The sequence below is a fragment of the Desmodus rotundus genome, chromosome 5 (assembly GCF_022682495.2).
Source record: "Desmodus rotundus isolate HL8 chromosome 5, HLdesRot8A.1, whole genome shotgun sequence".
In the NCBI taxonomy this organism is placed as follows: domain Eukaryota; kingdom Metazoa; phylum Chordata; class Mammalia; order Chiroptera; family Phyllostomidae; genus Desmodus; species Desmodus rotundus.
The window spans coordinates 103,260,837-103,332,337 of record NC_071391.1 but is presented as its reverse complement, the minus strand read 5'-3'; the positions used below and the strand labels follow the sequence as shown (position 1 = coordinate 103,332,337).

Below are 71,501 nucleotides of genomic sequence, written 5' to 3'. Positions count from 1 at the left end.
AGGTGGACAGAAAAAGCTTGGGCATTGACAGAGTCTCCCAGGACCCAAGGGTGGTATGTGTTGATGCTGTGGTTTGGATCCAGGTCACAGGACTGTGGGTCAGGAACAGGCAGGTGGGGGCGCTGACAGCAGAGGGAAGGCTTGTTCCCCCCATCCCGAGAGGCCCACTGCTCACCACAAACATCCCTGTCAGTTGTTCTGCCACCAGCCTTGGAGGGAAGGTGAGGATGTTGCACTTCTCCTCCCTTACAAGGGGCTTAGTGGTCACAGCCCCTGGGTTGTGTGGTCCTGGGGATGGAGCTGGGAGTCCAGCTGGCTCCAGCTCAGGAGCTGGCCCTGGCGCTGAAGGTGGGGTTGGCGCCTGCCCCAGGTCTGGAGGGGCTGAGGGAGGTGACACTGGCTCCAGCACTAGCGTGGCTGGGGCAGGATCCGGGTTTGGGGCAGGCCCTTCCAGTGGCTCTGGAATGCTCTGGAGCTCTGCAGGTGGATCTGGGGCAGGGTGAAGAGTCAGGTTCACACACATGCCTGACTTTCCCATGCCTCTCCAGAGAAGGGAAAGGAGTCAATTTCTTTGGGAAACTCTGGCCCGTGTAACCCTTTTCCCACCCCCCATCCCTATCCCCCTGATCATCTGGGAAGACGGCAGTCCCCTCACCTTCCAGCTCCACCTCATTGGACTCTGGATGCTCCAGTCCTAGCAAAAGGGTCTGAACGTGGCTCACCTGGTTTTCCAGCAGGGAAGCTGTCCTCCACAAAGGCCTGCTTCGGTTGAGCCAAGGATACAGTAGGGTGGCCAAAATATTGTGTCTGCACCGGCCAGATTCCAGACATGGAAGCAATGGCCCTGGGGGAAACAGTTGTTCAGCAGAGTGAGCTCCCTGGCTGTTCCTTCCACACAACCTCCCATGAGACCCTTGTTTAAACCTGGGCCTTGAATCTGTCAGTGCCCATTCAGACCCCCGGACTCCTGTGTTTGTCCTGGGAGCAGCAGTCCTGGTGATCCAGCAGGTTGAACACAGAGTGTGTGTGGTCTCTTCTTCCCACTGCCAGTTCTCCCGAAGGTCCTGTACGTGGCCCACCCCAGCCGTCCATGCCCCTGGGCATCTGGGCTGAGCACTGAGACAGACAGGCGAGCAGGACTGAGGAGAGAAGCAGGCAGAGCACGAGGGGTCTGTCTTGGGAAAGGGATTCGAAGCGACAACCCATGCCAGCCTCCCCACCTGTTCTACAGGCCCTGGGACCCCAAACACAATTCTCTTTGACTTCTGCCTTCTGGAGTGGAAGCCACCAGACCTCAGCACGCCCTTGAGAATCAGCAGAAATGTATGGTCAGGGTTCTGCCAGGCCCTGTCCACACACAGCCCCCATCCTGTAGACACGGGACGCCTTCCTTCTGGACCCAACAACACTCACTTTTTTATTTGATCTTGTGGTATGTCGCCCTGGTCATTACCTGGGAAAATGTCCTTAGTTGTACAGAAGACACTGATGGCATCAGATCCGGTGGATGGTGCACAGGACCCAAGAGTGATGTGACTGTCTGACTCTCCTGCTAGGACTGAGGCTTGGACATTGTGTCTGCTTCATTCACTGAAAAATGTTAAGTGTCTCCAAAAGTGCTTGCTGGCAGTGAGAGCTTAATACACATTGTCAAAGACGTGAACTCCATCCAGAGCCATCTGCCATATGCGAGTCGGCCTGGTGCCCCCTCCACTGCCCGGAGAACCCTAATGTGGTAACACCGGATATCAGGATAAGAAGCATCTAGCTGGAATCTCAAACTGCTTGACAGGTTGTTTTCCATGTGCCTTTCCAAAGTCAGAAATGCCACGGGCCACTGATGGGTGAGGCTGGTGACATGTCATGGAGGCGAGAGAAACAAGTGCCATGAAGAACCACGGCACGCCAGCAGCCCTTTCTGCAGAGCCAGGCAGCCACTAAGACCTGCCAAGGCTGGTCTCCAAAGTAGTCGCTACAAAAACCTGTGAGGTTTATCGTCCACCACACCAGTTTTCAGAGAACACACTGAGGATCAGACAGATGTGGGACCTTTTCAAGACACAAAGCTAGTGGTGGGCAGAGTCACCACTGTGCCAAAGGGGGGCGTGGGTTCACCTAGTCAGCAGCTGGTCCAGGAAGCGGTGGGCGCTGGAGAAGGCCAGGTGGATGGACATGAAGGTGGAGATGTGACGGGTGTATCCACCCAGGAAAGCCGGGACCACGGATGCCAACATGTTGTCCAGTGTGCCTACCCAGAGGGCCCGCATCCTGCAGGCCTCCCGAAGGTCAGGTGTTAACTCGGGTGCACACTGAGTGGGACAAAGGAGGAACACGCAGTCAGCCACATCACCATGAATGACCAGGAGGCCTGAGGTCTGTCTCGAGCTCACCCAGGATCTCCCAGGCCCTCAGGGACGTGAAATGAGGATACACAGGAGTGCCCTTGTGGAGCAGTTCTAGGTTCCAAAAGTACGATTTAAGTTTGGTGGGGTGTGTGTTTGTGCGTGTGTTTACAATGGCACTTTCCAAGCATTTTTTAGCAGAGGAACATCAGACACCCTTGTGTTGAGTCTGTAATGAGAGTGTTGTCCCCACGAGACCTCAACAGACACCTCCGTTATAGAGATGAGAACACAGAGGCTTCGGGGTGTCAAATGGCTTCTCAGCATCATGCAGGTCAGAACTGAGGATGGTCCTGCCTGACATTTGCTGCCGCTCCCTCAGACTTCTGACGTGGATGCAGAGTGTCGGGGAACCCTGCCCCTTCCCAGTTTACACACAGTGCCCAGGATAGACACGGCCCATGAGATGCATGGGCTTCAAAACAGACACTATTTCTCTTCTTTTTACATGAAAGGGTGTTTGAGACCCTCACTATAAAGATCCCAGATTCCACAAATGGGCAACTGCCTGGAGACTCCAGACTGGAGACAGCCCATCACAGGCAGGCATCTGGGCAGCAGACCTGGGAAGGAACAAATCCATGTGGCAGGTGAAAAGCTGAGAGGTGACTGAAGAACCTGGCAGGGGATTCCAAGTCAGGGAACGCTGGGATTGCCTTGGACAGCTCGTCATCAGATGGGTCAAATCAGACAAGACTGAGGAATCCCCAGGCCAGGATGGGGGCAAGGCAGCAGCCGCCCTGAGAAACTGCTGTTGGCACTGTCCCTGCTACAGCCTTTTCCATTTGGAATCTGTCTGCGCCTGTTAAATTGTACATGCGCATGTCCTTCCACCAGCAGTCCCATCCCTGGCCAGGCATCTCCACCTGGGGACAGTGTATATCAGGGTGAGTCGTGTCCCCCAAATTCCAGGACTTTGTGACCTGTGAAGCTTCACTACATGCCCGTTTTAGGATTAGGGTCTTAAGGAAGGAGTGAAGTTTGAATTCACAGAGTGGGACCTGGTACAGTATGACTGGAGTTCTGTGAAGAGGTGAGGAGGACACATGGAGCATGGAGGGGAGTCCATGTGACCCAGAGAGAGCAGACAGCCATCTACTAGCCAAGGAGAGACCCCTGTGGAGAAGGCAGCCCAGCCTACACACTCATCTCTAACGGTCTAGTCTCCAGAACTGTGAGGAAAGCAACGTGTGCTGTTTCTGCCTCCTGACGTGGCCTCGGGTCACGGCAGCCCGAGCAAACTAACACAGTCCCCTCGGACACACAGAAGGGTTTCTGGCAGCACTGCTGAAGTGGCACCTGAATTGAGTTACATGGAGGCCCTACAGCACTGAAAGGCTGCATGGCTGAGGACAAGGTCCTCCCTCATCCAATACTAAGAACATAAGTGAAGCCACAGCTCTGACCCGGAAGGCCTTGTGATATGTTCTGTGGGTGAGAAGAAGCAGAGAAACATATAGAAGAGCTTCATCCCGCCCTCCCCTCGTCTGTGTGTAAACCATGATGACACATGTGGGGACGTGTAGACTTGCAGACAGTCTGCAAGGACAGTGGAGCTGACTGCTCCCCAAGATCCCTGGGCTGGGTAGTTAAGACGAGAAAACAGCAAAATGCAGATGTGGTCGTGCTCTGCTGTGCAGTGAACAACACAACTTTTTTCTCTAATATTCCTACGAATACGTGAGGAGTGTCTCTACCCGCCTTGGAGCTGGCGGGATGAGTGGAGGTGCAGGTTCAGTGTGCGTGGGACCGTGGGACACTCCAGTGGGGAAGCTCTGCAGAGCCCCAGGGGGGTTCCCAGCTTTGAGACTGGTCTTATCCCTCCCTGCTCATCCTGCTTTCCTGGGTTCAGACACCCCTCTGGACCAGCTCTCACCTCAGACCAGCGCTGGATTGGGGTGTTGGCCTGGCGCACCTGCCCCGTGGCCCGGTAGGTGGCGTAGATGGACCCTTGGCCCAGCGCGTCCACAATGTCCTTGTTGGAGCTCTGCAGTGACAGAGCTGGGCACTGAGCTCTTCCCATAGGCCCAGGAGCTTCCCCCCAATGTGTGCCTCTGAGTAATGGCAGACCTAGCCAAGTAGTACACGGTCCCTCGGGACACAGTGCGGATGTTCCCTCAGCCCTGCTGACGTGACGGCACGTCTGAATCCTGTCAACAGGGCCTGGCTGAGTCCCTGAGGAAAATCACCTGCTCCATGAAATGTGATGGAGATGAATATGGCCACTGCTGCTCACCCGTGCTTCGCTGAGAACACAGATTGCAGGAAAGGCATCCAACACCTTAATCCCGCCTCCTGCTTTTTTGCACAAACCTCCCTATCCAGTGTGATGACACGTAAGGGCAGTGGACCTGGCTGGTCCACAGGATGCCTGGGGCAGGTAGTTAAACAATCAAAAGGAGCAAAAAGCAGACACAGCAAGGATTTTGTTTTGTCTCTGCTTCCAACAGAAATGTTAAAACTGTTTTCATATTTCTTTCCTACCAGGAATCTGGTCAGGAGGGTTGCAGGTAAAGATATTTATGAAGGGAGTGGTCCTTCAAAAGCTTTGAGGCCCCAGACTTGAGTCTGGGTTCTAGTCCCACCCCAGTGAGCCTGGGGTCCTCGGTGTGGGCCAGCTCTCACCTCAGACTGGCACTGGATGGTGTTCCTGGCCAGGCGCTCTTGTGTGTTGCACCGGTCGAGGGCGGACATAAACCCCTCAGCCAGCTCCTCCATGTTCTCTGGGGTGGAACTCCTGGAATACAGAGCCTGTTCCGGGCCAGGAGGCATCAGGGGCCTCCCTGAGCATTGCCCCTGGGGCCGACAGACGCCCAGCACAAGTTGTGCTCCCCACTGCAGATGCAGAGGGAAAGACCTCCAGCCAGTGAGCGAACAAGATGACAGCTTGAGGACTCTCGATGAGCAAGCGGGCAAGGGAGCTTGGGCCCCAGCACTCAGCTTCCCATCGTGCCAGCCATGACCTGGGCAATGACCATGACTGACAGACCCACCAGGCTTTCAAATGTTCACAATCTGCTCTGGCCCAGGATGAGCGCCCCTCCTCCCACGCTTTCCCTCACCACGCCAGACACACTCACACAGGCAGGATGGGAGGGAGGGGGTGTGTGGCTGCCCAGGTCGGGTCCCAGTTGGGGCCTGGTCTGGAATGGCCTGCCCTGGGCTGCCCTCTGTTACCTGAGGGTGTCTCGTGCCAGAGGCTGAGATATGTCTGAGGCAAGGTTTATGGCACCATCCAATGCAACTGACGCATCCCTTACTCCAGGCTTTCTTCTGCCCGGAGCCTCAGGAAGTCGGGAAACACCAAGGAATCATCCTTCTCTCTCAACTGTTTGCAGTCAAGTGAGCAGATAGGGGTGCTTGGGTGCTTGGTTACTAGAATTCGAAATTGCCTTGTGACCTGTCACCAAGGAAGTGAGGTGCCCCATCAGGGTTCCATTACCTGGGCCCCTTCCTATCATGAGAGCCACCCACAGCCCCCTGGGGGCTGTTGACCACTACCTGTCCTTGCCCATGTCATCTGCACACCTGTGTGATGATATCCCGCACAGCCCTCCCCACAGTCCCCTGGGAACAGACCAGGTTCCCAGCCTTGAGGAGAGAGCTGAGTGCGGACCTCTGGCACTTTGGCTCTTTTGAAAACTCAGCGCCTTCCAGGTGCTCACAGCACCTTCCATGGGAACTGAAAGCAGGCTCTGCTGGTGGCCCAGATCCCAGAGCAGCCACCTCCAGGGGTCAGCAGTCTTCTCCCCGCCCTCAGGGGATCTCTGGTGCAGAAAACAAGTTTCCCACAGGCCCGTGCTGTGACCCCCCCCTGAAAGAACCTTTGGCATTCATCCCTCCCCCATAGCTTAGTGCGCATTAATTCATCATGCTTTACCTCTGTCTCTCAAGTCCACTGCACCCTTGAGTGTGGGGATGGGGTGCTGGTCAGGTTTTGTGTGTTTTCATTTCCATTGCTCAAGTACCTACAAAACGTTGTACTGTGGCCGGAACTTAATAAATCCGTGGTGAGTGAATGCTTGGATGAGACCGGTGTTGTTATCCCTTTGTGGAGTTGGAAAAACGAAGACTCAGAAACATAGTGAGTTGGGGTCCCTTGGAGAAGCAGCAGGAACCCCACACCAGTCCTCCCTCTGATCCATGAGGCATGCTCCACTCACTCCCCCTTCCCCAGGACACAGACTGACTGCAACCCCAGAGAGGGTGTCTGGTGGTATGGACACCAGTCTGGGTGCAGGTAGCCCCCCAGCATCGACTCTGGCTCTTCCAAACCTGAGGACTTGGCATAAGGTCTCTAAGACTGGGTGGGTTTGCTGGTGGTTAAATGTGCATTGAAAGGCCCTCCTGCCTGAACAAAAGTAGCAGGAGTCAGTTACCTTTCTCCATCCCTCGTGCTCACAGCCAGTGTTTTCGTCATGTTTCTCCTTTTGCCAAGTTTCCTCCCCTTTCAAGCTTGCCTTTGACTTCTGAGCCAGTGGAGCTGGCAGAGCTCACTGAGGTCAGCACCGCCTCAGAGAAGCCATGCTCCTGGCCCACGCCTGAGGGCCCAGATGTCAGGGGCTTTCCTGAGAATTACCTTTTGGAAAGGGGGTGCTAGAGAGGAGTACCTGCAGGAGCACCAGAAGAGCACCTAAGGTCGTAAGTAGAGGACTATCTAGAGAAGTACCTAGAACAGTACCTATAGTAGTGCCCAGAGGAGTGTGGAGAAGAGTACCGGGAGGAGGAGTTAGAGGAATGCTCCTAGGCAGCACCGAGGGGGATCAAACGTGGCTCAGCCTGTCCCTTGCATGGTCCTCCCTCCCTGGTTCCCTTGGTTCTCAGACAAAACCCATTAAGGTCCCCATGTAGGGGGCTTCTCACCTGCACCTGCACGCTTCGTCTAGTTTTGCAGTGGATGAGTACATGGATATTGGGGGACTGGATGAAAGTGAAGCGGCCCCATCACTCTGGTGTGGCTGCACGGGGCTTCAGCACAGGGACGACACTGTCCCCTCATTCAGCACTAGCCGCTCCTCTTTTCTGTCCCGGTGCAGCCAACACTGCACCCCTGCTCAGGACCCACAGGACCCGCCTCTCCAGTTCTTTGAGGAGCTAGGGTCTCTGTGGTTTCTGATCTTCCAGGCCCAGTGGCCTCAATTCCTCCTCAGGAGGAATGCCAAGGTCAGTCCCTCTGGGCTCATGAGAATGACCTCCTTGAGCCTGAGCGTCCTGCCAGGGTCAAGGACCTCTCTGCTCCTCCCAGAGCCCGGCCTGCTCTTGCAACGCACCCAGCCCCCCGCCCCCATGGCAGCAGGTTCACCCATCACCTGCCCTCCCTGCTGTCCCCCGAGGCTCTTCCACTGACCCTCCGCTCTGCCCCAGGCAGCTCCAGGGGGCATTCACCCTTTCTCTCTGACCCAGCTTCTCTTCCACGGGGCCCCACAGCCAGTTCAAATCCTCCCTGGGTCTGTCTCATCCTTCAGTTCTGTGAGAGGAAGGCTACGGACATTGGTGAAGGTCCTAATTCTCATTTTACCTAAACTAACCCTTCTTAAATTGGGAGAAAGAGGACAAGTTAAAAGGAATAAAAAGCAATTGTGGCAATAAACTTCAGTGTGAGTGATCTGACAATTATCTAAATGTTGTCTTCGCCACACCCCCTGTTCCTCTGAATGAAGCAACGAGAGGCACCTTGAGGCACTTTTAAAATCAGGATTTTATTAAAGAGGAGAGTTTCAATCACCAAGCAAACCATTCCCACAGACACTTCCAGGACAGTGAGAATAATGCGGACTGTCGCTGTGGAGGGGAGGCATCCGTGCCAGCCCTGGGCTGTGGGTCTGCCCACCCCATGAACGTCGTATAGACCAGGACACAGGCTCCCAGATGTCTGGTGATCTCTCCAAGGACACAGCGTGGGCGAGACGTGGTTCCGTGCTTCGCACCAGGTCCGGGGGGAGCCTGGCCCTGTTCCCAGGGTCTCTGAGGGCGGACCCCCACTCAGACCAAGGCAGACAGCCACAAAGCCGCATGGAGCTTCCTAGGGCACCAGCCACAGCCCCAGCAGCTCTGACCCCCAGAGCTCAGGGAGGACCACGGGGGATCCCCACGTTTGGTTTCTGTTGCCCATTTCTGAGCTTTCTCTCTGCATGAGGGCTGTGACCACACCGCAGCACGTTTGCCCAGCGCAGTCTGAATCATAACCCGGTGAAATAGATACACTCTTGTGAAAACATCAGCACGCTCTTCTTCACCAAAGGTAAACTGAGCCTTTCACTGGTCTGGAAGCTTTCCAGTTTTCTGCCTTTTCATCTCCTTTCCTCAGCTTGTTTTGATGGCCCATAACATCAACCGTCAGAGAGAAACGAAGGTAAACAGCCTGGCAAGTCCAAGCACCTGGGGCCCGGTTGCACCAGCAGCAGACCCTGGAGAGAGGGAGCTGGCAGGGAGGCCTGGGTGGGCCTCACGAGCACCCCACACCAGTCCCTTCCTGATGGGGGACGGGAGCGCCTCGCTGGCTCTTGTCTCTGTGAAGCTCCCACACATAAACATTTCAGCTAATTCTTTAAAAGAAATTTCTCTCTCTTTCTCTCGCTCTTGCTCTCTCGCTCTCTTTTTGTTCCTCTGGAGAACCCTCAGTAACACGGATGGCATTAAGAAGGCAGGAACTGAAACATTAAAATCTTTCCTGAACTCATAACCCAACCCGATCAGCTGTGTCCTCGATGAGAAAAAAGGGGCCCTGGATCTCCAAAGTGTTCAGAATGAGGCCAGTGACCCTGAAAGCTCTGTGGCCCCACCCCCTCTGATGAGAAAACCAGAGCCATGAGCTGTGTTTGTGGACACAAGGAAAAGGGTCATGAGGGACCAGGAAACATGCAGAGCCCTGGCCCCTCTCACCTGCTTCTCCCACCTGGAATCTCCTGACTCTTCCCACTCAGAATGCTCACTGGAAGAAAGCAGGACCCAGGCAGAGCTGGCCTGATACCAGGCCCAGCTCCACACACCTGACTCCCAGCCTGACCCTGGCGGCTTGGTAGTTCGCCTATCCCCGTGTTCCTGCTGAGCTCCTGGGAGTCACCTAACATTATCTGAGAGCGGCAGATGCCCTGTTACTGTGACTGACACCCAGGTCCCTGAAGGAGTCCCTCCCACCCCGTCAGAGCTGCTCTGGTAAAATGAAACACAGAGGACCCTCCAGCAGTCTCTGGCAGCCATCCTCTCCTCCCTGCCTCTCTGCAGGTGGTCCTCAGCCACACACAGGTCCTGACTCCTTTTTACCAGCACAGCCTCTGTTTCTGCTCTGGCGATGGGCCCTGGCTCTGGTGGGAGCCCCACGGAGGGGCTGTAGGTGCAGACCCTAGACCAGGATCTGAGAGGGGCTGACATTCCTGCCTGAGAGGCTGAGGCCCTTCACACGCTGTGCACCCAGTGGTCAGCTCTGTAACTGCAAGTAGGTGAAACCACCTCTCTGATGCTCCCCTCTGATCCTGGTTAGGAGGAGGAGATTCAGTGATGTTGTAAAGAGTTTCAGCCCTGTACTCCAAGTAGTGTCTGTGCTCAATGAAATTTTGTTATTGTCCTCTATTTAGACTGTCAGCATTTTCTTCCATATGCATCAGTACCTTTAAGATGACACATAACCTTCGGGTCTTAGCGCACACCAGCATTCTCTGCGTGATAGTGATGTCAAAAGGAGCCTGCGTGACTCACTGGAGTAGTTTAACTGAGAAAACCCTCAGACAAGCCATATGAAGTGAGCATTTCATTCGTTCATTCCTTCATTCATCAAGTCAATAAACACTTCTAATGCCCACTCTGTTCCTGTCCAGGCCATTGAGAAACTCACAGGCTAAAGGAGGAAGCTGACCCAGGATCAAGTTCATCCCTGAACCTCATCACAGCCCAGAGAAAATCATAACAGTGCAGATTTGGGCAAGGGAGTAGTCAGGGAAGACTTTCTGGAGGAGGTAAACAGGGGCAGTGAAGTTCAAGTTCCAGTTAGGCAAACAAAGAAGCGGTCACTGAGCCCTCCGGGGAGGAATGTAAATAAAAAGGGCAGAGAGACAAGAAAGGAATGAGTGCGGATGGGTACGGAAGGTTCAAGCGTGTGTGAGGAGAGTGGTGAGAGAGGAGATTGGAGACCAGACTAGAGGTGGTCCTGGCGGGATTGATGGGCTGCAGGGCAGGAGCAGAGCTTTGCCCTGAGGACAGTGAAGAGCCCCCGAAGAGCTTGAAACAGCAGTGGCATGGCCAGCCTTGCATCTTAAAAAAAAAAAGGCTCGCAGGACCTCCTAGGTTGCCTGCCTTGGAAAGTCACAGCCTGGGATGCAGCAGTAGTTCCTCACCTGTGAGAACATCACAGGGGTCCATCCCTCCAGGACCTGGGACTCTTCAGGTGAGGGATGCGCAAGCTCTCCCTGGACATGCAGGGCACGCCCCATGTGAGTCTGTGTATGCGTTTGTTTCCAGTAAGAGGCTGGCTCATGTGATTATGGAGGCTGGCAAGTCCAAAATCTGCAGGGTGGGTTGTGGGGCTGGACATCCACAGAAGAGTCAGTGTTCTAGTTCGAGTTCAAAGTGATCTGCTGGCAGAGTTCCCAGTTGTTCAGGGGAAGTTGTTGGTTGTCTTTAGGCCATCCACTGATTGGGTGAATGCACCCACATTAGAGAGGGCAATCTGCTTATCAAAGTCCAGACTTCAATGATAATCTCACTCAAATCACCCTTGCTGAAACTTCCAGAATAATATGTGACCGCATGTGGGGGCACCGTGGTCTAGTCAAGGTGGCACAGAAAATAAACATCACAGATACCCGTGGAGGTTGACACAACTCTTTGAGAGGTCACAGGGCTTAGGCGAGCAGAGAAAGGGGCTGCACAACCACATATACACGGTTAGGCAGTCACACCTGTTGTGCCCAGTGGTCTCTGTTCTCCAGTCGCTCATCTGCTCCCAGTCCCTGAACCAAACCTCTGACTATGATTTCACATTCTCCCTTTAAAATATTTTGGCTACTCTAGGAGCTCCTCTAAGTCCTCTGAATTTCCATACAGTTTAGCTTCAGCTTACAATCTTTTTTATACTTTTCCACAAGGATATCTCAGGTCCTGAAAGCTACACTGATGCTTTCTACTCAGTATTTTAGGGAAAAACATTACCAATTGCACAGAAACATTTCACAACACAGAGGAGGAAGTAATGCTTTCCACCTCACTCTTTGAGGACGACAACCTGAAATCAGAGAACCGATTGGAGGGCTTACACTACCTGACTCCAAGTTTTCCTATAAAGCTAAAGCAATCACGAGTGTGTACCCGGCATAAAGATAGACCTGCCAGTATGGGCGGATGGAACACAACAGAAACTCTAAGAAATAAACCTGTACTTCTCTGGTCAAGGGATTTCAAATAAAGTTTCCGAGGTTCTCAAAGGGAAAGAATGAGACTGTTTCTAACAAATCATGGTGGAACAGTGGCTAACCATATGTTACCCCAAAAGAAATTAACATATTTGCAAGAAAATTCTTGTATGTAGCATATATAAAGAACTTTCAAAATTCAAAAATAAGAAAAAAGCCACAATTTGGGAAATAAGGAAAAGATCTGAACAAACTCTTAACCAACATCTATAATTGGGTGGACAAATAGCACAGAAAAGATGCTCAGGTCATTTGACAGTGGGAAACGTAAATTCAAACCGCAGCAGTTTCCCATGGCACATCCACTACAGTGGCTACTACTGAAACGATGACCAACACTGGTGTTTAAATGTGGAAGCCTTGGGAGCCTCACACATTCCCAGTGAGAGTGCAGATTACTCCGCATGGGAACAATAAAAAAGATCGATAAACTTTGCCCACTCTCGTTAAGAAAAAAGGATGAAGAGAACCAAGATGGCGGCGTAGGTAGACACACTGCGCCTCCTCGCACAACCAGAACTGACAGAAAATTGAAGGGCAGGGAAGTCCGACACCAAGTAGATAAAAAAGAAACATACATCTAGACAGGTAGGAGGGGCACAGACGGGCACCGGGGCGGAGAGGACTCGCGTGGCCGTGGAGGGACCGAGACTGGCGGAGTGTGGGACTAACGGCGCAGGCAGTCTGACCACTAGCAGACCCTGCGGCCCCACATTCGTGCATAGATAAACCGGGGTGAACGGCGGGGAGCAAAGCAGACCGCGCAACCCAGGGCTCCAGCTCGGGGAAATAAAGCCTCAGACCTCTGATTGAAAACGCCCGTGGGAGTTGGGGCGGCAGCGGGAGAGACTCCCAGCCTCACAGGAGAGGTCGTTGGAGAGACCCACAGGGGCCTAGAGCGTGCACAAGCCCACCCACTCGGGAACCAGCACCAGAGGGACCCAATTTGATTGTGGGTAGTGGAGTGAAAGACTGAAATCTGGTGGAGAGGGGAGCCGGCACCATTGCTCCCTCTTGGCCCCTCCCCCACGTACAGCGACACAGCACAGCGACCAGCAGCGACACAGCACAGCGACCAGTGTTACCCCACCCCAGGGAACACCTAAGGCTCTGCCCCTTTAAGTAACAGATGCACCAAGACCAAAAAAAAAAAAAAAAAAAAAGGCACAAATGACAGAACACTTCAAAGCTCCAGAAAAAATACAACTAAGTGAGGAAGAGATAGCCAACCTATCGGATGCACAGTTCAAAACACTAGTTATTAAGACGCTCACAGAATTGGTTGAATTTGTTCGAAAAGTAGATGAAAAAATGAAGCCTATGCTAAGAGAAACAAAGGAAAATGTACAGGGAACCAATAGTGATGCGAAGGAAACTGGGACTCAAATCAATGGTGTGGACCAGAAGGAAGAAAGAAACATCCAACTAGAAAAGAATGAAGAAACAAGAACTCGGAAAAATGAGGAGAGGCTTAGGAACCTCCAGGACATCTTGAAACGTTCCAACATCCGAATTACAGGGGTGCCAGAAGGAGAAGAGGAAGAGCAAAAAATTGAAAACTTATTTGAACAAATAATGAAGAAGAACTTCCCTAATCTGGCAAAGGAAATAGACTTCCAGGAAGTCCAGGAAGCTCAGAGTCCCAAAGAAGCTGGACCCAAGGAGGAACACACCAAGGCACATCATAATTACGGTACCCAAGATGAAAGAGAAGGAGAGAATCTTAGAAGCAGCAAGAGAAAAGGACTCAGTTACCTACAAAGGAGTTCCCATAAGACTGTTAGCTGATTTCTCCAAAGAGACCTTACAGGCAAGAAGGGACTGGCAAGAAGTATTCCAAGTCATGAAAGGCAAGGACCTACATCCAAGATTACTGTATCCATCAAAGCTATCATTTAGAATGAAAGGGCAGATAAAGTGCTTCTCAGATAAGGTCAAGTTCAAGGAGTTCATCATCACCAAGCCATTATTATATGAAATGTTAAAGGGACTTACCTAAGAAAAAGAAGATAAAAAATAGGAACAGTAAAAATGACAGCAAACTCACAGTTATTAACAACCTCACCTAAAACCACAACAAAAGAAAACTAAGCAAACAACTAGAACAGAAACAGAACCACAGAGATGGAGATCACATGGAGGGTTATCAATAGGGGATTGGGAAGGGGAGAGAGGGGGGAAAGGTACAGAGACTAAATAGCATAAATGATAGGTGGAAAATAGACAGGGGGAGGGTAAGAATAGTGTAGGAAATGTAGAAGCCAAAGAACTTATAAGTATGAACCATGGACATGAACTATAGGGGGGGGGGAATTGGGGAGGGAGGGGGTAGGCAGGATGGAGTTGAGTGAAGGGGTGGAAATGGGACAACTGTAATAGCATAATCAATAAATATATCAAAAACAAAGAAAAGAAAAAAGGATGAGAAAACCCAAATAAACAAAATCAGAAACCAAAGTGGGGAACTGACTAATGACACCAATCAAATCAAATCAGTAACCAAAAAGACTGCCAACAAACAAAAGTCTTGGAAGGAATCGCTTCACAGGTGAGTTTGATCAAACACTGAAAGTAGAAGTAACACCTAACCTTCTCAAACAATTACAAAAATTCAAGAGGAGGGAGGCTCTCAAGCTCGTTTCATGTGCCCACCACTACCCGATTGCAGAAACGACAAGGACATTACCAAAAATATTGAATGTAGGTCAATATCCCTGATGACCAGAGATGCCAAAACCCCCAACAAAGTATTAGCAAAACAAAAGCGGCAACATGTGACAGATCAGACAGAAAAATCAAGTGGATTGAAAGCTGGATGCAACACTGGTTCCACACACAGATCAGTGGACTTGGAGCACCACACAGAAGACAGATAACGGGTGAAGGGCACGTGCCCGTATGAGTACATGCAGAACCAGCACCTGACACCCTCCAGATTCCATGTGCAATTAAGAACACTCTCAGCAAACTGGGGTTAAAGGAAATGTACCTCAACATAGTAAAAGCCACGTATGACTAACCCATAGCTAAACTAACTTCATCCTCAATGGGGAAAAGCTAAATGCATTTTTACTTAGGATCAGTAACAAGACAGATCTGTCCACTTCTGTCACTTTTATTCAGCATAGTACTGGAAGTCCTAGCAACAGGAATCAGAGAAGAAAAAAGGGCCTCCAGTCCTGGCTGTGGCGGCTCAGTGCATTGAGTGCCGGCCTGTGAACTGATAGGTGGTCGGTTCGATTCCCAATATGGGCACGTTCCTGTGTTGTGAGACAGGTCCTCAATTGGGGGTGTGTGAGAGGTAATCAATCGATCGATGTATCTCTCACACATCGATGCTTCTCTCCTTCTCTTTCTCCCTCCTTTCCCCTCTCTACAAAAACAAATAAATAAAATCATTTTAAAACAAGTAGGGCATCCAAATAAAAACAGGAGGAGTACAACTGCCGTTATAGCAAATGACATAATACTTTATATAAAGAACTCTAAAGAGCCCTTACAAGAATACTAAAACTGATAAATGAAGTCAGTAAAGTAGCAGGACACAAAATTAATATTCAGAAATCAGTTGCATTTGTATATACCAATAAAAAACCACTATCAGATAATTAGGAAATTTATCCCGTGTACCACTGCATTAAAAAAGTAAAATAGCTAGAAATAAATTTGACCACGCAGGTAAAAGGCCTGTACTTAGGGAATTACAAGACGGTGCACAAAGATACTGAGGAAGGTATCAACACATGGAAACCCTTACTGGGTTCATGAATAGGCGGAATTAAGATTGATACAATCTCCATACTTCCCAGAGCAATCTCTAGATTCAAAACAATCTTATCAGAACAAATGGCATTTTTCACAGAACTAGAACAAGTAATCTTAAACTTTATATGTAACCACAAAAGGCCCCAAATAGCCACTGCAGCCTCCAGAAAGAAGAACAAAACTGGAGGTGTTAGGCCACCTGACATCAAACTACACTATAAGGCCATAGGATTCAAAACAGCACGGTCCTGACATAAAACCAGACACATAGATCAATGGAACATAGTGAAGAGACTAGAAATCAACCCAGGATCATCTAGCCACGTAAAATATGACACAGCAAGCAGGAACATAGAGAGGGGTAAAGAGATGCTAGTCAATGAATGGCTTCCGGAAAATTGGACAGCTGCACACCAGAAAATGAATCTAGGCCACCTTCTTCCACCATGTCCAAGGAGAAAGTCAAGATGGATTAAAGACTTAAATGTGAGACTTGAAACCATAAAAATCCTAGAAGATAATGTACACAGTAAACTCTCTGACATGTCTCTTTGTAATAGTTGTTCTGATATATCTCTTCAAGCATGGGAAAGAAAAGAAAAAACAAATGAAGTGCATTAAACTAAAAAGGCTTTGCACAGAAATAAAAACATCAGCAAAACAAGAAGATACCATAGCGAATGGGAGAAGGTATTTGCCAATGATACATCATATAAGGGGTTCATACTCGAACTTCATGAAGAATCCATACAACTCAACACTACAAAACCAAACAATCCGATTACAAAATGGACAGTGGACCTGAGTAAACACTCCAAAGAGTACGTCCTGATGACCAATAGAGAAGTGACCAGATGCTCAACATCACTGATCATCAGAGAAACGCAAATTATAACCACAGTGAGAGAGCACCGCACACCCCTCAGAAGCCTATCAGCAATGAAGCAACAGACGAGTGTTGCTGAGGATGTGGAGACAAGGGAACCCTCCTGTCCTGCTGGAGAGACTGTAACTGGTGCAGCCACTACGAAAAACAGTGTGGAGTTTCCTCGAAAAATAAAAATAGCACTACTTTATGACCCAGCAATGCCACTCTGGTCACATGCCTGAAAAAACCCAACACACTAAACCGACAAGACGTGGACACCCCTATGTTCACTGCAGCTGTATTCACCATCGGTGAGAAGCTGAAGCCACCCAAGTGCCCGTCAACAGACAAGTGGATAAAGCACAAGTGGCATGTGTGTACAATGGCATATCACACAGCCTTAAAACAAGAACAAACTCTCAGCGTTTGTGAAAGCATGGGTGACCTAGAGGGCATTACGCTAAGTGAATTAAGTCAGACAGAGAAAAACAAATGTCACAGGATTTCACTTGTAAGGATATAATAATGGTTTGGTGATGATGAACTTCTTTCGTTTTTTTTCTTGTCTGGGAAGTTCTTTATCTGCCATTTGATTCTAAATGATATCTTTGCTGGGTAGAGCAATCTTGACTGTAGGTCCGTGCTTTTCATGACTTTGAATATTTCTTGCCAATCCTTTCTAGCCTGAAAAGTTTCTTTTCAGAAATCAGCTGACCGTCTTATGGGAATTTGCTGTAGGTAACTACCTGCTTTGCTCTCACTGCTTGTAAGATTCTCTCTTTATCTTTAATCTTTGGCATTTTAATTATGATGTGCCTAAGAGTGGGCCTCTGTGCATCCATATAGTGTGGGACTCTCTGCACTTCCTGGACTTGCACGTCTATTTCCTTCAAATTAAAGAAGTTTTCTTCCATTATTGGTTGAAACCGGTTTCCAATTTCTTGCTCTTTCTCTTCTCCTTCAGGCACGTCTATGATGCCAATGTGGCAACGCTTGAAGCTGTCCCAGATACTGCTTACACTATGGTCATTTCTTTGGATTCTTTTTTCTTCTGGTTGTTCTGACTGATTTTTTGTTTTGTTTTGGTTTTGTTTCCTCATCTCCCAAATCATTGATCTGATTCTTGGCTTTATCACTCTCCTGTTGTTTCCCTGTAAATTGTTCTTTATTTCAATTAGTGTAGTGTTTGTTTCTGACTATAACTTTTTCATGATGTGGCGGTCCTCACTAAGCTCCTTGAGCATCCTTATAGCCAGCCAGTGTTTTGAACTCTGCATCTGACAGATTGCTTATCTCCATTTTGTTTAAATCTTTTTGTGGAGTTTTGATCTATTCTTTAATTGAGCCACGTTTCTTTGTCTGTTCATCCCTGTCTCTTCCCCATTGAACTAGGGTCCTGGGTCATCCAGTGCTAGGTGCCCTTGGTGGACAGAGAATGAATCCCAGGGAAGCCCTCGAGGCTCAGGCCACATCCTCAGCTTCCTGAGCTTTTGTTTTGACTAGTTTGATCCCAGCAGGGTGTTGGGGACACTGAGCTGGGGAGAGGCAGGGCTGAGTGACACTCCCCTCTCTCCTCAGGAGCTGTTCAAGCAGGTGCTGCCCCACCAGTGCCTGGTCTCCCTCTGGCCCCCAAAGCACAAGCACGGAAGACAGCCTCGGGCATCCACTGTCAGTGCCACCATCAGCCAATACAACTCTCTGGTCACCTGTGTGATCACCACCTGCCTCGGGGACCCAAGCATGGTGGCCCGGGACAGGGCCAGAGTGGTGGAGCACTGGATCAAGGTGGCCCATGTATGTGATGGCTTGCCCAGGGGAGTGCCTCTCTGGAGCCTTAAAAAGTGTCTCTGCTTTACCACCTCTCAGGATTGAGGTCTGAGGTCTGAGTCCTAGCACAGGTACTAGGTCCTTTGTGCCAGGGGTATGCTGACCTTGACTCTCAGGTCCCAGGGGTCGGAGGCCTATTCCTAGCTGGCTGCCTCCTTGGACTGAGCTAAGATCCTTTTCTCAGTGAGTGTTGGTCTTTGGGTCCTAAAAAGGTGCCTACCCTGAGCATCTGTCCCACCCAAGAGGGCTGTCCCCGGAAGGCACTGAAGTGAGAAATCCAGCTCCCCACCTCACAGCTCATCTCTTCCCTCCTCAGGAGTGCAAGACCCTGAGGAACATGGCTTCATTGCACGCAATAATATCGGCCTTCAGGAGCGCGCCACTCCATAGGTTAAAAGACACCTGGGAGAAAGTTTCCCGGTATGTATGTAGGCCTCTCCCCATTAGAGTTGAGGTGTCTCCCACATGTCTCCCCATGTCCCCTCAGCACCTGGCACCTCCTGGGAGGCAGCCTTCCCTGCTGACCAGGACAGAGCTGTTGGGGGAGGTCTCTAAGCTTCCCTGCCACCTCAGGCCACCAGCTCTGCTTCAGGAATGTGTTTCCTTAAATGCCAGAAACAGCGTGAAGCAACTGGAGATTTTCAAGTGTTTCTAGCAACATGATCCTGTGCCCAGTTGAACCCAAACCTTGTCAAAGCAGAGCTGCTCAATAGAAATGGGACTGGAGGCCCAGATGGCCAACAGGGCGGCCCTGCCCCAGTCACCCAAAGAAATCCCTGCTCACAGGACACTGGCAAAACCCTCACCAGGGCAGTTTGAAACCTTAGATTGTCAGAAGGAATTGGCCCTTGACTGCCCTCCCCCATTCCTCCTAAACATGTCTCTCCCTCTCCCACACCCTCAGGAGGAGCTCAGTTATGCTGAGAAAACTGTTTCAAGACATGGATGGAATGACCACCGAGCAGCTCAGGGACATAGAGTCCACGCTGGAGGTGTGGGAAGAGAGCAGGGTGTGAGGGGGGTGGACTGTGAGGGATGAGGCTTTGCTACTTTGTCACTTCAAGATTCTCTGAAAATGGTCACCCTATGTGTCTGATTAACAGGAAGAGGGAGCTGTTTTGTCCATGGGCAGATGGGGGCAGTGGAAGGGGCAGGAGACCCCAGTCATGGCATAAATCGGCGGTGGCTGGGCTGCTCCAGCACAGGGGTGCTGACCTGGCAGATTGAGCGGGTGTCTGGCTTCCATGCTGGCCCATCTGCTGGCACTAAGCTTCTTCCAGGCTGTTGGGTAAATGGGTGGATGGGGTACCTTCTCCCCTAACCCAGCCCAGCGTGTCCTCAGGAAGCCAACCCCCTGCTGCTCCTTCAGTCTTCCCCACATCTCCGAGAGGAGGGCACCCCGCCCGTCCCGGGAGGGGCACTGCAGGGGAGTCCAACAGCCCAGGTGAACCAAAGGGCTGCTGGGCCTCAGTCCCCACTGCAGGACCAGAGACCGAGGAGTGCACTCTGTGACTCCCCCCGTGTCCCTAGAGCCCTTGTGCTAGTCAGTCAGAGTCAGGATCTCCCCCAGTGCCCAGGGGCCACCACACGGGCCGGATGGCTTCTGAGAGGTGTCTGGGACACTGACAGATTCTCAATGGATCCTTCCTGAACACACCTCAGATCCTGGCAAGGATGAGTCAAGGTGTCCTGTCACCGCCTACCCTGCCAGACACTTGGGGGACCTTCAAGGTGCAGGCCCTGAGCAGATGCAGAAAGACTGCTGTGCAGGGAAAGGTCCTGGGCTCCCTGGGGGGATGGAGGATAAAATGGCCTCGGTTGCAGCCTGGTGGGCACAGAACCGGTGGGTGGGGCAAGAAGGATGTGCTCAGCCAGGCTCCCGAGACACCTGTGCATCCCGGGCTCGGCCCAGATGGGGGCCTGGGCACAACCTGAGAGCCCTGAGGACAGGGCTCTGGTCAGTGGTGGGGCTGGGGGTGAGGGGAGAACAGGTGGGAAAAAGCCTCTGTCTGGGAAGGACAGGAGGGCTCTCCTCTGTGGGCCCCTGAGCCAGTCACCATCCCCTGTTGGTCCCTGTCTCCTTGGGAGTGAAATGGGGGTGACCATCCTGGGCTGCAGGCCTCACAGGGTGGTCATGAGGCTCAGGGCAGGAAAGGACTGTGCAGAGCTCTGTACCCCGTTGCACCCGGAGGGCGGAGGGCAAGAACCACGCTGACAGGAATATGACCCTGAGCCCTCAAGAGAGCCCGTGAGCTCGGTGCAGCTCTCACACTTTCCGGGGGTTGAAATGGGCTCAGGGGCCTAGGCTCCAGGCCCCGGGTCCCACACCGAGTGAGCGTTGTAGCTGGGAGTGTTCTGGAGTCAGAGCATGCTGGGGTCAGAGTAGCATCGGTACCAGCTGACTCGGGTCAGTTGTCCAGGGCCTGAGGTCAGGAGTTTTGGGGTGACATGGGGTGAGGGCAGTATGGCCTAGTGACACTGTCCTGAACCCTGGCAGAAGCGGCCCTCCAGGTTTGCCACTCTGCTGAGGAACCTCCGGGGAGCTCTGAAGAGGCCCCAGAAGAAGGTGAGTGAGCCCATCTGGGAGGCACCAAGGGGTCAAAGGAGAGGGGGCTCTGCCCTCCCAGCTGGAGGCCTCCAGGTCAAAGAAGGAGGCCTTTCTCCTGCAGCCCCACCTCCTGTTCCCACAGACCCTAAAACCCTCTATCAGCAGTGACCAAGAGGAGGGGCTGGAAGAGCTGGGTGCAGGGTGTCTGTGGCGGTGGGCCTGGGCCTGGGCCCTCAGACCCTGTGATTTGCCCACAGTGGGTCCTGAGGTTGGACTAGGAGGGGTCTGGTGGTGGTGGAGAGTGAGGGAAGGTGGAATTGAGGGGAGGCTTCACAGGTCCTGGGCTGTTGCCTGTGGGAACCTGGGGATGAGCCAGGAGGCTGACCGAAGTAGCCTGTTGGGGAATGGTCTGTGGGGCACCTGAGAGCAGGGGCTCATGCCCCCCTCACCCCACTGCTCAGTGTGTCCCTTTCCTCGGGATCTACGTCAGTGACCTGGGGATGCTGCACTCTGCCATACAAGACTGCCCTGAGGTTTGTGTCCCGGGGCCGGGCTAGGGAACCAGGGTTGATATTTGGGGAGGAGAGTGCCCCCCCTCCATCCTGAGCCCTGAGTTCACAGCACAGACACCCCTGGGAGCGGGGGCAGTGGACCCATCACAGGGACCCGTGTCCCCCCTCCTCTGGAGCCCGGAGCCTGTGCTGAGTCCTAGTCCTGTGTTTGTGTGTGTCCCGGGCCCTCCTGGGACCTGACCTAGTTTCACCTGAGAAAGAGGGGGCATGGCGGTGGGCATGGCTGGGGGACACTTTCTGATGGACTTTGGCTATCTGCCTTCCAGGGACATGTGAGATATTTAGAGAAGAAGAGGAAGGTGAGTAGCTATGACACTCCCTGGGCAGCCGGGGAAGGGAGAGGCACTCAGAGACGCCCTAGCCAGCACACTGCTAGGCTCCATCCCCCACATCTGTCATTTACTAGGAGAGTTTGACATCAGAAGTGGGAGATCCCTCCAGTTGGTGACTGGGGGTAGGTGGATGGCATCAAGGATAACTTCCAGCAGGAGGAGCTGGTGATGCTCATCTCTGAGAACAGGGAGGGCCTGGGTAGGATTAGGGGGAGAAGGGAGCTATGTGTGCAAAGGCCCAGGACCGGTCCCTTGCCCTACCCTCACCCCTGACTCTGCCCGTGTCTGCATCCTCCCCCTCTCTCGGACCCCAGGAACTCACAGTTTTGGAGGAGATAGTGCTCCTGCAGCAGGCTGCTCAACTCTACAGCATAGAGCCCGAGGAGCAATGCCGGGCCTGGTTTTGGGCCCTGGAGCGGCTCAGTGAGAAGGAGAGGTGAGGCCAGGCAGGACGTGGGCGAGGGCAGGGGTGGAATGTCCCTGCTGCCAGTCCAGAGAACCTGTGTCCGTGGCTCCCTGCTCAGACCCAGACCTTGTGGTGTGGCATCTCCTGGGGCACCTGACACTGGGAAGGACACCTGAGCTGTGGCTCCCGGGAGCTCACAGGTGCCCCTCTGTCCTGTAGTTACACCCTGTCCTGCCAGCTGGAGCCCCAGTCCCAGTGGCCTGCAGAACACTCAAGGCCAAGAACAGCAGGCAGGAGTGAGTGTCCAGGTTGGCAGCGCGACCTCGTATCACCAGTGAGGACGCAGCTGGGACTTCACGGTCCCTGTGTCACCTCTGTCTGCTCTAGGTGAAGAATGACATTGGAGTGGTCTTTTTCAATGTCCTCTGAAAGGCAGGAGGGAGGGGATGACACCCCCGCCTGCCTCATAATTTCTCTACGAGGCCTATTTGTCAATGGGAGGGTCGATGTCTATTTGTTTAAGCAGGATTTGGAGTCTTCCACTGGCAAAAGTCTCAGGGGCAGGGGCTTCTGTTTTTATAAGTCAGACCCCTCTGGCTGGGAGAGCACACTGTCCCTTTGCACTGAATATGGTGCTTCTAGGCCGCAATTTCTGGACAGCAGGGCCAGTAAAATGGCACAGGCCGATCAGGATGGCATGAATGATAGAAAAAAAAATGGAGTCACTCGTGTCAAGACGGCTGCCAGTCAGCCCCGACACTTCAGTGTCCGTCATCCAGCAAGAAGACACTCTGGATGATGAGAACAGCCACACATCTGGATGAGGTGTACAGAGTGGGACCCCTTTAGAGACGCTCCTGGGGAAAGGCCACACCTGCCAGCAGGGGTGCTAAGCAGAACACCATGGCAGACACCCATAGCCTGCTGGGCGAATTCCACACTTGGCGTCAGGGGGTCCAAGACACTTATCCAAGAGACCCAGAAGCGCTGAGTACACCACGTCCCAGGTGTAACTGAGGCAGGCTCCAGAGCACTGCTGAGACAGCCAAGTGAGCTCCACACACCAGTGTGCTGCTCCAGGCCATGCTGATCTCCCTGGGCATCGGCCGCTGATGGCTCTGCCCTGCTGGACTGGGAACTGGGTCTGCCCTGTTGCCCACCTGGCTCCGGAGACCCTTCCTTGCAAGACTCTGACAACTCCCTTGCCCACCGTGCTGTCTTCCGGACCTGCAGGCTGAGACTTAATTTGGTTCACATGTGAATTTTAAAAGTACACAGATACAAAAAATAAAAAGTGCACTAATGTAGAATTAGAATTTGGGGTTCTGTCTATGTTAAATGGACAAAACTTTATACTATTAATATGCCCTTAACAACATGCAAATGGCAATGGGAAAGCAGAGATTTCATGTTCTCTGCAGCTCAGGTCTTTGCTTGATATTTAAAGAGCTAAATCTTGCATGGAACCATTTAACTTTCTTCAGTTGCTGGCAAAGTTTTTAAGTGGATGATTCAGTAGATAATGAAAATAAAGAAATCTCATTACAAAAGGAGGAAATGAAACTAATGAGGCCTAATAAAACTGAGTAGGCCTCTTTGAGTTTTGAAAAGTAGATTTCAATCCAATTGGCCCCTCAAGGATAAAAATATATTAATCTAAATGTATTTGCAGTGGGTAGAAGCATCGAACGTTGAAGGGCTACGGCTGTAACAGTGACTAGAATACTTCCAGAAAGGGCTTTTCCTGCTTGGAAAGGGGTCCCATAGGAATCAAGGAACCCATTTTAGCAGACAAATTCTCCACGAAGTGTGCAAAACTTGCCTGATACTGTAGCATTTCCATTGCATTTTGGTATTTCTAGTCCTCTGGTTTTATAGAACCAAGTGACAAGGTAGTTAAATTTCAATTGGTAAAACTTCTTGAATTTTTTCATCTGGTTTTGCCTGAAGCCCTTTCCTGGGTATTGCTTGAGATCTATTCCCCTTGGTAAACATTGATTTTTCTCTTTCTAAAATTATTACTGAAAGAGCTACAAGACTAGATCAGGGAATGTGAGAACTCTTTTTTATTAAGGAGACCTTCTAAATTATTGCAAACAGCTTACAAAAACTCTTGAATCAATGCAAGCTTGTGGACCACTCTTTCCACAGCATACCCCCCAGAGACAAATACATTCAACACCATTGCCTATGACCTAACGATATTGTCTGTTCACAAAGATATCTCCACAAGGACTTCTTCCAGCCTCTCGGAGTTTCAAGGTCAATAGGTATTAGAGTCTATGTTTTCCATTTATAAAGGCTCCTACACATGCACCTCATTCACCTGACGGAAGAGCCTACAGTAGACCTCAGGTGCATGTTATCCAGAGCAGAGAGCTGCTCGGACAGAAGGCAGACGGCATTTGAAGCAGATGGCTTTGACCAGAATCCAAGACTGGGCCAATGAAATCAACTTCTGCTGTACTTATGCTTACATTTATTTCATAGTTGTTATGCTCCTGGGTATATTAGTGATCTTAATTCTCTTGTGAGAAGCCGGTCCCCCTCGCTAAGTTGTAGGTTGTATGTGGTAGTTATTCCACGTCATTAACCCTTGAGTATACAGTACTTCCTGGACTTTTTGGTCTTTTAACCTTTGTAAATGGGAAACCTTGGCATAAAAGTATCATGATACAATGCTCTCAAACCTTAGCCTCCCATGGGACCTCCATGAATGCTGCAGTGCCACTCGATGCCGGCCTGCACCTCTGGTAAATCGGATGTCCCCATAGTTATTTCTGTTAGCAATGTCTCAACTGTTCCCAACTTGACTATTGATTTCACCCAACCTCCCCCTACAGAAACTTCCAAGGTTAAATTGCTAAAGGGAATTCCACCTTTCTTCTTGCCTACTTAAACCCACCCTATGCGTGGGCCACACTCTCCCCAGGTGGGCTCCTACTGTCTTTCACAGTTGAATTAGTAAATGCTTTAAATTTGGTTGCAACCATTTCAACCCTGTCTGCTATGGAGCTCCCCTTTGTAAGGCCATTTTCCATGGAAATAATCACACTGTCAAGAAACTAAATATTCACCCCATGATGATCAAAAATGCCAAAAGGCCCTCTAGAGCACCGTTCAAACCCGACTGAGCCCTGTTTGGAATGCGTTCTCACTTGCGCTCCTGATAACAGACCCAGAAGTGAATGAGCTCCTGCAGCCGTTCTTCATGGCCCACAGTGTGAACTGAAAGGGGAGGCCTGCGTGGCGCCTTATCGACTCCGAGACCTGAAGGAACTTCAACAGATGGTCTGAAACGAAAGCTTATTAACTCAAAGCAGTGTAGGGCAAGTAGTCACATCCCAGGCTAGAATATTCCCGGCAAAAGTCAATCCTTACCTGACTCAAGTCTGTTTTCTTCTTGCATCTATTATAACATACCTTCAGAATGTCACAGGAATTCCCTTTCTCTGGACCCCTCAAAGCACAGATACCCCAGCGGAGCACCAAAGCAGAGACCACAGATCCCCCCGTGGTTACTGAGTTAACTGTTGACTGTGAACGACCCTGTACCTACTTATGTAAAAGAAGTATGTATCTATCACATCACTTCTGATCCAATCCCAGAAGTTTCCCTGCTTTGCTGTCTCATGCCTCGTTCATCTGTCACCAATGGACTTCATGTGACCCACTGACCGTCCTCTCTTTTGACTGTAATGTGTAAAGCAGGGTGCGGAGCTGCGGTTCTCTGGAGCACTTCCTCAGTCCATTGAGGTTCTGCTTCCCTGCAATTGTCGTTAGTGTGGCTCAAATAAACTCATAACAATTCTTAGAGGTCTGGACGTTTCTTGCATTAACAACAGGTTATATTTTGTCTGTGCATAGGAAAATTAGCCTTAGGCGTTGAATTGTCTAGCTAGCTTTCTCAGTCACTCACATTCCTCTTGTACGACCCTGAAAATGAAAAGAGACACCCCTTCAAGTTCTCATCAGAGAGAAAAGAAGCCTTTATCAGTAACAGATGACTACACTGATGAGAATCCCTGTTTATGAAGATAACTTTTTCTGACCTGCCAGCAGCTTTTTCAGGAGATGAGGGTAATTGCTGTCTCAGAACTGTGTTTTCATGACGTGTCCTCGGTGCGGTGCAACCAGACACAATGATGTGAAACCAGCCTACAACCGAGCATCAAATGGCTCGCGCCACTGCCAGAGCCATTGAAGCCCCAAAGACTTCTTCAGACTCCTTAGTGTGAGCAATCCTTAACAGAGTCCCCTTGCTTTTGTGCTCACAGCCCAAGGAAGAGTTTGTGCCGTAGCTAGTGCCGCCCCACTGTACCGGATAAATACTTCTTCAGAGGTAGAACTGGAAATAAACTCCTTAATCTTCCCAAGTCCCTTAAAGGCATTCCAGTTTTTCTTCTAGTGTCAATGACTGGTTAGGATTTAAATTTTCTGACCTTTTTAGTTGGCTCCAAATGGGCTTGAAGCTATTTTAAGGTCTGGGTTGTAAATTGTTTTGCTTATTGTTCTTTTAATTTGTTTAACTTATTTGTCAAGTTACTGATGTTCTCTGTAGCCAAATGTTTAAAACCTCCTATAAAACTTTTACTAACCATTGTATGAAGGATAGAGATGATTCACCCAGCCACTGTATCCCCTCCACGCTTGTAATGTATAATAGTTAAAACTCTGCTCCCGATGCGAACACATTTTGTCAGTTATCCCTGATTTATTTTATGAACTAAGCGCCTTTGTTGTTCTTTAACTTTCCCCAAGTTGTTCTGCCTGCTTTTATAAGAGACTGAATTTTTGTTTAGTTTGGCTGGTGCCTAAGTGACCTCTGGTAAGCAAATGGCTCCATTGGTTACTGTCCTGCCACAGGAGTCCCAGCAGGGACGAGCTGGGACAGGGCAGGGAGCCAAGCTACTCTGGCGCCAACACGGGACAAACTGACCTGATGGATCATCAGTGCTGTCAGTGGACAAGCTCTAATCGAAAGGGGCAAGTGTGGATTCTGAGAAGGAGGATTCCTACAGAAAAGGGCTCCTAGGGGCTGACTGGGCTCAAATTTAAAAGCAGGGCCTGACAGTCACTTCTAAACAGGGACATCTCAGGAAAACCACACCTCAGAGAGAAGCCTGTACTGTACCTGGGCCCACACTGAACTGCTCGCCTGAACTGTGTTCCTATCAGCTAAGCCAGCCCTTATACAGGACTTCCTAGAATGCTATGTCAACCAATAGGACTGAGGCTTTCCCCATCCCAACTGGAGCTGTGTGGCTATGCCCGCCATCAGCACCTTTCCTGACCTATCAGAGAGGCTCATTTCTGACCAATGAAGACACTGCTTTTTGGACGAAACTTCCAGGATTTGGAGTCCTCCTTTGTATGAGGATGGTCTAACGAGGGACCTGGGGCAGAGACTTCTGTCGGTACAAGTCAGACCCCCGCTGGCTCTGGGAGCAGCGTTTCCCTTCCCCCCGGAGGGTGAACATTATGTTTCCCCGCCTGGAGCTGAAACACCAAAGGGGAAATACTGAAGATGTCTTGCTGGAACAGAGTGGAGCAGACCAGCTCAGGGCAGAATGGAGCAGATGGGACTGGACCAGAACAGGTGGAACAGACCAGAGCACAGCAGAGCTGTCTAGCCAGAGAGGGTCCTGGCCCCAGGGTGCCTCGCAGCCTTTCTGTGCTGCTACATAATTAAGTTGAAACACCCCCAGCTGTCCCACAGCTGTACTGTATCACAACTGAGCTCTTTGCACTGATAACGTTTTACTCTTCACTGAACCCCACACTGGGGATTCTTGTTGGCATCCAATTAGTGCCAATGACCTTCGGTTGACAATAGTAAAGGCCCAATAAAAGGTTCAATAAAATTATAAAGTCCGGGTTCTATTACAACCTGGGCACTCTGGTTTGGTTCATTCACTTCCCGTGCTCCTTTCAAGAAGGTACAGACTCTCACATTGCTCCTTGGACTATGAAATCCTGGAGCATCATCAGCTTCTTGGGTGTGAGAGAAGGGAGAAGAACCAGTCCCGCCTCCCTGGCTACAGAAGGCCACCCCCAGGCTCCCCTTCTTCAGAGGACACGTTCACTTCAGTCATGAACCTAGGTCAGGGACACAGCCCCTCAGAACGCCTGGCTCTTAGAGGGTAGAGGTGCTTGCACAGGCATAGCAACCACCACTGAAATGGGGGGTCTCAAAATGGCACTGGCCAGGGCTGCTTCCTGCCCCAGGGCTGTGGCCGCCTGCTGTGATTTAGAGAAAGGGGAAACATTTTCTGCTTCTCTCGGCAAGGTTTATTTTGCTCAAATATTAGGGGCTTGTAGTTTTTTAGTTCAACTTCAGGAATTGCATCAGCACTAAGTGGGGAAAAGCAAGTAAAGGATCAACCCGTGGATGTGGAAAGACAAGGTCACAGGAAGATCCTGTGCAAGAGGGCTGAGGGCAGGCAGGACTTTCCACCCTCAGGCCCCCGCTAGGGGTTTCACATTCACCACAAGGTTTGCATCCTTGTGGTGTCCTGGCCCACCACCTCCCAACCCCTTTTCCTGCAGGTTTCTTCTGCAGGGGAAATATTTATTGTGCAGCTTTTAAGACTACAGCTGGGCCTCATTCCATGAACATTTATGCTCCATGTGAACTAGGATGTCCAGCACCCCTGCCCTTCCTTATACAATTCTGTCTAAGGCAGACACTCTCTAGAGGCCATCAGTCTCTCTGTCAGCTACATTGTGGCCACTCCTCCCTGGCTGGGACCTGATGGATCAGGGACGGGTTCTCCTTTGCCAGGACAGGCTCTGTGTACTTGGCCAAGGAAAACCCCCACACTCTTTCTTGCTGCTCAAGGTGACTTCTTGGCCAAGTGGTTCTGAGGTCCATGGTCTTGGACAATCACCAGGTGACACACTCACCGTGTCGTTACTGACTTTCCTAAAGGGGCAGCTGGGCCTGAGCTAAAAGCTGGTAGTCCCCTGGGACCGCTGAGTTCTTGTCCACAGTCTTGTGCTCTGCTTATGTCACAAGGCCAGGGGGTTGAGCCTTTCCTGTTGTCACCTTTCAAAGATGAGACATGGGGCGGTGGGAGATCCAGCAGGGAGGCGCCACCAAACTGATGATCTGTGTGCATGCACGCACACAGCCACACCTATTAAAATAATGTACTGAGGTGCTTCCCATCTTGGTGTGTAACAGACACTGCTCTGAGCTCACCCAGAGGACCCAGCCCATGGTCAGGGGTCAGGGGTCACCACCTGGCCTTTTGAACACTATAGCTCCGACCGCCCTGGTCTGCCCCTCCCTCCGAATTGTGCGAGTGTCACTCAGACACAGCAGGCTGGCTCTGCCAGGGAGGCCTTTTCTGTGCAGCCAGGGAGTGATCATCAGTGCTGATTCCCGACTGCCCAGGCCCTTCCTGCATGACACAGCCCTCCAGGAGCATGACCTGCTGAAGGAAAGATAGGTGTGACTACACCCCCAAAGGGAGACAGACGTGCCAGGTTCAGGGCTAACCAAGGCCAGGGGGAAGGCAAGGGTGCCCCAACAGTTTCCACTGCAGGGCTGGGAAGCTCCTGGAAACCCATCCTCCATGTCACAATATTTAATATTGTGCCTCATGAAATAGCAGAGAAGTGACAACTTACTGCATCTTTAGGGACTCAGTGGCCGAAAGTACCCTGCATGTCACCCTGAAGAGTGGCTAGGGAAAGAGCCTGAGTACTAGCCACAAAAGAGTCATCCTATCCACCAGATTATTAAATTCCTCATTGGCCTAGGACACCCTTTGGTGAACAGTTTTATGGGTCCCTAACAGGTTCACAGGTTTTTGGCCATTCACAGAAGTCTATGCTTATGCCTCCTCCCCACACCTCCCTGTTGCCAACTTTCCCATTACATTTTCCCAAGCCCTTGGACATTCAGCCAAATTATGCTGCCATGAAATAAAATAGACATATTTCTGGCCATTGATCTCTCAAGCACAATCAACAACCAGGTGTCCTGATCAAAGTTCTGCCCATTGGGAACATTTCTCTCTGTTACTCTGTCAGCGATGTCCCATCACCACCTGGGATCTTGTCTTCTCTAAGTATCTGAGTGAGAATATCAGTGATGATCCCTTGTATATCTTTATTGCCACATTGTACCATGAACTATCACTGCCTTCTTTCAAGGGGCTAAGAGGGGCATGAGTAGACAGTACAGACCTCGAGGGGGCAGGAGGTGGTGGCCCAGAGAGCTTGTTGTAAGCAACACTGCAGATTAAGCAAAACCAAGCTCCACCTTGGATGGCATCAGGCCTTCGGCCTGGGATATGAATGAAGCCTCAAGTAAATGGGGCTAGCAGCACTACAGGTGATTTCCAGGAGAAAGAGAGGCACCCACTGAGAAGGACAAGGACACGAGGCCTCATAGTTTCCATAGCCAGGGGGACAGGGTGGGGGTGGGGGCATGTGCCTCCTGATCTCTCAGGTGGAAGGGCTCCCAGGACACGGAGTGCACAGGAATGGGGGCAGGGAAGGGGGAACCTGGGATGTCTCAGGGATCCTCGTGTGCTGGCGTTCAACCCGAGTAGGTTCAAACAGGAAACTTGACCTGCCAGCCTGCTACAGCTTCCTCTCTGTGTGGCCTGTGATCCGGACATGAGGGAAGCTGACAAACACGGGGCTGTGGTGACAGTGATCCACAGGGCACACCCATCCACACATGACACTTGAATCCAGAAGGCACATTAGGCCAGGCAGTAGGGGACAGGATGGCCCCATATGTGCATCTTAGGACAAAACTGTGTTATCAACTCGTTCCTAAATGGTGCCTGTGTCTTCACTGAGCATCTAGAAAATGACTTGTAAGGAGCTGAAAGGTCCGTAGAGGTCACATCTCATACGTCCACATTAAGGGGAATGTAACGCTCCAAGGGGCTAGGAGCTGTCCCGGCCAACGGGGAGAAGGTACCAGGCATATGGGTGAGTAAACGGATGGACACGGGCCAGAAATAGAACAAAAACTGCCTTTCCTCCTCAGAAATGGCTTTACTTTTGGACTATTTCAACTGAACATTTTCTTAACTAAATAAGTTGCTGACTAACACCATCATTTCTGAGATGCATTCTTTCTTAAAAATTTCAGACATGCACTCATAAACTTTTAATTATTCATATAGAATTCCACTACCCATTAGGGTCCTTCATTAAACCTTAAAGGTTCTGACACAATGTTCAGGTATTTAAAAGCCTTAAATTCCATTCTAAGCTCTGGTTAAATGATTTTCCTAGTCATATGTGTAGCCTCCTTGGGGAGATATGCTCCAGGTGTAAGTGCAGAGTGTAATCAGTGGGCCACTGATACCTGACATCCAGGTACTTTCCAAAAGGAACAGGACCAGCAACCTCTGATGTGGGCCATCAGAGGTGGCCACTTGCCCACATCTGCTCCTCACTGCCATTCTGCATGATGGGCCTGTCTGGGCAGAGAATCCACCACTGCCCAGGATATAGCTGAGGAGCTGGGAGGGGCATTGCTGAGGCCCTGCATCACCTGGTGTAACAGAACATACAGTAGCTGCAGTTTTGAACCATTGTCCTCCGAAGGGATATAGGCTGAGGGGAAAGCTTTCTTTTTAGGTGGCTGAGCAGGCAAGCTCAAGAGCCACTGCAGAGAAGAGGAAGTATAGGTCAAGTCCTACACTTCCATCTCCTGTGTGGCCTATTGCTGTAGGTGGGAGGTTATTGTCCCCACACCCCAGCACTGATGTGAGGACACTCCCATTTCCTAGCTGTGTGACCTAGTGCTATAGGTGGAGATGACTGTCCCCACCTCCCAGCAGTGAGGTATATGTTGCTGCACTTCCCAGCCAGGCCCTTCCCTAGAGGCATAAGGGAGCTGTTTAGCCCCAAGCTCTCTTCAGAGCACCAAGTTCAACAGAAAACAAAGCTCTTTCCCTGCGGTGTACAAATGCCCCAGGGTCCACTCTGATTTGACCAGCTTGGGATGGACCTAGTTCCTGAGTCCCTGGAGCCAGGATTCAGTGCCCTGACTGGCCAGGCCCAGGGTCACTTGTCTACCTACACAGATGTGGGAAGGGTGGTCCCAGGAAAAGGAGGGAGGGGGATGATGAGTATCTCCCAGAAATGGAGAGGATGCTTGGCTTGAGGCCATCCTTCATCCTAATGTGTTCTCTCCCTCACAGGGCTGGGCTCCTGTCGGTGCTCCTGACAGGGATATGTCCCCAGCCCCAACACTCATTATTGGGCATTGTCACTGTTTTCTCCCCATGTCTTTCTCTTCAAATTCTTCGCTCCAGGCATCTTTGTTTATCCTGCTGATGTCAGTGTCTTCTTAGATCTCAACTAGTAAGGGAAGGAGATAAAAGGTAGTTGCCCAAATAATGCAATGTCATAGTAGAGATACGCCAAAAAGTGCAATGGGAAGTCTATGAAGGGCAAAAATGAAGGGCTCAGAAAAGCAATTCTAGGATCTCTTTGAGAGCCCTAAGAAATAAAGGGATGGCAGCCAGGAGCCAAAAACGTATTATTGATAGAGAGGCTGGGGTGGAGTACAGTGTTAGGTTTGTTAGGGCTGCTAATACAAATCCTATGAGGCGATCCCCTGCCTGGGCCCCTGTAGGCATACAGCCCACCTCAGCAAGAGCAGTGGGCTTCTATACCCTGCAGGCAGCTCACACTCTCAAGAGGAAGTTTCCTGCCCCCATCACCAGAGTGGTCATCTTTGACTTCCCCTGAGGCCAAGCAGTGAGAGGACAGGAATATTACCCCTATTGGAGCTCCTTGCACACGGAAGGAAACAGATCAGCTTTGCAAAGGTTTCCAGAAGGTAGCATTTAAGATGGGTCTACCAGGTCCTAAGCAGGAGGGATTGAGAGCCTTCAGGCCAACACTTTCAGGCGCAGCTTCTCGTCATCCCACTGTGGCCCTACCCTTGTCTCATGGCTCTAGTCCCACTTGCCTCCCAACCTGGGTTGCTATATGCAGTACCTCCATACCCTGGTACTTGGATCCTGTCTTACTGGCACATGGACCCTAAGAAACTCTGAACCCTAAGAAACTGTCCCAGCTCTAGCTGGCTCTGTTCCTCTGCATCTGCTGCTTTGCAATGAGCCTATCTATCTTCAGGTGCAGCAGTCCTTGTTGGACTTCTTGCCATCGTGCACCAGGCCAGGCTGGAGACATGAGAGTAACCTAAGCTGCACCAGAAAAGCTCTGACTGCAAGGAAGGAAGTAAAGGAGGGAGGAAGGGAGGAAGCAGTAAGAGTCATGTGTAATTCACTCCCTGGGCTCTAGGCCCCTCCACCGCCCTCTTGGGAGAACAAGGACAATCCTTACCTATAGGAAGCAGGGAAGTTTTGCTCCTGGGGCAGGGCTGGTTGAGGCTGCCTGAACAAGATTCTCACCAGGGATTTGGATCTGGTTCTGAGAAGGGTTGACGTGTATGCAGCTCCATACTCAATGACAAACACAGATGTTTTAACGAATTGTTTTAGGTTATGAATAAGGGGGAAACTGCCTGCTATGAAGATTCACATACCGAGGAGTAGCTTGTAAACACTTTCCATTCAGAGTAGTAGAGGAATAGAGCTGTGGGTTACATACCATTTTGGAGAGAAGGCACTTATTCCTGCTGGAATAATTTTGGCCTGCCAGTTGGCACCCAGGTACTATAATATACTTAAACAACTTACTTGCCAAGTACTTGGGGAGAAGGAACCAAATATAGGCATCAAAGCTGACCCTAACTGACTTACAGTTGGTCCACTTAACCTCCTGGGAAAAACCTATCCTCAGGTGTAATACCTGAGAAATTTCTACATACACCACTGCTAATGGATGCTTCCTCGTTCTGCCAGGTTCCCAAACTGGGACAGATGATGTCCAGTCATCTCACCTGCAGGCCATAAGGAAGGGCCCAACAGAGGGCAAGGACATCTGCTGAGGGACAGTGGAGAAGGCTGGCTGCAGAGGGGAATGTGCAGTGCCCCCAGCACTTCCCAGACATTGAGCAACCCCATGACCTAACCCTCAACAACTTCTCTAGAGAGGTAGACTCTATAGAGCTCAATGACAGTCTGTTTTAGGCAGGGTTCCCTGGGCAGCTGACTTTGACATGGAGATTAATATGTGGCGTTGGGGGGAGGATGGGGGTGCTCTTGGGTTCAACACCTATGGAAGAAGGGAAGGAAGCAGCCTTGGTCAGAGGGAGGTGGGGTATACTCTCAACAAAAGCCTCAGCTGAACCCATTGAGAGTTCTGAAGCTTGATGGCCTTTTGAGTGTCCTGAGTTGGGGTGAGGGACAAAAACTTCATACCTCAGTTTCAGCCAGTCACTGAATGCATGCTGTCTCCACAGAGGAGGGTATGACCCTGGGTGAGGAAGCTCTCTTCACTTGGGGGGTAATTCCTGAAGAGGGCTGTCAGCCAGCAACACTTTCAGCAATTAGGGACCTTCAGTAGGGAAGGTAGACCTGGAGAGTTTATCATGGTGCCTACTATTCCTTTGCTACTCAGATTCACGTCTTTGTAGAAGTTCTGGGAGCAGCTCTACTTTTCTGGGAGGAGAGTGGTTAATGGGATGAACCAGTCCCCACCACTGCAGCTGGTCTTAAAGCCCCAACACTAAAATATAGTAAAGGGCGGGGAGATAATCATCATCTCCCCGCCCTTTACTATATTTTAGATTCTTCTCACTTTCAGAAAGCACCTCTGCTGAGTCCCTAGTAACCGTGCCATTTTCAGATGATGGCTGCTCTACCTGTCTACTTACCATTAAACTGAGCAAGGGTCTAACACTCAGCTGGATCCTCTGGGTGCCAAACATTTTCCTTTTTGCTCCATTGTGTAACCACAGCTCTTCCTGATGAACAGGATCAATTGCTCTTGCCAGCACAGTGCCTCCTGCTTCTTGCCTGCTGGTCCCTTGGCATAAGGAGCTCAAAGTGCCTGGTGGCAAGTGTAAATTAAAGTTCAGTCCTGACTGGTGTGGCTCAGTTGGTCGGGAATTGTCCTGCAAAGTGAAAGGTTGCCGGCTTGATTCTGGGTCAGGGCACATGCCTGGGTTGCAGGCTTAGTCCCAGGTCAGGGCAACAGATTGATGTTTCTCTCCTTTCTCCCTCCCTTCCCCTCTCTAAAAATAAAATATTAAAAAAAAATTCAATGGGACTTTTGCTATATCCTCTAATGGAAGTATTTCCTTTTTGGGAACTAGGGCCTCAAAATCCTCAAAGCTCAGGGTTGTGGTGACAGAAATACCTGTAGTATTTCAGGGATCATGGGGATTAATGGTAAGAAGAGCCACTCCTACTTCCACCCCTTGTTCCCTGGACCTATACATTCTTACTGGCACATAGCACCATGCTGATTGTTGACAGAGTGGATACCGTGTCCTGGAATACAGTGCCCTATCGTGAGATGGCAGAATCTCTGTGCTGGCATCTCAGCTCTGCCTTCACAGACCATTCCTTCTCTGTTCAGGCTGGCATCTTCTGGATGGTAGAGAATGACATAGGGCCAATGGATCCCATGGTCACGTCCCACTGACATGCCTCCTTAGCTGTATAAGGGGCCCTTCAGTCTGATGTGATGTTATGTGGGATCTTCTGCCAATGGGTCAGACATTCAGTAAACACTCAGGAAAATGGTGCTAGCTGAGGCCCTACAGACAGAAAAGGCAAACCATATCCAGAATGCGGCAACTGCAGTCAAAATTAATTGCTGCCATTTCCAGGATGGAAGGTATCAAATGTAGTCATCTTTTCATCATGTGGCTGGTTGCTCTCTTGGAAGACCACCATTTGTGGGGCGCAGCAGTGAATCCATTGCGGACAGGTTGGACATTAAGCAGTGGCAGTGTCTGTAACAGCCTTTGTCAGTGGAGTCCGTGCTCTTGCGTCCACGTATGGCTCCTACCCCTGCCCCCATGACTACTCCCTTCACATGCCCATTGTGCCAGTAGTGAGATGGTTAATAGCATCTAGATGACATCAACTGGTGAGTCATCCTCTCTACCTGGTTGTTCAGTGCCTCTTCCAGGTAGATGCTCTCTAGTGGGCATCGCATACTTCTTGCCCACCCACATGACTCTCTGCCACACAGACCTCCTCGTCTTTGATCTTTTAATCTTTCTCCTCCCAGGTCCTGATCAGCCAGTCAAGCCAACTGCTAGTTCCATGAGTCCGTACATATTTTAACCTTGGCTACATTTCTGTCCACGCCAAGTGAATGACCAGGTACACCACTGAGAGCACTTACCCATTGGGAGAAATTGCCTTGCCACTGTCTTTCAAGATCACCCCAGAGTGGAGTTATGGTGCAGCCATCCTTCATTTTCGGTTTGCAATCACATCACATATTGACCTATCAGTGAATCAAGCTTTGCTTTTTTCCCTCCTTTGCCCATTGGTCATAGAGGGACCCCACCTCCTATGCAGTCATACATGTGAGCTGAGGGAGAGGCACTGGTACAAAATAATAGGTGACATGGATGTCTAGGCTATTTGCTTGTGCCTCTGGCCCCACTCATGCCCAATTCTGGTTGTGCTACTTCTGTCTTACTATGGATTATTTGGGGGCCTATTCAATTTTATGTTTGGTGATCTGATAGGTGGAATGTAACTTGTATGAGGCAAGTTCCTAAGAAAGTAGTTTGGATCAACTTAATAATACACAAAGGGCCCTGACAGAGTGGTTCAGTTGGTTAGAGCACTGTCCCATACACCAAAAGGTTGCAGGTTTGGTCCCCAGTCGGGACACATACCTAGGCTACAGGTTCAATCTCTAGTCAGGATGTACACAGGAGGCAACTGATGGATGTTTCTCTCTCATGTTAATGTTTTTTTTTTTTTTCTTTCTCTCACTTTCTCCCTCTTCCCCTCTCTCTAAAATCAATAAACGTATCCTCAGGTGAAGATTAATTAAAATACATATACACACACACAAAGGAAATTAAGTTTTTCAACAATGTTTTGGAACACACAAGCAAAACTAGTTTGTTGATAACTGTTACAGTCTGAACAAAAAAGTGGTAGAGGAAATGGTATAGAAGAAACTGACTTTTAAAATTCTGAAGAGGAAGAAGTGATAGGTAGATGCAGAAATGGAGACAGCGGCACATTTACACTCTCCTGTAAAAAACGCAATCATAGCTGTGAGAGGAGAAGCGTGTGGTGTCTGACAAGAGGAGGAGTTAAAGCTTCTTTATTTTCATCTGTAGAAGTTGGACTCGATTGTGGTTATACTGAAAGAGGCAGTAGAGATGGGGACATGTCGAGATCAGAGCGGCTCCGCTGGAGTTCTGAGCACTCATGTTGATGAACAAAGCAAAATAAAAACTGAAAGGAAACAAAAAGACCAAGCAGAAGCTGTAAGCTGTAATCAAGAGAAGCAAGACAGTAGGAAAGTTCGACCCCTCTGCCAGCTGCCCCTCCCAGCCATCGTACCCCCATAGAGAAAAGCCTGGCTCAACAAAGCACCAGATACTCTTACCTGTTACATACCCACTTCTCCTCCCCTGCTACGAAGGGACAGTAAACATCAGTACCGATACCCACAGTAAAATCTGACAGTCTGCACAGGGTAGACAGAAATTTCAGCTCCCAGTGAAGCATGATTTTCCCTTTCTCTTTTTGGAAAAACGTCCTTTTTAAGAACATCTAAACTTCCTCCACTACCTACGGTAAGAGTCAAATTCTAATGCACTGCCTTGAAAGAGCACAGCCGCTTTCACATCCCGAGGTCCCTCTACAGTATCTGTTTGTTTGTTGGTCAGTAAGGTTCTTAATGTAAGCACCGCGGTGGGGGTGGGGGAGGGAGGTGACAATTTAGTGCAAGGTTTTCCTATTGGACACCCAGCAGCCTTTGAATGCCTTTCGAGATCATTTAGCCAGGCTGTTCATGGGTGCTGCTGCCAAGTAGGTTTAGGAAACCTGTCACTTCCTCACGCTGTGAAGTAACTCCAAAGGGTTACCGCATTTCCAAGCTGAGTGGGGCCACCAGCCCACGTGGCTCTCCAGAAAGTGTCCTGGGCCCTAAGGATGTAGACCCTCCAACTCCCCTCCCTACCGCTGTTCCACAAAGGTTAGACGAGGGCGCAGACTCCGACCCGGAGACCGGCTGGGCGACCCGAATACTAGAAGCGATTCCGGAGCAGCCAGCTGGGGAGACCGAAGAAGGTGTGATGGCAGCTGTTGCCAGGCCTCAGCAGGGTCTCCATTCACCAAAGGCGACTATACTGTCCCGCTTACCTAGGCACCCCTAGTGTTCCCGCAGAGGCAATGCCAAGATTCCATACCACCCTAAGCTCAAATCAATGAGTAATAAGACCCAGCACCGCGTAGGACTCCGAAAGCACCTGGCCGTAGCCCTTCCTCTGCGGGTCGGTACTGGGTGGCCCGAAGATGGCGGCCACGTCTGGGCCGGACGGTCATTCCCCAGGGCGCCCTTGACTGGTTCCCTCCGCAGCGCCACCTATCTTGCTAGACTGGGACCCAGGCGCCGGAGCAGAAGGGCGGGAAGAAACGGTGACGAGCGCTTAGCGGGCCGAATCAGCAGCGAAGGAACTCGGGCGGAGCCCAATCAGCGCCCAGGAGGCGGTGACACCAGTAGGTTGCTGGTGTGCAGCGTGTGTGGCGAACGCCGAACGCCCGGGATCGACTTGTCCGCCTCGCTGCTGCGCGCGCGGTGTGCACCGCGACCTCTGAAGATATTGAGGAGCCTGGTGCCCGCTGACCGCCAGGTTCCCGACACCGGTCCACGAGCGCCTCCTGCAGCGGTCGCGGACCACCTCCATTGAGGGGACCCTTTCTCAGCGGCTGCAGCAGAGAGACATGACGGGTTCGGCGCCGGCCAACTAGGAGAGTCGGCGGAGGCCGCGAAGTCCTCCGGGACTCGTTCCTCCTCCGTCCCAGGAGCGCGGCAGACGGCATGTTCCCGCGGAGGCTGGCGGGCGCGGCGGCGGCGGCGGCGCGAGCTGTGCCGCGGAGCTGGGGCCTGCTCGCGCTGCTAGCCAATCAGTGTAGCTTCGTGACGGGCCTGCGCGTGCGGCGCGCGCAGCAGATCGCGCAGCTCTACGGCCGCCTCTACTCGGACAGCGCGCGTCGGGTCCTCCTGGGCCGCCTGTGGCGCCGGCTGAGGGGCCGCTCGGGCCATGCGTCCGCGGTGATGGCTGCGCTTGCCGGCGTCTTCGTGTGGGACGAGGAGCGTATCCAAGAAGAGGAGCTGCAGAGGTAGGCCCCGCGGCGAGGTCGCTACCCGCCGGTGGTAGCGCGGCTCAGGTGGGGAGGGCGGGACCTTGAACCTGGGTCCACACCCGGTGGTGTTTGACTCGGCGGTGGAGTAACTGGATCCTGTTTTAGCGACCTGCGCATTTCTTAGTTGCCTCTGGGTTAATTCGATTTGTTGGGCTAAAAGTAGCAGGATGTATAGGTTAATGTAGGAGGAAGATTTTGAATGGGGACCAGGACCCTAAAGAAATAGCATTCTAAGAAATCGGATGTTGAAGGCACGTACCCGCACCTATTGTTCGCCTAAACTTTAACCGAGAAAGGTGCTAATTCAACACTAGTTTCGAGTTTGACCTAAGGGTATAGACGGGAAATTTAGAAAGTGACCTCATTCCAACTGGGACTTGGTCAGAAGTGCCAAGAGAGCCTTTGTCATTGGGACTCTTATGGCAGAATGATGACACTTAAACCTGTTAAAAAAAAAAAAAACCTGTCAGTATTTTGCTACTCTAACTAGGACGTTGAGGGTACTACTTTATTGGGCTGCGAAACCATGCTGTCATCATCAGAACCTCAGTGTGGAAAGTGGGTACCATTGACTGAATTTGTTAATCTGTGACTCCAAATCGGAGTCCTCACAGTTTTCAAGGTTTCTTAGAGAAACCTTGCTTCAGCTCTTGCTTTACATTGTCTCTGTATTTTCTTTTTTAACAGATGCTGTATTCTTAAACTGTTCTCTCTCTCCACACTCTCTCACCTACACTGTGCCCCGGAACTCTGAAACTGATTTCAGGAACCTAGAACAATCCCCCTCCCCCACCAAAGGCCATACAAGTTTATTTATTCCAGATATTTCTGTTATTCCACATTTTTGGTTTGGTTAAAAATGGAAATTCTGAAGAAAAGTTAACATTGTGACCTGTTTGAAGGTGTAGCACCTAGATGCCAGGCATATTTGCGCAACACTGTGAGTTGTAAGTAAATGCAAATTTATCTTAAGAACTGTGTCTTAGCCCTGGCTGATGTGGCCCAGTGGACTGAATACCCCGCCTGCGAACCGGAGGGCTGCGCTGCGGTTCCTGGTCAGGGCACGTGCCTGGGTTGTGGGCTGGGTCCCCAGTAGGGGGCGCATGAGAAGCAACCACACACTGATCTTTCTCCCTCCCCCCCTCTCTAAAAATAAATTAATTAAAAAAATAGAGAACTGTATCTTTAAAAAATACTAGAAAGTATCTCAATACTTTTCGTAGCAGGAAGAATGACTAGTTTATAGTTGCAATTTAAAGCCCTAACTGCAAACAATCTTATTCACAAATAAGTTAAGATATCAAAGCATGATTGATAGGTTGCCTAGTTTCTGTTAGTATTCTTTTGCTACTTGTCCGTTTTTTTCTGGTGAAATAGTCTCAGGTGTAAGGAACTAAAACTTTTAAGTTGAGAAATTATCAGTTAGTTGTTTTAATTTTCATTCTGTGTTGTTGGTGATAAAACACCCATGTTCCACATTGATGAAGTTTGAGGGGAAAATTCCCATTTGGATCTGTTTGGAGAAGAGGAAAAAGACCAGAGAAGGGCTATTGGGTGCAAAAGAGAGGGGAGATGTATGGGGGCTGGGAGCTGAATGGGGTTGGAGCCTAGGGAGTAGATGACATTCTTTGGCTTACTTGATGTGGTTTTTTATGGAGATATGTCCTGGCGTCTCTGTTTAGTAGGACTTCTGTTTGCAGGAGATAGAGGGGAAAATAAGCTAGGAAATCAGAGCAGTAAACATTTGAGTTAGTAATCTCTATCCACTGGGGCAGAAAGATGAGACCACGTGATTCCCAGGCCCACTACTCATTCCATTTCCCTCTCTTTGGGCTGTTTATGAAGTCCAGAAGGGCAGTTGAAACTCTTGGTTCTAACTCAACTCTTAAACAGGTATTGCTCTGGGTTAAGCCGCTTGGGAATTTCTGAAGCTTAGATGAAGGCCAGTCGGAACACCTACTGTGCTTTTTTGGAACCTTTGCAGGGTTGTTATAGAGAAGGCTCTCATTTGTCCAGTTCATGCTTGAATTCAGTCATATACTTAAAATTTGATCAAGTCCATTTAGAGAATTTTTTTTTAATGTATTGTCTTTTTTTTTTTTTTTAAGACTGTATTTATTTTTAGAAAGAAGGGAAGGGAGGGAGAGAAACATCAATGCGTGGTTGCCTCTTGTGTGCCCTCTCTGGGAACCTGGCCTGCATCCCAGGCATGTGCCCTGACTGGGAATCAAACCAGCGATCCTTTGGTTCTCAGGCCAGTGCTCAATCCACTGAGGCACACCAGCCAGGGCTTAATGTCTCTCTTGATAGGGAGGCAAATAATATGCTATTCAACTATATCTTGATTGTATGGTAGTTCATTCCATAGGTCTTTGTTCTGATAGCTTGTCATCTTTATACTTTATCCAACACAATATTCTGGGTCCAGGTTAACTTTTTTTGCTTGGTGTTTATTCTATTTGCTTTAACAGAGGCACTGCTGATGTTGTCATAACTAGCTTAGAACACCTCATATCTTTTTTGTTCTAGTGAGATGATTTTGGGTAGCTTCCATGAGAGAACACAGTTGAATATTCCTTGGGACAAGTGCATTTCTTTCATTGTTAAAGGAAGAAGAGAATAATTGTCTCGTGACCCTTAAATCACAGCCTTTGGCTCTTACCTGCTGTTTCTATACCAGCTCATACTGGTACAAACGAATTCTGTGATTGCCGTCCTGATTAAACAAGATAGCTCTTCGAATGTGTGCTTTACAGTGGCGTGTGTTTTTTCTAATGTTATTTGAGTTCCTATTCAGAATGAAAAAGTGTAACTTTGCTTTATATTGTCTTGTGTTTAATAACATCTTAACAAATAGGATCTTACTAATCTAGCAACAGGAAGAAAATTTGAGAAAAGAAGGGTGCCAGGTGTAGAAATCAAGTCTAATGCTTAGTCTAGTATTCTTATTCAGTTGGCTTCAATTAAACAAACAAAATCACTTCAGTCACTCTTTTTGGTGGTACCTGGCATTCTGTAAGCCCAGGGCAAATCTTATGGAAAAATACACTAGTAATTTTTTATTGCTTTGAATCACTAAGAAAAAATTACAGGAATAAAAAGAGGAAGGAAGATAACAAATATGAAAGGCTGGGGGAAATGTTCCATTAACCTCCCCTCTTTTTTAAAAAGTTATATTTCATTGCTCTAGAAATTTGAGTAAATAAGTGGCAGTAAAGTTTCATACAGAAAATTGACTGTTTTCTCATTTCTGCCTTTTAGGGCATTCTGAATACTTTTGACTTAAGTATGCTATTAACTAGGTAAATAATCAATGAAAAATCCTTCTGACTTAAAGGAGTTTTTAAAAACCATTGTCACTTGAGTGTATTTTATTGTTACACTCTTCTTCTATCACCAGAACTACATAAAAGCTGACTTGAATTTTTTGAGCTTGTCTTCACAATTTTACCATTAACCAGTTGGCCCAGAATTGTAGTTACCTAACTGATGTCCTGTTCCTAGGTGTGTCCCATAACAGTTGTACTTAAAAGTCTAATTTTGACAATAATTTGGAATTTGAGGAGGGGATTGTGTGTAGTGAGTCAGTTGTCTTTCTAAAATTGCTAATTACAGGGATGGTTTCATTTGAATCATTCTTGGACCTATGTCAAGCTCTACGGAGGGCAGGACCCCCTGGCTGAGCCACGTGTGGGCATACCGATTATGCTGTTTTCTTGGTTTATGCCTTCAATTTCACAGAACTTTCTCAGATATTGAACTGACTTCAGTTTTGGAGAAGGGGAAGCACTGATTGTCTTGATCCTCTTACTAATCTGCTGGTTGTGTTGCTATTTTGGGAGTAATCTCTTTTGTCCTTCTTTCCTTCTTATTACTTGTTTAAGTCTGTTAGATAATAAGGTTTAGACCACCCTGCCCAAACAAGATTTGGCACAGCAGGCTGCAGAGATACGTGGTGAGAGGTTTTTCCTTCTTCCATGTGTAGAGAAGTGAGTGACTTTGTGCACCCGAGTCTGTCCAGTCCCCATTTAGCAGTGGAGACCTTTCAGAGATGTGAACCTGGGGAGATGATCACTTACATTTTCATGATGCAGTCTTTCTCCAGGATTCATACTGTGCTATTCAAAAAGTGAATATTCTTCCCAAGACATTTCCTGTCCCCTTTAGGAACTTAGTCTCATAATTTTAATAAAGGCCGCTTACTGCTCTTAATTAGGTGGGTCAGAAGCTCTGTACCACCTTAAGCCTTTGCAGGCCATTGAAAATATTGCTTATAGTCATATAGTTTAAAACCTTATTACTCTGTAATTTAGTAAGCCTCTGATATATTTTTAATAAAATATTCCTGCCCCCTTCATTATGTGATAAGGATGACATTTGAGGGTGGTGCTTATTTTTAATTAAAGGATATTTAGCTAATCCTAAAAAGTGTTGTAATTGGTGCCATGTGATGCCTGACTTGTTCTCTGAGCAAATCTGTCTGTGGTTTTGCTTTTGCTTTCTCCTCTGCAGGATCTTATTGCCTACTCTAAAGTTCCTTCCCTATTTCTGTAAGTGTTTGCAGTGGTGGCAGTGAATCCTATTTTGCAACTTTTAATTCAAATTAAACTTTTCTAAATTGGTTAAACCTTTTCATCAGAATGGCAGTATAAAAAAGAAACTGATATTGGTTAATTTAAGGCAAAAAGGAATCAGAAAGGTGTTAGGTCACTCCGAGCATTGATAAGAAGGCCAAAGTACAGGTTGGCCAACAGAACAGCCAAGACCAGCAGTAGGAGCAATATCCTCAGGACACTGTTGGTGGTTTTTGTTTCCCCTAGATCGGTGGCACTGCTGCACCTCAGCTCCCTCAAGATCACTGAGAATAATCTTCAAAAGCTCCTGTGCCTTTCTTATTTCCTCAGGATTCAAAAGTCTCTACCAGAGAAGGGGGCCGCATCCCACCTATTCTGGGAGTCTCCCCAATGGTAAAAGTTTTCAGGCAGTCAGAACAACAAATTTCCCCCTACGTAAATATTTTCATCTAACTCCAAAGTTTAAAATTCAGAGAATTGGAATTTTAGTGCTAATCAAAACGTTCAAGAAAGTGTCCTCGCTTCACAGGTAAAGTGACTTGCATAAGATAACACGGGTCTCTACACTCACCATCATTCTCGGAATTTTAGTGCTAATCAAAACGTTCAAGAAAGTGTCCTCGCTTCACAGGTAAAGTGACTTGCATAAGATAACACGGGTCTCTACACTCACCATCATTTCGTATTTCTTTAAGCTTTTAATCTTGGGTTACCAGTATAACTTTGAATTTTTGACTTTTAAAGCACTGTATTAATGTAATCTTTAAGAAATAATTTGGATTATTGAGGCCTACTTTCATATTCATTTATTTGCTCAATTTATACAGTAAATAGTTGTTAAGCATCTCATGTTTGCCAGGCACTTGGTAGGAGCTGGGAATACAAATATGCAATAACGGATTTGGGCCATCAGGGAATTCATAATTTAACAAGGGAGGCAGATAAGTGTTATGTTTCTGTAGAAAAAAGTAAATGTATGTGGTTAATTGTAGTAATTGTATATGGTTAAATGTATAGTTAACCTTGAACCTTGAGGACTTTTTTAAAGGTTGAAGAGGAGTAAAAGGGCACTTCAGACAGAATGTGTTAGTAGTTGGTGTTTTCTTCAGTCTTGAATCATACAAGAGTTCTATATGACATAGATGCCAACAGTCTTTCTTTCCTGTTTGCTACTTAAAGGTTAAGGGGAAAGGACAAGCCATGTTTTAGAAAATTGTTATAAAATGTTTCAGATGTATAAAAGATTTAAAGAATAACCTGAACGTTATAAATAGTCATTTTTAAGAAATAAAATATTACAAATAAGTTAAAACCTCTTCTGTACCCTTTTCCAATTGAAATATCCTCTTTCCCCCAGATTATCCCAATTTGTTGTATTTTATTCCCACTCTCTTTTATTCATACACACACATCCCTAAATGATAAGTGTATTGTTTTGAATGTTATAAAGCTTTATGAAGTTCTGTACAAAATACTAACTGAATCCGGCAGCGTGTAGAAAGGATTATATACAATGAATAAGTGGGATTTAACCCAGAAAAGCAAGGTTAGTTCATCATATAAAAATCAATTTAATTTACCATGTTCATAAAATAAAGTACAAAAATCACATGATTATCTCAATAAATGCAGAAAAAGCATTCGACAAAATGCAACCTTTTTTTGTGTTTAAAAAAGAAAATATTTAACAAACAAAGAATAGAAGGAAACTTCCTCAACCTTATAAAGGGCACCTATGAAAAACACTGCTGATAGCATAGTTAATAGTGAAAGACCGAAAGCTTTCTCCCTAAGATCAGGAACAATACAAAAATGTGTTCTCAGCCACTCCTGTTTAACATTGTAATGTAGGTACTTGCCAGGGAAATCAAGCAAGACAATGAAATAAAAGGCATCCAGATTGGAAAAGAAGTAACACTATCTCTATTTGAAGTTGACCTGATCTGGTATATAGAAAATTGTAAGGAACCCACAGGAACCTATTAGAGCTAAGAAATGAGTTCACCAAGGTTGTGAGATACATGATCAGTATTTAAAAATCATACTTCTATGTGCTAGCAATGAATAAGCAATCCAAGAATAAAATTAAAAGTGTCATTTATAATATCAAAAAGAATAAAATATTAAGGATAAATTTAACGAAAGTGAAAGACACGGTAAACTGCAAAAGATCATTGAAAGAAAATTTTTAAAACATGAATGGGAAGATATATTGAGTTCATGGGTTAGCATACTTAATATTGTTAAGATGACAATATAAGCCACAGAAATCTATAAATTCAACACAATTCCTATTAAAATCATAGGCTGTTTTGTGGAAATCTCCATGTAAGTAGGCCAATACTTACATGGAAATGAAAGAAAACCAGAATAGTCAAAACAATTTTGGGGGGGTCAGGGGGGAGACAGATTTGGAGGACTCACCCTTCCCAATTTCAAAAATCACAGTAATTAAGATGATACGGTACTGGCATATGGATAGATGTATAAATTATTGAAATAAAATAGAAAATTTAGAAATAAACCCTTACATTTATGGTGAATTAATTTTTAGCACAGGTGCCAAGACAATTCAATGGGGAGAGAATAGTCTTCAGCAGACGGCACTGGGACAGCTGGAGAGATACATGCAAAATAATGAAGTTAGACCCCCTGCTTCACATCATACACAAAAATGGATCAAAGACCTAAACGTAAGCTAAAACTAAAACTCTTAGGAGAAAATATAGATGTAAGTCCTTAAGACCTTGATTGGGCAAAGGTCTGATATAATACCAAAAACAATCAGAGCAATCAGAGAAAAAATAAATGGACTTCATCAAAATTAAATTTTTGTGCATCAAAGATTACTATCAAGAAAGTGAAAAGACAACCCACAGAATGCAAGAAATTATTTATAATTTGTGTATCTGATAAGAGATTTGGATCCAGAATATATAAGAACTCTTTATAATTCAACAATAAAAGTCAACTCAATTTAAAAATAGTTAATATTTCAAAAGATATTTCTCCAAAGAGACACAAATGGCCAATAAGCATTTGAAAATGTGCTCAACATTGTTAGTTATTAGGGAAATGCAAATTGAAGGCCACATGAGTTACCACTTCACATGCACTAGGGTTGCTAGAATCAAAAAGATGGACAATGACAAGTGTTGGCAAGGGTGTGAAGCAGTTTGAACTCTCATACATTGTTGCTGTGAGTATAAAATGTTGCAGCTGCTTTGAAAGATAATTTTGCAGTTCCTCAAAAAGTTAAACATGACCCAGCAAATCCATTTCTTGGAATCTACACAAGAGAACTGAAAACCTACATCTACACAAAAACATGTACACGAATTTCAAAGCCATATTATTATAGACAAAAAGTGAAAACCTAAATGTCCATCATCTGATGAATGGATATAAAAAATGTGTGTCCACACAATGGAATATTATTTAGCCACAAAAAGGAATAAAACAACATGAATAAACCTTGAAAATAGATTAAGTGAAAAAAGCCAGACACGAGATTGTAATGTATGATTCCATTTATATATAATGTCCAGCATAGGTAAGTCCATAGAGACAGTAGATGAGTGGTTACCCAGGTCTGTGGGGAGGTAGGAATGAGGAGTAACTGTGGATAAGCATAGGTTTCTTTTGGGGATGATGAAAATGTTCTGGAACTGGTGGTGATGGTTTTACAACCTTGTGACTATGCTAAAAAGCACTGAATTGCATACAGTAAAAGGATGATTCTTATGGTAGATGAACTACATGTTTTTAAAAGAGAGGCAGGAAAATATATACTCTTATAATGTAATAGGAAGACAAACAACCCAATTAAAAATAGGCAAGAGGTATTAAATGTTCACATTCATAAACCTTTTTTTAAAACAATTTTTAAAAAGATTTTATTTATTTATTTATTTATTTTTAGAGAGAGGGAGAGAAACATTAGTGTGTGGTTTCCTCTTGTTCACCCCAAACTGGGTACCTGGCCCTCAACCCAAGCATGTGCCCTGACTGGGAATCAAATCAGTGACCCTTTGGTTCCGAGGCCAGCACTCAATCCACTGAGCCACACCAGCCAGGGCTAATTCATAAACCTTAATAGTTAACATTTGAGGGCCAATTTATGTATAAATTTATTTAATTTTTACAATCAACCTTTGAGGTAGGCACTATTGTCATTCCCATTTTACAAATTAAGAAGTGGGGACTAGTTAAGTAATTAAATATATTAATGAATTTTAGAGTAGTAATCAGACTATGGAACTCATGTTTTTATTCACTTTATGCTCTTTTAAACCTATGTTATTCTTATGCAGATCTTCGTGTGAACATGTTATTTCCCAGGGCTGATGCCAACCACCTACACCATGCTTACTGTTTTTCTCCTTTTCAGATCCATTGATGAAATGAAACGGTTGGAGGAAATGTCAGCTATGTTTCAGAGCCCTGGGGTTGAGTGCCACCCGCCAGAACCAAAATCCCAAACAGAAGGGAGTGAAGATTCGGGGGTCAAAGAGCAACCATGGGAAATGGTGATGGATAAGAAACACTTTAAGTTGTGGCGGCGCCCTATTACAGGCACCCATCTTTACCAGTACAGAGGTGAGCCCCGTTTGGCTGCTTTCTAGGTGTGTTCCATGGTTGCCCGCATGTGCAGGCCTTCTGTTCCTCGTATTCTCTATAAACTGTTCTGTTTTGGTTGTTTCTCAGGAAATTTGCCGTGTTTTACTGTTTGTTGTTTTTCCTCTCCTAGATGACAAGTGTCTCAGTGTCTTCTTTGCTATACTTTGCCGTAGGGTGTCTTTGCCACCCCAATGAGACTTTTAATTTCTGCATCTGCCTTTAAGATCTGTCAGAACTGTAATTGAAATACAGTTAAATGATAGGAATAGGTGAGTGATGAGAGTGTGGCGAACATCCATGATTCTTACTTGTCATTCTAGTTTTTGGAACCTACACAGATGTGACACCCCGGCAGTTCTTCAATGTTCAGGTGAGTGCATTTTTCTTCCCACATTTGGAGCCTCTAAGCCTGGAAATTCACTTAACCACCAGCCATGTGAATAATTTCTCTGACACAGAAGACATTGACTTCATACATCCCTCTATCTCTGTTTGCCTTCATCTCACATTAAATAGCATCTGGGTAAACATTTGACTTATGTCTTTGTCTCCTGGGAATGAGACCAATTTTGCCCCTTTAATAACTAGTTGACAATTATGACACCCACTATAATACGCAAGGGCACGCTTTCCTCACGGGGCTGTTGGAAAGATCAAATAGAGGAATGTATTTGAATGCTTTAATATGTTTTACAAGGATTTGTAGTTGTTGTTTTCCTAACCAATTTGAGGTTAAGTTACATACCTGACCCTTTATTTTAGAATCCTTTGGTATGTATTTACTAAAACTAGACATATTCTCTTAATTAACCATTGTGCCATTAATCAAAGTTGGTAAATTTAACATTGATGCAACATTTACAAAATCTGTTTATATTCTAGTTTTATATATTGACCCAATAATGTCCTTTGTCATTTTCCTCGTTAGTATCAATTCAGTCAGGAGTTAGTAATTTGAAGCATTTCCACAGTGAAGGTATTTTTTAAAGGAGAATGAAGTGTCTGTTCAAAGACTGCTTTTGTCCTTGCGGGGAGACGTGAAAAGTGGCAGCAGGACCATCCAGAGTTTTGCAATAAAGTTTTTTCCCTCCTGGATTTTTTTTTGTTTTGCTGGACCTTCAGTAACTAGTTGATGATTGTAACACCCACTACAATATTCACGGGCACACTTTCCCCTGCACACTGAATTTTGTCAACTCATATTGAATTTTTGTTGGTTTGGATGTGTCTGACAGTGTCTTATTTTGAAAATCCTTGGTTACTAGTGAGTTAGAAAAATTTTTAAATAAGCTACTTGCATTTCTTTCTGTGAGGTATCTGCTCATCCTTTTGGACTTTTTGTCTGTCTAAAACTTCTTAGAATTGTTTTACCCTTACACATTTATATCAGTATCTATTGTATGTTCCCCAGGCACACCTGTTGTACAGTATTTTTTTTTCTTACACTGTTCCTTGGTTTGTCTTTTTCTTGTTACGATTCACTCTCAAGGTAATGGTACTGGCCTACAAGGAGAGATTTTAAAAGGCTTGTCTGTAGTTGTAAACAGCCACGTCTTTCACACTTCAGCACTTTTAGGTTGGATCACTGTTTCAGAAAAAGTCCTTGGGTCAGAGGCCCAAGCCTCTGGAGAAGGCTTCTGCAGCTTTGTTTTAAATCTCTTGGGTCTTTTCTCTTTCCGTAGCTGGATACAGAGTATAGAAAAAAGTGGGATGCCCTGGTAATCAAGCTGGAGGTGATTGAGAGAGATGTGGTCAGTGGTTCTGAGGTTCTTCACTGGGTAACACATTTTCCTGTGAGTATTTTTACTTCTGGTTTTATTTTTATCACCTCCACGTGAGGCACAGCAGTAATCCTGCTCCTTTTTTCTTAGTATCCAATGTACTCCCGGGATTATGTTTATGTTCGGCGCTACAGTGTGGATCAGGAAAACAATGTGATGGTGCTGGTGTCACGGTATGTATGGTTACCTGGGGCCCTGCTGAGTTCTCTTAGCTGTGTCCTTCATTCATATATGTCTGTGCTGGGTTTGCATGTTCGCAGTGCCCTTGTAAGTGAAGCCCAGGCCCCATCTATCCCAACTAGAACATGAGACTGAAGGGATATAAGCTTTTCATTAAATAATTTCTTCAGTGTCTTAATATAGATAATTTTAAAAAGAAGTGCTGTCTTCAACATGAAACTTACTGAGCTGGGAGTTACCAAAGGAACTCACTTTCAGAAGTTACTTTGTATTCATTTGTCTGAGTGACTCTTCTGTTGTGTTTTATAAGTGCCAGGTTTTTAGATTTTCCTCTTAACTAGCTCCCATGCTGTTTTCAAGTAGACATTGATCAGTCTCCTTAACTTTTCTCTTCACTAGTGCTGTGGAGCACCCTAGTGTGCCGGAGTCTCCAGAATTTGTAAGGGTCAGATCGTATGAATCCCAAATGGTTATCCGTCCTCACAAGTCATTTGATGAGGTGAGTTTTACATCCTTTAAGAGGTGATGTGTCGTGGCTTTGGAGTTTTCTCAAGGAATGCTTTTATCTGAAATGGTGAGGGTGTGGGTTGCTGTAGGATAGTGGTTCTCAGAATCCACTGGAACTTGTTACCATACAGTATGAGGCTGTGGCCTGAAAATTTGTGTTTTTAAGAAGTTCCCAGGTGAGGCCGATGCTGCTGGTCTGGGGACTGCACTTTGGGAACCCCCACTTTGATTCATTCACATGGGCTGATGGGCCTGGGGCATCCCCCCATGACAATGTCCCATTATCTGAGATGAGAAGATGAAAGCCTCTGATTCAGTAGCCTGTGGTTAGCAGCATTCTTTAGGAACTAGAGTGAGTACTTTTCTAGTAAAATTTTACCACAGTGGGAAGAACATTCATGTATATAACCTTTCTAGACTTCTGTTTCCTTGTAAAATGAGAGGGTTAGACCAGCTTCTTTCAACCTTTTTCATCTCATGGCACACCTAAATTAATCACTAAAATTCTGTGGCACACCAAAAAATATATATTTTGCCAATCTGAGAAAAAAATAGGTATAATTTTGATTCATCCACACTGGGGAGCTGTTTTTGTGTTGATTGTTGTCATTTTTTTTTCAAGATTTTATTTATTTTGCTAGAGGGGGGGGAGGAGAGAGAAAGAGAGGGAGAGAAACATCAATGTGTGTTTGCCCCTCACGCACCCCATCCTGGGGACCTGGCCGGCAACCCAGGCATGTGCCCTGACTGGGAATCAAACCTATGACCAATTGGTTTGCAGTCCGGCGCTCAGTCACCTGAGCCACACCAGGTAGGGCTGTTGTCGTTTTTTATTTGACACTCTTAAGGAAAAGAGAGCAGTGCCCTGACTGAGCAGCCCAGTATTGCATGTTTTAAAAATTCCTGCAGCACACCAGTTGAAAACCGCTGGGTTGAGACTAGTGCTGTCTGCCTTCTTTAACATTTTATGACTTCTTTGAGAATGTTTTCTTGGCTTAGTGGGGTGTTTTGTTGTTGTTTAGCCAACTCTTTGTTGAGTGTATAGCTGTTTTAAGGTCTATCTCACTGTGTATTTTTAGTATATGTGCTGTCGAATCAAGCACCTGTTTCGTTTTATAATGGCACTCTTTTCCTCCCCACCACTTATTTTAGAGCTATATGAACTTTGTTCTTTAGTATGGTTTTGCTGTTTTCATCAAGTTGTTGTATTTATACCACCCGGACTGGGACTTTTAAGTGTGACAGAAACTGTGCTTCACCTCAGGCAGTGTGGTGTTTGCCTCTCTTTATTGGGAGATCCCTGTGTTTACCTCCGAACTATTTTTAGAGACGTATTTTTCAAACCATTGCTGGAGGAGAAAATTAGTTTTGTGAGTTAATCACCAACCTGACAAAGGAAAATAAGTAAAACAGTAGAAACTATTTGAGTGTAAGTGTATTTCATGAGACTTTTGTTTGGTTGCATAATGTGTATATATGTGTCTGAGAGAAGCTGGGAGAGGGAACTGGGTTGCAGTGTAAAAAAGGATTATTTACAGTGTGTTGTGGTTAAAAATGTTTGGAAGTCCTTGCTTTTGAAGACAGAAAAGCAGTAAGATGGCTGTTGATGTCCGTTACTCTTAGGAAGGGGAGTCCAGATCAGGCTGGGAACAGTGTGGGAGGCAGACGTAACACCTCTCTCCTTTCCGTTATGTTGCTTTTGAAATCTGAATCTTGTCCATGTATTTCTATTTGAAAAAAAAGCGACTTGAGTTCCAGCATTGCTGTCTTCAGAAACTGTGAGCCCGAAACAGCTAAGGCATAGTTCAGCACCCGGCAGAGTGTGTTGCATCTAGTAGGCACCCAATAAATAATTTCTTTGGGGTGAGGGACACTAGGAATTTTCTATATGATTCTTTTAGTATATTTGTGGCAAGCTCTTAACAAAAACGTAAGGCTTGAGTTGGTTTTGGCGAAAAGGCAGGTGGACTATATAGAGAGGACACCAGGAAGGGCATGGTAGAAGGCATGGTTCAACCAAAGACGTGAGCCCTGTGTGTGTCCATCACTGCATAGAAAGGGAGGTAGGGGGTGGGGGAGTGATAGACTACATTGACCTATACAAAGGGTACTAGAAAAAAGCAGCCGAGTTTGGATTTGCCTGATAGAAAATACATTCTTGAGCTAAGAAGTGGTGTTTTGTTTTACTTTTTACTATGGATGATTTGAAATGTATATGAAAGATAAAGAATTAGCAACAACCTGATGTATCCATCCCAGCTTCAAAAGACATCTTGTTTTATCTGTACCCTTTCCCACTCCCCTGAGTATTTTGAAGCAAAGTCTAGCTTTGGTATAGAAGAACCCATAAAAGAACACTTCTATAGATTTTTCAGTATTTATCTCAAAAAAAGATTTTTGAAAACAATAATCCCTAATATTAAGTATCTAGTCAGCATTTGAATTCTCCCGGTTATCCATGAATTTTTTTTGTTGGTTTATTAGAATCAGGATCCAAATATCAAAACGTTGAAGCTTGTTTATACTATGTCATTTTTTACAGAATTTGCCGTGACTAATATTTTATTGCCTGTTATGTGCATGGTACCTTCATATTATCAAATACGATAATTCTTACAGCAACTCTGGGAGGCAGACATTATTTTACAGGTTAGGGCACTGAAGACAGAAACTTAAAGGATATATTTGATTTTATACAACTGTGATAATGTTACCATTCTATATAACAGTAGCCCCTAAGTGCTTTATATGTGATTTGTTTCATTACAGTGCTATATGAGGTAGGTATTAATGTCATTCCCAATGAATAGACCCATGAATTGACATGCATTAAAGTTATGTCACCTGTCCACAGTCACACAAACAGTAAGTGGTAGGAGCTCTCCTAGTTTTCAGTCAAGGGTAAAACGGACCTCCAAGCGCAAACACCAGCCAGCATGTATTGTCTGTTCTGGTAAGTGGTACAGTCACAGATTGAACCCACATCCTCAGAATCCAGAATTGGTGCTCACTTTGTACATTTTGCTAAGAAACCTCTCCCCTCAACAACAACTGTCAGCGTGTTTTAGTTCTCCATCTGGCACATGATTGAATGGGCAGTGAAATGACTAATGATCAGGCAGAGAAAAAGGAGAAAAATGAAGGTTTATGTCATTCTTGTCCTAAACCATCAGCCTCAGAATAACAGGTTGTACACTGAATATAAAATTGCATTCAGGAGGGGAGTATAAATCCTCAGATATCTAGAAGATACTATATGTCTAATTTTAAAGGAAAAATTAATTTTAATATTTTCTGACATTCAGTATTATTTAATATTAGTTGTGGGAGTACAGTGGTTAGACAGTCACATAGTTTACAAAGTGACCCTCTCAGTATTTCAGGTACTTACCTGGCACATACATAGTTATAGTATTACTGACTATATTCTCTATGCTGTACTGTACATCCCTGTGACTATTCAGTAACTACCAATTTGTCAGTTTGTACTTTCACTCTCTCCACCTTTTTTTCTTTTTTTTTAATTGTTGTTCAAGTACAGTTACCTGTATTTTCCCCCCACCCCAGCCATCCCCACCTCCCTCCCATGATCCCACCTGCCCTCGGTTTTGTCCATGTGTCCTTTATAGTTGTTCCTGCAAACCCTTTCCCCTTTTCCCCCCATCATCCCCTCCCTTCTAGTAACTGTCAGTTCTTTTATTTCATTGTCTCTGGTTATATTTTGCTTGCTTGTTTGTTTTGTTGATTAAATTCCACTTAAAGCTGAGATCATTTGGTATTTGTCTTTCACTGCCTGGCTTATTTCACTTAGCATAATGTTCTCCAGTCCCATCCATGCTGTCGCAAAGGGTAGGAGTTCCTTCTTTGGAATGGGCACTTAGGTTGCTACCAGCACTTGGCTGTTTTGCATTGTGCTGCTGTGAACATTGGGGTGCATAGGTTCTTTTGGATTGGTGTTTCAGGGTTCTTAGGGTATAATCCCGGCAGTGGAATTGCCAAATCAAAAGGCAGTTCCATTTTTAGTTTTCTGAGGAAATTCCATACAGTTTTCCTCAGTGACTGCACCATCTCTTCCCCTTTTTCATTCAACCCCCCAAACTCCCTCCCCTCTGACAACCGTCAGTTTGTTCTCTGTATCTATGAGTCTGTTTCTGTTTTGTTTATTTATTTTGCTCTTTAGATTCCTCATTTAAGTGAAATCATACAGTATTTGCCCTTTTCTCTGACTTACTTCACTTAGCATAATACCCTCTAGGTCCATCTGTGCTGTCGCAGATGTTAAGATTTCATTTTTTATGGCCAAGTAATATTCCATTGATATGTACCACAATGTCTTTATCCAGTCATTTGTTGATGGTCACTTGGGTTGCTTTCATATCTTGATTTATTATAAATAACACTGCAATAAACATAGGTTTGCTTATATTTTTTCTCCTTAAATTAGTGTTTTGGGGTTTCTTCAGCTATATACCCAGCAATGGAATTACTGGGTCATAAGGCAGTTTCATTTTTAATATTTTGAGGAATCTCCATATTGTTTCCCACAGTGGCTGCACCAATTTGCATTCTCACCAACAGTGCACGATGGTTTTCTTTTCTCCACATCCTCACCAACACATGTTGTTTGTTGATTTATTGATGGTAGCCATTCTGACAAGTATGAGGTGATACCTCATTGTGATTTTAATTTGCACTTCTGTGATGATTAGTGACAGTGATGTTGAGCATCTTTTCAGATGTCTGTTAGCTATCTGTATGTCCTCTTTGGAGAAGTGTATGTTCAGATCCTCTGCCCATTTTTTAATTGGATTGTTTTTTGGGTGTTGAATTTGTATGAGTTCTTTATAAAGTTTAGGTATTAACCCCTTATCAGATGTATCATTGGTGAGTATCTTCTCCCATTCAATGGATTGTGTTTTCGTTTTGTTGATGATTTTCATTGCTGTGCAAAAAATTTTTACATTGTTGTAGTTTCATTTGTTTACAGTTTTCTTTTTGTTTCCATCGCCTAAGGAGATATATCAGAAAAAAATATTGCTAAGAGAAAACACCTGTGTTTTATTCTTGGACTTTTTTGGTTTCAAGTCTTACAAAGTCTTTAAAATGTTCTGAGTTTATTTTTGCATATGGTGTAAGAAGGTGGTCTAATTTTACTTCTTTTGCATGTATCTAATTTTCCTAACACCATTTATTGAAGAGACTGTCCTTACCCCATTGTATGTTCTTACTTTGTCATACATTAATTGATCATATAGGCGTAGGTTTATTTCTGGGCTGTCTTTCCTGTTTCATTGTTCTATGTTCTATGATTCTATTCCTATGTTCTATGTTCTATGTTCTATTCCTATGTTCTAGGAATTTTCTATATTATTCTTTTAGTATATTTGTGGCAAGCTCTTAACAAAAACGTAAGGCTTGAGTTGGTTTTGGTGAAAAGGCAGGTGGACTATATAGAGAGGACACCAGGAAAGGCATGGTAGAAGGCATGGTAGAAGATCCATGACTATTTTTATGCCAGTACCGTGCTGTTTTGATTACTATGGTCTTATAGTATAGTTTTATATCAGGTACTGTAATACCTCCAACTTTGTTCTTCTTAAGATTGTAATGACTATTCAGGGTCTTTTGGGGTTCCATATAAATTTTTGTTACAGTTCTGTGGAAAAACACCATTGGTATTTTGATAGGGATTGCATTGAATCTATAGATTGTTTTGCATAGGATGCACATTTTAATGATATTCTTTCTATTCAAGAATACAGTATATGCTTCTATTTATTTGTATCTTCAATTTCTTCATTGTCTTATAATTTTTTGAGTATAGTTCTTTTATATCCTTGGTTAAATTTATTCCTAGGTTTTTTTGTTTTGGGGTTTGTTTGTTTGTTTGTTTGTTTTGATGAAGTAGTAAATGGCATTGTTTTCTTAGTTACTTTGATAGTTTGTTATTGGTGTTTAAAAATGCAACTGATTTCTGAAATATTTTGTATCCTGTTACTTTGCTGAATTCATTTTTCAGTTCTAGTAGTTCACTGGAATCTTTAGGGTTCTATGTATATAGTATCATTTCATCTGCAAATAATGAGAGTTTCACTTGTTCCTTTCCAATTTTAATGCCTTTTATTTCTTCTTGACTGATGTGGCTGGGACTTCCAATTCTATATTGAAGAAGAGCGATGAAAGTGGACATCACTTGTTCCTGATCTTATGGAAGCTCTTTTAGTTTATCCCTGTTGAGTATGATGTTAGCAGTGGGTTTGTAATATATGGCCTTTATTATGTTGAAGTATGTTCCCTCTATTCCCACTTTGCTGAGACTTTTTACCATAAATGTGTGCTGGATTTTGACAAATTCTTATACATCTGTTATAATCATAGGGTTTTTTTACCCTTTATTTTGTTTATGTTAATTGATTTCCACAAATCAGTTTTGAACCAGCCTTACATCTTAGGAATGAATCACACTTGATCGTGGTGTATGATCTTTTTAATGTATTGCTGAATTTGATTTGCTAATATTTTGTTGAGGATTTTTGCATCTCTTCATCAGGAACATTGGTCTATAAATTTCTTTATGTGTTTATGTGTTTTTGGAATCAAGATAACATTGACCTCCTAAAGTGAGCTTTGGGAGTCTTCCTTCTTGAATTCTTTGGAATAGTTTGAGAAAGATGAGTGTTAATATTTTTAATGCTTGGTAAAATTCACCTGTGATGCCATCTGATCCATGACTTTTGTTTGTTGGAAGTTTATTTTATTTTTTTTTATTTTGTTGGTTGTAATCAGTTCAGATTTTCTGTTTCTTCTTGATTCAGTTTTGGAGATTGTGTGTTTCTAGAAATTTATTTCCTCCAGATTGTCCAATTTTTTGACTTAAATTGTTCGTAGTAGTTTCTTATAATCCTTTGTATTTCTGTAGTGTCACTTGTCACTTTTCCTTTTTCATTTCTGATTTTATTTATTTCGGTTCTCTCTCTCTTTTTTTAAATTCTCACCTAAGGACATATTTCCATTGCTTTTAGAGAAAGTGGGGAGAGAAACATCGATGTGAGAGAGGCATTGATCGGTGCCTTCTTGTATGTGCCCCGACTGGGAATCAACCCCATGACCCTTTGGTCTGTGACACAACTATTCCAACCGAGTCACACCAGCTAGGACATGTCCTCTTTTTCTTGATGAGCTGGTTAAAGGCTTATCCATTTATTTTATTTTAGAGAGAGGGTAAGGGAGGGAGAAAGAAAGTGAGAGAAACAGCAATGTGCCCGAGACATACCCATCCGTTGCCTCTCACAAGCTCCCAACTGGGGGACCTGGTGCACAACCCAGGTGGGTGCTGCCCTGACTGGGAAACGAACCTGTGACCTTTTGGGTTGTCAGGCCACCAGTCAGTCCACTGAGCCACACCAGCCAGCCAGGGCTAACCCATTCATTGTTAAGTAACATGTTATTTAGCCTCCATATTTTTATGTGTTTTTTAGTTTTTTCTTGTAATTTATTTCCAGTTTCATACTGTTGTGGTAGAAGAAGATACTTAATATGATTTCAATCTTACATTTTTTGAGACTTTTTTTGTGACCTAACATGTGGTATGTGACCTGGAAAATGTTCCATGTGCACTTAAAAAGACTGTATGTTCTGCTTTGGGATGAAATGCTCTGAAAATGTCAGTGAAATATATCTGGTTTGATACTTAAGGCTGCCATTTCCTTGCTGATTTTCTGTCTGGAAAATGTGTCCATGGTGTCCATGGATGTTAATGTCCCCTACTATGATTGCATTCCTGTCAGTCTTTCTCTTTTATGTACATTGATATTTGCTTTATATATTTAGGCGCTCCTAGGGTGGGTGCATGAATGTTTATAAGGGTTACATCTTTATGTAATGTCCTTTGTCTCGTTATAGCCTTTGTTTTAAAGTCTTATTTTGTCTGATAAAGGTTTTTTAAATTTTCATTTGCATGAAATATCTTTTTTCATCTGTTTACTTTTAGTCTGTGTGCGTCTTTTGATCTGAAATGAGTCTGTTGTAGGCAGCATGTATATGGGTTTGTTATCCATTCAGTTGCTCTATGTCTCTTGATTGGAGCATTTAATCAATTTTTTTCACTTAAATGGGTTATTGATAGGCATGTACTTAATTGCCATTTTAGTATTCATATTTATGTTCCTCTTTTTTCCCCTGTGTCTTAAAGAAGTTCCTTTAACATTTCTCATAACACTACTTTGGTGGAAATGAAGTCTAGCTTTTTCTTTCTGGGAAGCACTTTATTTCTCCTTCGATTTTAAATAATAGCCTTGCAGCTTAGAGTAGTCTTGGTTGTAGGTCTTTGCTTTTCAATACTTTGAATATTTTATGCCAATTCCTTCTGGCCTGAAAAGTTTCTGATGAGAAAGCTGTTTTTCTCTTGCTGTTTTTAAGATTCTCTCTTTTTCTTTAACCTTTTCCATTTTAATTATGTATGTTGGTGTGGGCCTCTTTGGGTTCATTTGTTTGGTACTCTGTACTTCCTGGCCTTTTATGTCTATTTCCTTTGCCAGGTTAGTGACGTTTTCAGTCATTATTTCTTCAAATAGGTTTCCAACCCTTCGTTCTTTTTCTTTTCCTTTCGGTATCCCTATGATGTGGATATTGTTACACTTGATGTTGTCCCAACTGTCCCTTAATCTATCCTAATTCTTTAAAATTCTTTTTGTGTTGTTGCTCTGATTGGATGTTATCTGTTACCTGTCTTCCACATTGCCAGTTCAGTCCACTGCTTCATTTAATCTGTTTTTGATTCCTTCTAGTGTATTCTTCATTTCAGTTATTGTATTCTTCATTTTTGACTGGTTCTTTTGTATGGTTTCTTTGTCCTTTTATGCTTGATATCTCTTTGTTGAAGTTTTCACTGAGTTCATCTATCCTTCCCCTAAGTTCCTTGAGCATGCTTATAACCACTGTTTTGATCTCTCTCTCTCTCTCTCTCATAGATTACTTGCCTCCATTTCATTTAGTTCTTTTTATGGAGATTTCTCCTGTTCTTTTATTTAGTGCATGTTTGTTTGTCTCCCCAGTTTAGCCACTTCTTTGTGTTTGTTTCTATGTTTTAGGGAGATCTCCTACTCTTGGTTGGGTGGCCTTATGTCGTGGTGTCCTGTGGGGCTCAGTGGTGGAGTCCATGATCACCTGAGCTGGGTGCTTCGGGAGCATACCTTGTGTTGGTTATGTGAGTCCTTCTGTTGTAGTTGAATCTTGATTGCTGTTGGCACATCAGTGGGTAGGGCCTCAGGCTGGCCCCCCAACAGTGTATAAGCTGCTGTGTGGGGGCTGGCCCAAGGAGGTAGAATTTGTCCAGCAGGGTCTAATGCCTGCCGGACCTCCCTTTGAGTGCGTGGTGTGTGGAGCTTACCAGGTTGTGCTCTCTTTTGTTCTGAAGCCAACCAGTAGAGTTCATTAGGCCAAAGCAGATTAAGATTTAGCCCTGTGAAGGAAGGGCTTAGTATAGGAAGGGTAGTGCTTGTCAGGCACACAGGAAGACAGCCCTCACCCTAAAGCCCCACAACTCAGCCTCTGCATGTGTGTGTTTGGTACCCGCCCCACCCTGAGCCTACTCAGAATTCCTTGAGAATTTTTCCAGTAAGGGTGGTTGCCTTGGGCAGGGCCTCAGGGTGAAAAAAAACTATCACATGAACCCATGCTGGTTGCACCTGGCAGAGCTTACAGCCCTGTGGGAGTTGGGTAGGGCAGGGCCTTGGTAGTTGTTGAGATAGGGCTAGTGTAGCTCCCCAGGCTAATGCCGTGTGATGAGAGTACTTGACCCAGGAAAGATGGCATTCATGGGTGGTTTGGGAGAGGGACTCAACACAGGGACATTAGTGGCTCTCCTTCCACCCCTCTCCCCAAAACCACACGACTCAGTCTCTCCCTGTGTGATGCCAGCACCCTCTAAGCTGCTGCCCCTCTGGAGCCCAGGATGAGTGCCTGTGAGTGAGATTTTAAGAGGATGGCTGGTTTTCCAGCAGTCTGGCTACTGGGCTCAGGAGGATGGCATTCCCGCTGATTTTCCCAGCCAGATATTGTCATGTAGGCTCTTAGCACTGCTACGCTGGGCTGAGGAGCCCCCATGGGGTTTAGATCCTTTGGTCCTCAGGGGGAACCTCTACAGCGGAGATACTATTCCGGACCCTCAACTGCCACACGTTGCAGGTCCAGCCCATGTAGCGTCTCTGCTCCTCCTATCAGTCTGGATGTAGTGACGTCTTCTGTATATTCTTAGTTACAGGACTTCTGTTCAGCTAGTCTCCAGATGGTTATCCAGGTTGGTCTAATTCGGTTGTGATTTTGATGTAGTCATGAAAGGAGGTGGGTGCAGCTTCTGCCTACTCTGCTACCTTTGAAAATCCTCCATGCTATGTCTGCAGTCTCATGAAGTCATTAAGTTCTCCTTTTTTTCCCTTGCAGTTGTTTTTTTTTCCAAAGAATTTAAACATTTTTTTATTTACTGATTTTTAGAGAGAGAGAGGGGCACCAATTTGTTGTTCCACCCATCCATGCACCTGTCGGTTGCTCCTTGTATGCACCCCAATCAGAGATCGAACCTGCAGCCTTGGTGCAGTGAGATGATGCTCCAGCCAACTGAGCTCCCCTGCCAGGGCCTTGCAGTCATATTTTTTGAAGAGCAGCATTTTGTCTTGCCAGTTGTATCCCCATAGTGTCCATAGTGTTATTTGACATACTTCTCTGTGCCTTCTATTTCCGGCATGTTGGTCCTTGTATCTAGAGGCTTGAATAGGTTTGGGTTGTTTTGTTTGTTTGGGTCAAGACCACTTTATTAGAAGGCAAATGTCTAATTGTCCCTTTTTTTGAGAATTTAGAAGTGCTTAATGATTATTTTTCAGATCTATTTTACTAGGAGTTATAAAATGCTGATTTTGTAATTCCTTCATTTGTTCATTTATTTCTATTTGTTAGTTGAAATACTTACTGAAAATTTTTCTCATCAGCTATCTGGTTTCCTACAGTTTACATAGGAAAGGGAGATAAGAGAAATGCTTGATTTGTTTCCTTTACTTACTAGTTCTCAGAATAATGAGTTAATTTTTTCAACTAGGGATCCTCCAAAGGTAACTTTAAAAAAAAAAAAAAAAAAAACCATTAGCTCTGGCTGGTGTGGCTCATTGGTTTGGTTGCTGGTTCGATTCCCAGTCAGGACACATGCCTGGGTTGCAGGCCAGGTCCCCAGTAGGGGGCACATGAGGCAACTACACATTGATGTCTCCTCTCTCTCTCCTCCCTTCTCCTCTCTCTAAAAATAAATAAATAAAATCTTTAGGGAAAAAATACCATTAGAAATTCAGAGAATATATGTATTTGGTTAACTTTAGTCCATTATAGTTACTCTTATTGATGTTAAAATTGTCGTGTGTTTGGCCTCATCTTACTGGCTTGAGTCCTTTGACTAGACCTTAGGCGCTGTCTGTTTTCTGGTGTTACAAGATGTCCCAGCCTCATTTTGTATAGCTTTAGCTCTAAACCTGGACATTCGTATATCTTCAGGGAGCCCTGGTTCCTCTTTAGAAAACGTCACTCAAGTACCACAATTTGTCTTCTAGGAGTTCTCATGGTAGTGGCCTGCTTACATAGAACTAAGTAATAAGTTTTGTTTGTTTATTTTAAAGATAAGTCCTAAGTGCATACTAATACTTAGGATTTACTAATTCAAACTCAAGACTGTATAATTTTTATTTGTATCTTAAATCTACCCTTTTTCCCTGGGCCGACAGACTCAATTCTCAACTCATCACCCCTACGTAACACTCATTTACTTTAACCTGAAACACACACACACAGCATCGGAGTAGTAATTATCAACAAGATCAAAAATGTTTTGACTAAAAAATGTGTATTTCCTAAGTCTTATAACTGGCCTTTGTGGTGGATACTGTTCCCACTCCTGTTGTCCGGGCCTCACCTGTCCTTCCTCTTTACTTCCGTAGTTGTCCATCTATAGCTCTGGCATGGCACCCATTTAGATGCCCTATTAGCCTACTCTTTGAAAGTTCCCAAAGGCAAGGACTAGCATATTTTTCCTTTCTCTGTAGCACCTAGCACATTGCCAGACACATAGCAGATATTCAGATAATGCTGAGTACACTAGTTAAAGATTACACAATTCACTCAAGGAAAAAGGATATTGACTTTGGTACAAAGGCACAGGAGTTTAAAGTCTAGGTCTGCCACCCGGAGTTATGGCCATCGGCCTTACAAGGTACAGACACAAGTAGTTTTCTCTTACACCTTTGGGTGGAGCATAATTGGTGCAGACCTCTGCTAAGATCAGGACACCTGTATGTCTCCTTGATCCTCACCCTTCACTCTATCAGGCAATGAGAGGGCTGACTCAGAAAGTGTGGGTGCACGAGAGTTCATGTTGGCGCTCACTGAGTATATGGGGCACCGGTGACCTTACCCTCTCTGAGCTGAGTTTCCTCATCTGTAAAGGAAGATAACAGCTCCCATGTTCTAGAATTGTTGTGAAGAGTTGAAGCAGTTCCTGGCACATAGTTAAGTGCCATGTAAATGTTGGCTGTTAGTAGCAGTAAATGCCATTTTGATAAAGATTAAGATCTTTAACATTGGGGGTATGTTTGGGGGTATTCAAGACCACCCCTACATTAGAAGTTTCACTAGAAACACTCACAAGACTCAACATATAGTTGTTCTCACGGCTAAGATTCATTACAGTGATAGACAAGGATGCACAGCTGGATCATAAGGGCGAAGGCAGGGTCTGGAGGGAGCCACATGCAGGCTCTCAAACCCTCTTCATGTCATGAGGGTCACAGAGAGTCTGTTGTCCCAGCAACAGGAATGCGGCAACATGGTATGATGTTCCTGCCCAGGGAAGCCCATTAGAGGCTTGGCACCTGAGATTTTACTGGGGGCGGTCACATAGGCACCCTCTGCTCAGTACATACCACAATTGCAGAGCCCTGGGAGGAAAGCAAGTGCTGGGCCTAAATTGTATGTTTTGCACTGATAGACCAGGCACAGGGAGCCACCCTTAGCAGTTAACTGTTGACTGGGGACACTCTGGGAGCCACGTTCCCTTACTCCAGTGAAGGGCCAGCCTTCCAAGTGGGCCCAACGTCTTCAGTGTTTATTCTTCTGCTTAGGGTAAAACAAATGTCACTCTGCCCCAGACTAGGGTCGTGGTTATCCTGTGGGCCCGGGTAACAGAAGCTGTGGTGGGTAATTCAGGTACCTTCTTCTTTGTTGTTTTCTTTTCCAGAATGGCTTTGACTACTTGTTGACATACAGTGACAATCCCCAGACTGTGTTTCCTCGCTACTGTGTTAGTTGGATGGTTTCCAGTGGTGAGTAGGCACTTGTGTGCATGGCCTGGAACCTGGGCTAACATTTTATTTTTCTCTAGTTTCTTACTGGCAGCAAGAAGATTAGTACTCCTGTCACTGGAGCCCTGCTGGGGAGATTAAATGTCCTTCCAAGCTCTTGCTTGAATACCCTGGAGCTGTAGAAGCCTCCACCAGGGTTTGGAGGAATGAGAAGAATGACGTCCCAGAAAAGAACTCTGCGCAGAAGGCAGTTTTAAGAAGAGCATTTGTTTAATGCCTTAAGTACGGACTGTGGGCATTAATGCACTTGAAATATTTCTTCTTAGTGTTTGGCCATAAAATCTGGCAGAGAAGATGTGGTTGTAGGGTCACCTGGGTCCTAACAAAGGTTACACACCATGACTGTGCCTGCACCTGTCCCTTTCAATGTCTTGCCTGAAAAAGCACCCTGATGTGATTTTCTTTCTTATGACAGCTTCTTGTACCTCAGGGGGAGAATGAAGAGGAGACTAGGTATTTCTGTATGGCATTTATTGAAATAAAATTGGTAGATATATAGGCTGTGCTACTGATAAGTGATGTTTTCATCACCTGAAAGAGAGCCACTTGGGATTTAAGTGGCTTTCAGCACCCTTTTCAAAGTATTTCAGAGGTCATGAGTTGTTTTCATGCCTTACACATTTTGAGAGGCAACTGTCACTCACAGGTTGTTGATCAGGCTGTGATTTCTATAAGGAGGGATGGGCTCCATCACAAAGAAATAAGGGCTTTTGAATTTTGAGCCCACAAGTGGTTTGTCTGTCACCTACTCAAATTTCCCTCTTTCCAACAGGCATGCCGGATTTCCTGGAGAAGCTGCACATGGCCACTCTGAAAGCCAAGAACATGGAGATCAAAGTAAAGGACTATATCTCATCTAAGCCTGTGGAAATGGGTAGTGAAGCCAAGGCCACCACCCCGTCTTCTGAACGGAAGAACGAGGGGAGTTGTGGCCCTGCCCGGATCGAGTACGCTTGAACAAGGGCCTTGGGATAAGAAGGGACAGGCTGCTTCTAGCCCTGTCTCAGTCCCTGTCACTCTGCTGCAGAAGGGGGACATGTACTAAAAGACGTCTGCTGTAACCACCCGTGCAAGATAATTCAGTAAACTGGTGTCCGATTTCATTCAGAGCCCTCTTTGCTCTTTATCAAAACAGAAGAAGGAGGCATCCATGGGGGCATTGTCATATTCTCAGGCCAAGCATGTTGCAATTCAGTATCTCAGTGAGCTAATCTGGAACACACCTCAGGCCAGAAGGGGATGACTTGTTTTTGCTCCCTCCGAGCAGTTTCCTCTGCCAACATTCCAGTCTCCACCTTGAGTTCTGCATTTGGACTTCCTTTATTCTAAAGGTCCAACTGGAAAGTGAAGTTGGCTGGTGGATGGTTCACTTGGGTCAGTGCGGGGTCATCGGGAGTGCTCTTGATAACTGCCCTAATGTTGAATGGATGTGCACTATTGCTTGGCAGTGTAAGTGCCTTGTCCTCACCTTGCTATCTTCAGGGACATAAAGTTTGTACAGGGACATTTATTTCTTTGCCTCCCAAATACCACCCATTGACTACCCAAAGCCATTTCCTTTGGATTGGCCAGCTCTTCTGTATTCATGCACTGTGTTAGTTTGGCTCAGCACCTCATTCCTTGGCTCATTTACCAAGAACACTGGGAAGCGATTCGTTTTATACAGTAGCTTTCTGTATTATCATTCAGTGTTAATGTTCAAAACATCACACATAATATTTCTTTAATCTTTGTGTCAAAAAGTAGGAATTGGAGAATTGTATAGAATTTCTCTAGTCCCACTGTCCAGAAAACACCATTCTGATTCGGGCATTATTTTTCACGCTTCGCGTCTGATGGATGCGAGGGCCTGTCTGTGTCAGAAGGCTAAGCAAGGGGTGAGGTTGGGCCACTCCCCAGAGCTCTCAGAGCTGTAAACAGTCTCTGTGACCCAGGGGGAAGTTCTGCCCCACACACTAGTACAATGGGTTTATGTGACCCTCCTGTTCCTCTGAAATTTTTTGCTCCTTCAGAGATGAAATAAAAGCAAACTATGCTGTTGGGATGAAGTCACAATCCAAGGGCACCAGTTGGGCCCTGCTGATTCTGTTGATGGTCATGCTGCCATCTGATGGGAGAATAGGGATCAAGTTTTCAATCCTCTCTCCCTCTTTTTTTTTAGAATTTAAATGATGAGATTTCCCCCTTTTTTTTTCCTACTTGGATCTAAACCTGAGACTAACTTAAGCCCCTCAACCTTTTTGTTGCCTGTGAGGATTTGTGCCAAGGAAATAACCTGCTCTAGGTCATTGGCAGAGCAGAGATGCAGCGAGCAGCCTCAGCTCCCCTCACTTTTTTTTATCCTCGCTCGACATTTTTTCATTGTTTTTAGAGGGAGAGAAACATCAATCAGTTGCCTCCCATACGCGCCTGGACTGGGGGTCATGCACGCCTGGACTGGGGATTGAACAGCAACCTTTCTTTAGGTTATGAGATGACGCTTCAACCAGCTGAGCCACATAAGCCAGGATCCCCAGCTTCTTTCATTGATCAGTTCTCTGTTCTCATCCCTAGAACCTGATAAGCCGGGGAAGTGGCCCTGGGTTATGGCTGCACTTAGCGCCTGCGATGGTCAGGACATGGGTGGCTGTGGCGAGGGTGTGCGTGAGTGCACAGGTGTTAAGGAGCTCTGTGTTGCTCTTGTTCTGATTTGGGGGAATTTGTCTGCACTTGGAGTCGGTCTGTACAGTTACTTATGTCATCATAATGATTTCACTCCTGATATTTTTACCATAAGTGTGAATAAATACATAAAGATTGGTATAAAAGAGTGTGTGTTTTTGGACAGATGGTGGTGGGGAAGTCTTGCATAATGGGCTTTCATTTCTTCCTGATTATAAAATTTGAAAAGAGTGTTGCTACTCGTAGTGTTGGCATGTGGAAGTAGGTGTTGTCCTCCCTGGTGTGGCTGACACAGCTAACCACCTTGTCTAGGCAATGAGCCCTTTCCAGGGGACCAAATGGCAGCTGAAAACAAGCCACCTATTTCCACTGTCTTGTGTTGATCTACTGACCCATGTCCTTTGCTTTTAAAGAAGGGTCAACTTGAAGGAAACGGGGATAGAATTTTGCTGATAAAACTTGAGGGAATGAGGAGAGGAGGAGACTTGAGCAAGCCCAGTCTAGAGTTGTGGAGGACCAATTTGGGACCCTGTTGGAGAGGGTGGGTGGTGACCTCAAAACCCGCTTGGCCTGTGGGAAGTAGTGCCACACCGGCCGTTGTGCTAGAATTAGGATTTCTTCCAAGGCAGTTGATGGAGACACTGGGAGCATAATGTGAAGTTTGAATTTCTGTGTGATTTTGCCTCTGGGAAACACTAGGCCAAAACAAATGAACAGCCTGACTCTGAACTCTCTTCTCCATATTTCTCCAAGATTGCTGGAGAGACTCATTTTCTGGGGCTGTATGCTTGCAGGGGTACCTGTGTCTGTGTAACAGGCAGTTTTGAGAGTTGTCTGTTTGGCCTCCTCACTGCAGAGGCCCCTGCACAGCATCCAGATGTTCTCCAGGCTCCACTGAATGCTGACACTCAGCAGCTGGGCTGTGACTGAGAGCAGTGTTTCCGGTGTCTGCTGTGGCTCCGGAAGTTCTTTATGTTAAGACTAGATGTGCCTCAGGCCCCTGAGTCTACCATTGGGTCCAGTCCTGTCCTTGGATTTCCAGGAAAAATGCTACCATGGGTAGCACTTCACATTCTTGGAGACAGTGGTCATAGAACCCTCAGCTTTTCCCAGGTTTCATTTCTCCAGCAGCCTTGTTAACGAGAGACCTGGTTCTTGCCAATGCAGTAATATAGATCAGCAAGCCCATTAACATGCAGGCAAAGTTTATTAGTGCTAAGTTCTAATGGGAGAGCAAAAGCAAGGGGAACCAGAGCCACCCCTCCCTGGTCCCAACCCCTGGCCAGAGGCCAGGTAGCCAGGGGCCCCCCGTGTGGCAAAAGGGCCAAGAGAGCCAGTCCTTTGTTCTGAGGAGTTACGTAGTTGGTGGGATGGGGTGAAGGAGTTACATATTGATTGACAGGTAAAGGTGGTGCCAGCTTTACCCAGGGAGATGTGACTACCCAAACATAGGTATGTGTGGAGGTCTGTTAGCCTGAACCCTTATCTTGCTCTAGATTGTATTTCATTTTTCATAGGTGACGAGGCAGGCAGTTAACCCAAGTTTCATGGGCTTTTCTTTGGGCGCTGTAGACCCCCTCCCCTTCTCCCTTCCAGGCCTTGGGACGAATACACAGTCTCAAGGTTTTCCTTTTCCCAGCTAGTGGAGATGATACAGACTTTCAAGGGCTCCCCCGCCCCACCTCCTAACAACACAAGTAAACTTAGCTATCATAATTGTGTTATTCAGAATGCCTAGCAGTCTTAATCAAACCAGGCTCAGGACTGCTGGGTCAGCAGGTGAGACATGCCCTCCTTTGCTTTCAGCCTCCTGTATTTTTTGTTAGTTGCGGTGGTGAGGGTCCTGCCTTTATTTCCTCTGGCAGCTCCTCCCTAGCTGCTAAATGCTAAAAGCCATTGCCTGGCAACCAGGACACTAGCCAATGGTCAGCAACAACAGCATAGTCCCAGAGTTCTTCCTATGCTGTCTCTGCATCAGCTTCAAAAATCCTCCCACTTTTTATTTGGGAAATTTTCATATATAATGAAAAGTTGAAAGTAATACAGGGTGGGGCAAAAGTAGATTTACAGTTCATATGGAAAAAGACATGCAGGTTATGATTATTACAATAGCTTTATTAACTTGTGTGTGCTCACAACTTGTAAACCTAATTTTGCCCCCCAACCCCCCGTAAAAAACCTCGTAGATTCCTCCCCTGCCTTTGCAGGTAGTTAACAGCTTGCTGTGGTGTGTGCTTTATCTTTTGCTTGCTACATACACATTGCTATGGACTAAATTGTGTCCTGCTGAAATTCTTGTGCTGAAACCCTAACCCCCATGTGATGGCATCTGCAGGGGCCTTTGGGGGGTGATTAGAATTAGATGAGGTCACAGGATGTGGCCCCCATCATGGGATTAGTGCCAGTGGCTTGCTTATTCTCCCTCCCCACCGTGTGAGTTGAGAAGGTGGCCATTGGCACCTTCTCAGTGGTGCCAATGGCCAAGGGATAGCTCCTGCCAGGCACAGAATTCACTGGCATATCCATCTTGGACTTAAACCTCTAGAACTGTGAGGAATAAATTTCCTTTCTTTATTGGATTTTGTTAATGGCAGCCCAAGTAGACTAACACACTTTTTCATCACCATTTGAAAGTAAGTTGTAAACGTCACCATATTTCACCTCTAGACAGCAGAGCGCTGTGTTTGATGATCGTGTTCTGTGTAACCACATTACCGTTAGCGCACAGAGAAGTTATCTAGTGATTTAGTCCATATTAAAATTTCCCCAGTTGGAACCCCCCCAAAGGACTTTTCTAGTACCCCCTCCCCCAAATCCAGGCTCCAATTAAGTATCCTGTATTGCATTTGTATCTTTACTCAATAGCGACCAAGGAACTAAAGCAATTGTGGTCTGCTGTTCATGTGGAATGTATCCTCACATGTACTCTTGATGGGGGACTCAAATGTTGGAAAAATTTTAGTTTCAGGCAATAGCTAATAAGCTTAGCCACCTCAGTGCATGTAAAAGCTGCTGTTTCAGGAGATGAAGGTATGAGCCGCCCTGACTCCAGGAGACCACAAGCACATCCACCTCTGCGCCTCAGGAGGACGGCACGCCGTCCACACGGTATCCGAGCCGTTGTGCGTCAGGGTGAGACAGATGAAAGAATGCTGCCGCTTTATCTGATTAACTTTTCCCCTGAATTCCAAACCCCTTACCTACACTTTTCTTCTTACAGAAAGGGTCAGTTTAAAATGGAATTTACAAAGGTCTGTTAGGGTACAAACCCGCTGGCCATCTGAATAAAGTGCCCATAAAGATTTAATCCCCGTGTCTGTTTTTTGGGTCTGGTAAGTGACAGGCAGCATGAATGCTGGCTTTTCCGGTTTCACTCTCAGTACAGTTTAGTGCAGGGTCCTCCAGCTCAGCTGTGCCTGGTCTGCACCCCCAAGACCAATCGCGGATTGCTGGGGTCCACAGTGTGGGGTGTCATGCAATCAAAAGGATCCAAAGTAGGCAGCGGTCTCCCTTGAGGTGGCGCCTGATGTAAGCTAAGCGGTCGTTAATTTGTCACCCTTGCCTTTTGTTGGCTTGGGATCAGCTGGTAATTGCCCCTGTTAGCGAGCATTTGCTGTGTCAGACACTGTGCTTCACGTTTTTAAACAGGGCCTCGTTCCACGACAGCCCTGTGAGTATGTAGTTTTCCCTGTTCTATAGGGAGGGACCAGCGTCAGAGATGAAATGCTTCTCCTGTTCAGGGTCACAGGAGGTGACAGGATGCAGACCTGGCTCTGACCCCTGCAAAGACCTCTGGCAGCATGGCTTCAGACTCGGGTTAGTTTCTCATAAGTGCTCCCATGCAAGTTCCTCGCCAGGGCTGTTGACTTATTTTGGAACCTGGATCATAGGCTTCTGATTACAAAGTAACCTGTCCCCATTGTGGTGGGACAGGAGTCTGGAGATCCTTTTCAAAATGAAAACATTCTTGATAAAATCTGAGAACTGGTTTCTAATGAATAAACCTGAAAGTGTCTAAAAAATTAAACTAGCGTGTGGATGGAAGTCGAAAGGACAAAGCCAGCCGCACTTGCCATCGCGGCACCAGTTGCCAAGCAGACCTGTGACCTTGTTAGCATGACTGCTATTTTACCCTTCTGAGCTTCTGTCCCCAGGACTGGAAATTACTGGAGAGCAAAAACAGAACTGACTAACCACTCCCTGCAGCCACAGGCAGAAGATAACATGGGAACAAACTGCAGCCTCGGGTTACAACAACCCAACAGCCCAGGGGCCACACAACAGCATCCCCGCCCTTTTTTAATCAATTACATATTATCCAATAAAATCTCCCAGCCCCCACCCCTCAGTGCTGGTGCAAATCTCTGTACCTAGCCTTTTCCCTCTTGGGAACGTAAAATAAGAACTTTGCTCT

At 46.3% G+C, this 71,501-nt stretch overlaps 1 protein-coding gene across 2 annotated transcripts; it reads left to right on the top strand.

Annotated features, from left to right (window-relative positions):
- Positions 1 to 38,752: 38,752 nt before the first annotated feature.
- STARD7 (StAR related lipid transfer domain containing 7) lies at positions 38,753 to 66,153 on the top strand. Of its 2 annotated transcripts, none has more exons than XM_024576715.4 (8): positions 38,753 to 39,346; positions 48,335 to 48,543; positions 48,885 to 48,934; positions 50,247 to 50,357; positions 50,436 to 50,518; positions 50,925 to 51,024; positions 64,303 to 64,387; positions 65,199 to 66,153. In XM_024576715.4, exons 1-8 carry the CDS (start codon positions 39,045 to 39,047, stop codon positions 65,381 to 65,383), a joined length of 1,125 nt encoding a protein of 374 aa, XP_024432483.3. In that variant the 5' UTR covers positions 38,753 to 39,044; the 3' UTR covers positions 65,384 to 66,153. The 2 variants fall into 2 exon arrangements, with proteins under 2 accessions (XP_024432483.3, XP_053780317.1); XM_053924342.2 differs by lacking the exon at positions 38,753 to 39,346 and adding an exon at positions 46,501 to 46,637.
- The last annotated feature ends 5,348 nt before the right edge of the window (positions 66,154 to 71,501 follow it).

Bases quoted from the DNA above. Each gene is read 5' to 3' on its own strand.
- STARD7 (XM_024576715.4), top strand. From the start codon at position 39,045: ATGTTCCCGCGGAGGCTGGCGGGCGCGGCGGCGGCGGCGGCGCGAGCT. The intron at 48,544-48,884 runs GTGAGCCCCGTT...TTGTCATTCTAG, and splicing joins CCATCTTTACCAGTACAGAG to TTTTTGGAACCTACACAGAT. The intron at 50,358-50,435 runs GTGAGTATTTTT...CTTTTTTCTTAG, and splicing joins ACTGGGTAACACATTTTCCT to TATCCAATGTACTCCCGGGA.